The following is a 72,089-nucleotide window of genomic DNA, read 5'->3' on the forward strand; positions in this document are numbered from 1 at the left end:
AATCGCTCAGGGCGGTTATTGCAAGCCTGGAGGAGGGGGATTACATGGTATCCCTGGACATCAAGGATGCTTACCTACATGTCCCCATTTACCATCCTCACCAGGAGTACCTCAGATTTGTGGTACAGGATTGCCATTACCAATTCCAAACACTGCCGTTTGGACTGTCCACGGCACCAAGGGTCTTTACCAAGGTAATGGCAGAAATGATGATACTCCTTCGAAAAAAGGGAGTTATAATTATCCCGTACTTGGACGATCTCCTTATAAAGGCGAGGTCCAAGGAGCAGTTGTTGGTCGGAGTAGCACTATCTCGGGAAGTGCTACAACAGCACGGATGGTTTCTATACATTCCAAAGTCACAGCTGGTTCCTACCACACGCTTACTGTTCCTGGGGATGGTTCTGGACACAGAACAGAAAAAAGTATTTCTCCCGCAGGAGAAAGCCAAGGAGCTGTCATCTCTAGTCAGAGACCTCCTGAAACCAAAACAGGTATCGGTGCATCACTGCACACGAGTCCTGGGAAAAATGATAGCTTCTTACGAAGCAGAATTCCATTCGGCAGGTTCCATGCAAGAACCTTTCAGTGGGACCTCTTGGACAAGTGGTCGGGATCGCATCTTCAGATGCATCGGCTGATAACCCTGTCTCCAAGGACCAGGGTATCTCTACTGTGGTGGCTGCAGAGTGCTCATATTCAAGAGGGCCGCAGATTCGGCATACAGGACTGGGTCCTGGTAACCACGGATGCCAGCCTTCGAGGCTGGGGGGCAGTCACACAGGGAAGAAATTTCCAAGGACTTTGGTCAAGTCAGGAGTCGTCCCTACACATAAATATTCTGGAACTGAGGGCCATTTACAATGCCCTAAGTCTGGCAAGGCCTCTGCTTCAAAACCAGCCGGTACTGATCCAATCAGACAACATCACGGCAGTCGCCCATGTAAACCGACAGGGCGGCACAAGAAGCAGGATGGCGATGGCAGAAGCCACAAGGATTCTCCGATGGGCGGAAAATCACGTCTTAGCACTGTCAGCAGTGTTCATTCCGGGAGTGGTCAACTGGGAAGCAGACTTCCTCAGCAGACACGACCTACACCCGGGAGAGTGGGGCTTCATCCAGAAGTCTTCCAACTGTTGGTAAACTGTTGGGAAAGGCCACAGGTGGACATGATGGCGTCCCGCCAAAACAAAAAACTAGATATTGCGCCAGGTCAAGGGACCCTCAGGCGATAGCTGTGGACGCTCTAGTGACACCGTGGGTGTACCAGTCGGTTTATGTATTCCCTCTTCTGCCTCTCATACCAAAGGTACTGAGAATAATAAGAAAACGAGGAGTAAGAACGATACTCGTGGTTCCGGATGGGCCAAGAAGAGCTTGGTACCCAGAACTTCAAGAAATGATATCAGAGGACCCATGGCCTCTACCGCTCAGACAGGATCTGCTACAGCAGGGGCCCTGTCTGTTCCAAGACTTACCGCGGCTGCGTTTGACGGCATGGCGGTTGAATTCCGGATCCTAAAGGAAAAGGGCATTCCGGAGGAAGTCATTCCTACGCTGATAAAAGCCAGGAAAGAAGTAACCGCAAACCATTATCACCGTATTTGGCGAAAATATGTTGCGTGGTGTGAGGCCAGGAAGGCCCCAACAGAGGAATTTCAGCTTGGTCGTTTTCTGCACTTCCTACAGTCAGGAGTGACTATGAGCCTAAACTTGGGTTCCATTAAGGTCCAGATTTCGGCTCTGTCGATTTTCTTCCAGAAAGAACTGGCTTCACTGCCTGGAGTTCAGACATTTGTAAAGGGAGTGCTACATATTCAGCCCCCTTTTGTGCCTCCTGTGGCACCTTGGGATCTCAACGTGGTGTTGAGTTTCCTAAAATCACATTGGTTTGAGCCACTTAAAACTGTGGATTTGAAATATCTCACGTGGCAAGTGGTCATGTTATTGGCCTTGGCTTCGGCCAGGCGTGTGTCAGAATTGGCGGCTTTGTCATGTAAAAGCCCTTATCTGATTTTCCATATGGATAGGGCAGAATTGAGGACTCGTCCCCAGTTTCTCCTTAAGGTGGTATCAGCTTTTCACTTAAATCAACCTATTGTAGTGCCTGCGGCTACTAGGGACTTGGAAGATTCCAAGTTACTGGACGTAGTCAGGGCCTTAAAAATTTATATTTCCATGACGGCTGGAGTCAGGAAAATTGACTCGCTTTTTATCCTGTAGGCACCCAACAAAATAGGTGCTCCTGCTTCTAAGCAGACTATTGCTCGCTGAATTTGTAGCACAATTCAGCTGGAGCATTCTGCGGCTGGATTGCCGCATCCTAAATCAGTAAAAGCCCATTCCACGAGGAAAGTGGGCTCATCTTGGGCGGCTGCCCGAGGGGTCTCAGCTTTACAACTTTGCCGAGCTGTAACTTGGTCAGGGGCAAACACGTTTGCAAAATTCTAAAAATTTGATACCCTGGCTGAGGAGGACCTTGAGTTCTCTCATTCGGTGCTGCAGAGTCATCCGCACTCTCCCGCCCGTTTGGGAGCTTTGGTATAATCCCCATGGTCCTTACGGAGTTCCCAGCATCCACTAGGACGTCAGAGAAAATAAGATTTTACTCACCGGTAAATCTATTTCTCGTAGTCCGTAGTGGATGCTGGGCGCCCATCCCAAGTGCGGATTGTCTGCAATACTTGTATGTAGTTATTGCCTAACTAAGGGTTATTGTTGAGCCATCTGTTGAGAGGCTCAGTTATATTTCATACTGTTAACTGGGTATAGTATCACAAGTTATACGGTGTGATTGGTGTGGCTGGTATGAGTCTTACCCGGGATTCAAAATCCTTCCTTATTGTGTCAGCTCTTCCGGGCACAGTATCTGTTATGATTCCTGTACTCCAGACCGGAGGAGATCTTATGGCAGGGATCTGAGTACAGGAAAACAAGCTGGTTGTGGGAGCTGGATAGCCTAGTAACCCCTGGCGCCCTAACTCCGTTGTCTCGCCCGTGTAATCAGAAATCCCCTGCGAGACTATGGTTGCTTGAGCCCATGGCAGCCGCGTTCGAAGGGCGGATTATGTCTGCCCAACCCCGATGCCCCCGCAGGTCTTAAAGGGAGACAAGGGGAAGTCCGAGACAGGGTGATAACAAGGGGCCCTCTGACTAAGCAACCAGGCCAGGGGTTACAAGCTAACTAACTAAATCAAAAGGTATGTGCGGACTAGCCGCCAGGAAAAAGGACAACCAAAGATCCACTGATCCGACACTCCTATCCGGCACCGCCGGACACCAGAGTGGATCTGTGGAAGCGGAATCCTCCGCAAAGCTCCAGAACACAATTAAACAAAATAATAAACAGAAGCGGACAAGCCGCAACACACGGCTGCGCCGCGACTCACGACACCACCAGATGTTAAAGGTGCTCGGTCAGACTCCAGGAACAGATGGTAACTTCCGAGTACAGGATCTCTGAGGACAGGAACAACCAAAAGGACCGGGACTGGGAACTCTCTGCAGCAGACACAAGCAAACAGGAAGCTATCACCGGCGTCTGTAAGAAGTCCTGAGGGTGCCTTTATTCAGGCACCCTCCAATCAAGATCCAGACAGGACAATCAAATAGAAATGCCGTGCAGCTTGCATGCTGCACGGCCAGCACATAATCAGGGTAATGAGAATAGACCCAGCAACGGGGAACGCGGCTGAACGTGGCGTCCCCGTTGCTAAGGTCAGAGCGGCTCCGTGCGCCCGGCGTCTTAGCGTTGCCAGGGAGCCGGCGGCTGAACGCGCACGGCGTCCCTGGTTGCTAGGCGCCGGGCCGCACGGCCGAGCGGACCCCGGCGCCTAACAGTACCCCCCCCTTGAGGAGGGGTCAAGGAACCCCTAAAGCCAGGTTTCCGAGGAAATTCACGAAAAAATGCTTTTTTGAGCTTTGGGGCATGAAGGTCTTCATCCAGGACCCACGACCTTTCCTCTGGCCCATAACCTCTCCAATGCACCAAAAAATAAAGCCGACCCCGGGACAACTTGGAATCGAGAACCTTCTCAACCAAGAACTCTTGCTGACCCTGTACATTAACTGGTGATCTCCCCTGAGATTTTTTACGAGGAAATCTGCTGGACGAAACATATGGTTTAAGCAATGAGCAATGGAAGGTATTTCCGATCCGTAAAGTTTTTGGTAAACGTAACCGGAAAGCAACTGGATTGACTTTTTTGATAATGAGAAATGGTCCAATAAATCTAGGACCCAATCTGGCTGAGGTTTGTCGAAGTTTGATGTTGCGAGTCGACAACCACACCCTGTCTCCTACTTTAAAAGTGCACGGCCGCCGGAGCCTGTCAGAAAAAATTTTTTCCCGGAAAGCTGCTTTTCTGAGAGCCAGGTGCACTTTTTTCCAAATAAGTTTAAGATGAGAGGTCAGGGCCAGAGAGGAGACAGAGGAATGTTGAAAAAATGAATTAGCTCTGGGGTGGAAACCAAAAACTGCAAAAAATGGAGACACATTGGTGGAGGAATGACAGGCATTATTATAAGCAAACTCCGCCAATGGAAGAAACTCAGACCAGTCATTTTGGAGTTTGGCCGAGTACAAACGCAAATATTGTTTTAGAGATTGGTTAACTCGCTCAGTCTGTCCATTGGATTGTGGATGATAGCCGGAGGTTAAAGATAATTTCATTTTTAACGAAGCACATAAAGACCTCCAAAATTGCGCAATGAATTGTGGACCCCTGTCAGAAACAATATCAGTGGGTAACCCATGGAGTCTGAAAACATGACGGAGGAACAAGACTGCCAATCCCTGGGCAGATGGCAATCGGGGAAGAGCAATAAAATGGGCCATCTTGCTAAAACGGTCCACTACCACCCATATGACTCGGCATCCGGCTGACAGAGGGAGATCCACCACAAAATCCATGGAGATATGCGACCATGGCCTAAGAGGAACTTTCAAGGGCATAAGTTGACCAATAGGCAAAGAACGGGGAACTTTATGCTGTGCACAGACCTGACACGAAAAAACAAACTCTTTAATGTCTTTGGAAAGACCAGGCCACCATACTGAGCGGGATACTAATTCCAAAGTCTTAGCGATTCCCGGATGCCCTGCAACTTTGCTATCATGAAATTCCGCCAAAACAGTTGCTCTCAAAAACTCAGGAACAAAAAGACGACTAGCAGGAGTATTTCCCGGAGCTTGATGTTGAAGCAGTTTTAATTGGGAAAATACATCCTGTGTGAGACCTGCCTGAATGACTGAAGGCGGAAGTATGGGAGTAACAGGACTGTTGTCTTGAACCGGAAGGAAACTGCGTGACAGGGCATCTGCCTTGGTATTCTTGGAACCTGGTCTGAAGGTGATAATGAATTTGAAACGAGTAAAAAATAAAGCCCAACGAGCCTGTCGGGCATTCAGTCGTTTAGCCGATTCAATGTATTGAAGATTTTTGTGATCAGTCAAAACTGAAATGGTGTGGGTAGCTCCTTCAAGCCAATGTCTCCACTCCTCGAAAGCCCATTTAATAGCCAGCAATTCCCGGTTACCAACATCGTAGTTGGATTCTGCAGATGAGAATTTCCTGGACATAAAGGCACAAGGATGTAACTCAAGGGAATCTGGATCCTTCTGAGAAAGGATAGCCCCTACTCCAACCTCCGAGGCATCCACCTCAACAATGAAAGGTAATTCTGGGTTGGGATGTCTAAGGACAGGGGCTGAGACAAAGGCTTGTTTCAAGGCCTGAAAAGATAACTCCGCTTCACATGACCAATTGGTAGGATCTGCTCCCTTCTTAGTAAGTGCCACAATGGGAGCAACTAGGTCAGAGAAAGAGTGAATAAATCTTCTATAGTAGTTTGCAAACCCTAAAAAGCGCTGAATTGCTTTTAAATTGGTGGGTTGCGCCCAACTAAGGATGGCTTGGAGCTTTTTTGGTTCCATTCGGAATCCCCGAGGGGAAATAATGTACCCTAAAAAGGATACTTCCGTGACATGAAATTCACACTTCTCCAGCTTGGCATATAAGTGATTTTCACGTAATCTCTTTAGCACCTGACGCACCTGGGTAACATGTTGTTCCACGGAGTCAGAATATATCAAAATATCGTCTAAATAGACCACGACGAATCTTCCCAGAAACTCACGGAGCACATCATTAATGAGATCCTGGAAAACTGCCGGAGCGTTAGATAGGCCGAATGGCATGACCAGATACTCATAGTGGCCCGACTGAGTACTAAATGCCGTTTTCCACTCATCCCCTGACCTGATTCTGATGAGGTTATATGCTCCTCTAAGATCAATCTTAGAAAAAATAACAGCCGAACGTAGCTGATCAAAGAGGACAGAGATCAGCGGCAGAGGGTAAGTATTCTTTACTGAGATCTTATTCAAAGCTCTAAAGTCAATGCAGGGTCTGAGTGAACCATCCTTCTTCTCTACGAAGAAGAAACCTGCACTTAAAGGGGATTTAGATGGCCTGATAAACCCTTTCCCAAGGCTTTCTTTCACATACTCATTCATGGCCACCGTTTCAGGACCAGACAATGCATATAACCTTCCTTTAGGCAACGTGGCACCAGGAATTAACTCAATGGCACAATCATAAGGCCTATGGGGAGGCAAAATATCCGCATTGCCCTTGGAAAACACATCAACAAAATCCTGGTATTCCCCAGGAATATGTGCGGAACTGGCGGCAGCTACTCGGATAGGAAGCGTAATACATTCTTTATCACAGATGGTACCCCATTGTAGGATCTCCCCAGACTACCAATTAATGATGGGATTATGAAAGGCCAGCCAAGGATGACCCAGAACCACAGGAACTGCTGGACAATGGGTAAGGAAAAACTCAATTTTTTCAGAATGCAGAGCTCCCACCGAGAGCAAAACAGGAGGTGTACATAGAGAAATAACCCCATTGGATAAAGGACTCCCATCTAAACCATGCATGGTGATACACCTACCCAAGGTTAGCTGAGGAATACCTAAGGCCTTGGCCCATGTTAAATCCATAAAGTTTCCTGCAGCTCCACTGTCCACAAAAGCAGAGACCGAGGAACAGAGGCTGCCATAGGAAACTTTAGCAGGAACCAACAGTGAATTATTTGAGGAGATGAGCTGCAGACCAAAGTGAACCCCCTCACAACTCACTTGGTCAGGAAGTTTCCCAACTTGTTTGGACAACTACGGGCAAAATGTCCCTTACCTCCGCAGTATAAACACAGACCATAATTTTGCCTCCTGGTTCTTTCTTCCGGAGACAATTTGGAGAGACCAATCTGCATAGGCTCCTCTATGTCTACAGGAATGGAAGGAACCCAGGGAGAGGACCCGACAGATGCCCCTTTTTCAGCCCTCCGCTCTCTGAGCCGACGATCTATTTTAATAGATAGCTCCATGAGGTTATCGAGGGTCTCAGGAGCGGGATACTGGAGGAGACTGTCTTTTATAGATTCAGATAAGCCGAGGCGAAACTGACTGCGCAGGGCTGGGTCATTCCAGCCACAGTCGTTCGACCAACGGCGAAACTCCGTACAATAATTCTCTGCGGGATTCCTACCCTGTCTAAGAGCACGCAACTGACTTTCTGCGGACGCCTCTCTATCAGGGTCGTCATACAATAGCCCTAAAGATTTTAAAAAGGCGTCTACAGACGATAAGGCCGGATCGTCTGTCTTTAAACCAAAAGCCCAGGTCTGAGGATCCCCCTGAAGTAGAGAAATAATAATCCCAACCCGCTGAGCCTCTGTACCTGAGGTAACTGGTCTTAAACGAAAATACAGTTTGCAAGATTCTTTAAAATTAAAAAACTGTTTTCTATCCCCAGAAAAACGGTCAGGCAGATGCATTTTTGGTTCAGGGATGACCCTCGGGGAAGTCCGTAACAGATCTTCCTGTGACCTCACCCGGAGGGACAGATCCTGAACCATCTGAGTAAGTTCCTGAATCTGACTAACAAGAAGCTGGCCAGGGTTTGGCCCAACACCGGTGGGATTCATAAGGCCGACAAAAAATCTCCCAACTAAAAAGTGAAAAAATTTACTGTAAGTTTAATCTTTTCTTTTGTTGGCCGGTGATAATGTTATGATTCCTGTACTCCAGACCGGAGGAGATCTTATGGCAGGGATCTGAGTACAGGAAAACAAGCTGGTTGTGGGAGCTGGATAGCCTAGTAACCCCTGGCGCCCTAACTCCGTTGTCTCGCCCGTGTAATCAGAAATCCCCTGCGAGACTATGGTTGCTTGAGCCCATGGCAGCCGCGTTCGAAGGGCGGATTATGTCTGCCCAACCCCGATGCCCCCGCAGGTCTTAAAGGGAGACAAGGGGAAGTCCGAGACAGGGTGATAACAAGGGGCCCTCTGACTAAGCAACCAGGCCAGGGGTTACAAGCTAACTAACTAAATCAAAAGGTATGTGCGGACTAGCCGCCAGGAAAAAGGACAACCAAAGATCCACTGATCCGACACTCCTATCCGGCACCGCCGGACACCAGAGTGGATCTGTGGAAGCGGAATCCTCCGCAAAGCTCCAGAACACAATTAAACAAAATAATAAACAGAAGCGGACAAGCCGCAACACACGGCTGCGCCGCGACTCACGACACCACCAGATGTTAAAGGTGCTCGGTCAGACTCCAGGAACAGATGGTAACTTCCGAGTACAGGATCTCTGAGGACAGGAACAACCAAAAGGACCGAGACTGGGAACTCTCTGCAGCAGACACAAGCAAACAGGAAGCTATCACCGGCGTCTGTAAGAAGTCCTGAGGGTGCCTTTATTCAGGCACCCTCCAATCAAGATCCAGACAGGACAATCAAATAGAAATGCCGTGCAGCTTGCATGCTGCACGGCCAGCACATAATCAGGGTAATGAGAATAGACCCAGCAACGGGGAACGCGGCTGAACGTGGCGTCCCCGTTGCTAAGGTCAGAGCGGCTCCGTGCGCCCGGCGTCTTAGCGTTGCCAGGGAGCCGGCGGCTGAACGCGCACGGCGTCCCTGGTTGCTAGGCGCCGGGCCGCACGGCCGAGCGGACCCCGGCGCCTAACAGTATCCTAACTGAGGCTTGGAGGAGGGTCATAGTGGGAGGAGCCAGTGCACACCAGGTAGTCTAAAAGCTTTCTTTTAGTTGTGCCCAGTCTCCTGCGGAGCCGCTATTCCCCATGGTCCTTACGGAGTTCCCAGCATCCACTACGGACTACGAGAAATAGATTTACCGGTGAGTAAAATCTTACTTTTTTTCATCATTGTGCGCATCTTTGAAACTGTGTCTCCAAGGTGGAACACTCCACTCAGTTTATATATTTATTCCTAATTGTATGGAATACTGGATGGATTCCATCCGGTCCCTGATTGGGACATTTTTAGCCAAATTCTTCTAGAACGAACTGCAGACATAAGTTCATCCTTCCAGGAAGAGGTATTTACCGCAAATCACTCATACCTCTGCTTACTCCATTACAGCTTGGGATTTACCCCTGAGGAAGTCATTTTGACAAAACGCGTTGGGTTTTCTATTAATTCAATCTGTATCCACATGAGCCAATTACAGAGTCCAAATTCCTGATTTCTCCATGAATATTTGATTACACACTGTTCATTGGATGTCTCTTACGTCTGTACAATATATAGATGTTTTTTGATGTATCAGCACACAGCTAGAAATGTTTTAATGGACATTTTAACAAATGAAAAAGTTGTTTTATGTTAAAATGCCTTCGAATTTATAACACTTGTGGTGATATTACTGTACACATTACTGGTATCAGTTTAGCGCCCCCCAGATCCCCATCTGCTATATATATATATATATATATATATATATATATTTTTTTTTTTATATATATATATATATATATATATATATATATACACATATACCAGGTATATGAGATCAAATGATCCCAACAGAGGGCACTCACCAGTCCAAGTGAATCTAAAAGACTTTTTATGGGTACATCAAAATCACCAGTAGATAGTCGACGTTTCGACCCATAGGGCCTTTTTCAAGACAGTCATAAGAGACAAAGCATGCAGCAGGTATGTGAGAGTAATGAGCACCTATACACAGCACTGCAGCACTTGAAAGGAGTAAATCCTAATCTTTTCACAAGTGCTGCGTGTTTGGGCTCATTACTCTAACATCCCTGGATTCTGCATCACTCTTGCAAGGGCATGCAGCTATCTGCTTATTTAAGCTGAGAGTGCCGAACCTATTACTGTTTTATTTTTATATATATAGGTTGAGTATCCCATATCCAAATATTCCGAAATACGGAATATTCCGAAATACAGACTTTTTTGAGTGAGAGTGAGATAGTAAAACCTTTGTTTCTCTAACGTCCTAGTGGATGCTGGGGACTCTGTAAGGACCATGGGGAATAGACGGGCTCCGCAGGAGACTGGGCACTGTAAAGAAAGATTAAGTACTACCTGGTGTGCACTGGCTCCTCCCTCTATGCCCCTCCTCCAGACCTCAGTTAGAATCTGTGCCCGGCCAGAGCTGGGTGCTTTTAGTGAGCTCTCCTGAGCTTGCTAATAAGAAAGTATTTTAGTTAGGTTTTTATTTTCAGAGAGCTTCTGCTGGCAACAGACTCACTGCTACGTGGGACTGAGGGGAGAGAAGCAAACCTACTAACTGCGGCTAGGTTGCGCTTCTTAGGCTACTGGACACCATTAGCTCCAGAGGGATCGAACACAGGACCTGACCTTGTCGTCCGTTCCCGGAGCCGCGCCGCCGTCCCCCTCGCAGAGCCAGAAGTCAGAAGCCGGCAGAAGCTAGAAGACATCAAAATCGGCGGCAGAAGACTCCTGTCTTCACATGAGGTAGCGCACAGCACTGCAGCTGTGCGCCATTGCGCCCACACTACCCACACACTCCGGTCACTGTAGGGCGCAGGGGGGGGCGCCCTGGGCAGCAATTAGGATACCTCTTTGGCAAAAAGACACATATATACAGCTGGGCACTGTATTTATGTACGAGCCCCCGCCATTTTATTACACAGACCCGGGACAGAAGCCCGCCACTGAGGGGGCGGGGCCTTCTTCCTCAGCACTAACCAGCGCCATTTTCTCTTCACAGCTCCGCTGAGAGGAAGCTCCCCAGGCTCTCCCCTGCAGTATCAAGGTAGAAAAAGGGTAAAAAGAGAGGGGGGGCACATAAATTTAGGCGCAAATTATCATAAACAGCAGCAACTGGGTAAACACTAAGTTACTGTGTAATCCCTGGGTTATATAGCGCTGGGGTGTGTGCTGGCATACTCTCTCTCTGTCTCCCCAAAAGGCCTTGTGGGGTCCTGTCCTCAATTAGAGCATTCCCTGTGTGTGTGCGGTGTGTCGGTACGTTTGTGTCGACATGTTTGACGAGGACGGTTACGTGGAGGCAGAACAAGTGCAAGTGACTGTGGTGTCGCCGCCGACGGCGCCGACACCTGATTGGATGGATATGTGGAAGGTGTTAAATGATAATGTAAGCTCCTTGCATAAAAGGTTGGATAATCAGTCAGGGTCTCAACCCGTGTCTGATTCTGCAGCTCAGAGGCCGTCAGGGTCTCAAAAGCGCCCACTATCCCAGTTGGTTGACACAGATGTCGACACGGATTCTGACTCCAGTGTCGATGACGATGAGGCAAAGTTGCAGCCTAAAATGACTAAAGCCATCCGATACATGATTATAGCAATGAAGGATGTATTGCACATATCGGAGGAAAACCCTGTCCCTGACAAAAGGGTGTATATGTATGGGGAGAAAAAGCAAGAGGTGACTTTTCCCCCTTCACATGAGTTAAATGAATTATGTGAAAAAGCATGGGATTCCCCCGATAGGAACGTGCTGATTTCCAAAAGTTACTTATGGCGTACCCTTTCCCGCCAACGGACAGGATGCGCTGGGAATCCTCCCCTAGGGTAGATAAAGCTCTGACACGCTTATCTAAAAATTTGGCCCTGCCGTCCTAAAGGATCCTGCAGATAGGAATCAGGAAAGTATCCTGAAGTCTGTTTATGCACACTCAGGTACTATACTGAGGCCGGCTATTGCGTCGGCCTGGATGTGTAGTGCTGTAGCAGCATGGACAGATAATCTGGCTGAGGAAATGGATACCATAGACAAGGATACCATTTTACTGACCCTGGGGCATATAAAAGACGCTGTCCTATATAAGAGGGATGCCCAGAGGGACATTTGCCTACTGGGCTCTAGAATAAATGCAATGTCAATTTCTGCCAGAAGGGTCCTGTGGACTCGGCAATGGACAGGTGATGCCGACTCCAAAAAGCACATGGAGGTGTTACATTACAAGGGTGAGGAATTGTTTGGGGACGGTCTCTCGGACCTAGTTTCCACAGCTACGGCTGGGAAGTCAAACTTTTTGCCATATATTCCCTCACAGCCTAAGAAAGCACCGTATTACCAAATGCAGTCCTTTCGATCACAGAGAAGCAAGAAGGTCAGAGGTGCGTCCTTTTTGGCCAGAGGCAGGGGTAGAGGAAAGAAGCTGCACCATTCAGCTAGTTCCCAGGAACAGAAGTCCTCCCCGGCTTCCACTAAATCCACCGCATGACGCTGGGGCTCCACAGGAGCCAGGAGCGATGGGGGCACGTCTCCGAAATTTCAGCCACCAGTGGGTTCGCTCACAGGTGGATCCCTGGGCTATACAGATTGTGTCTCAGGGACACAAGTTGGAATTCGAAGTGATGCCCCCTCACCGTTACCTCAAATCGGCCCTGCCAGCTTCCCCATAGAAAGGGAAGTAGTGTTAGCGGCAATTCACATGTTATATCTCCAGCAGGTGGTGGTAAAGGATCCCCTCCTTCAACAAGGAAGAGGATACTATTCCACAATGTTTGTGGTACCGAAACCGGACGGTTCGGTCAGACCCATATTGAATTTAAAATCCCTGAACACTTATCTGAAAAAATTCAAGTTCAAATGGAATCGCTCAGAGCGGTCATTGCAAGCCTGGAAGAGGGGGATTTTATGGTGTCTCTGGACATCAAGGATGCGTACTTGCATGTCCCCATTTATCCACCTCATCAGGAGTACCTCAGGTTTGTGGTACTTGACTGTCATTACCAATTCCAGACGTTGCCGTTTGGCCTGTCCACGGCACCGAGAATATTTACCAAGGTGATGGCGGAAATGATGGTGCTCCTTCGGAAGCAAGGGGTTACGATTATCCCATACTTGGACGATCTCCTCATAAAGGCAAGGTCCAGGGAGCGGTTGCTGATCAGCGTAGCACTCTCTCAGGAAGTGTTGCAACAGCACGGCTGGATTCTGAATATTCCAAAGCCGCAGCTGATTCCTACGACGCGTCTGCCCTTCCTGGGCATGATTCTGGACACAAACCAGAAAAAGGTGTTTCTCCCGGAGGAGAAGGCTCAGGAGCTCGTGACTCTGGTCAGAGGCCTCCTAAAACCAAAACAGGTATCGGTCCATCACTGCACGCGAGTCCTGGGAAAGATGGTGGCGTCATACGAAGCCATTCCCTTCGGCAGGTTCCATGCGAGGATCTTTCAGTGGGATCTGTTGGACAAGTGGTCCGGATCGCATCTTCAGATGCATCGGCTGATCACCCTGTCCCCCAGGGCCAGGGTGTCTCTTCTGTGGTGGCTGCAAAGTGCTCACCTCCTCGAGGGCCGCAGGTTCCGCATACAGGACTGGGTCCTGGTGACCACGGATGCAAGCCTCCGAGGATGGGGGGCAGTCACTCAAGGAAGAAACTTCCAGGGGCTGTTGTCAAGTCAGGAGACTTGTCTGCACATCAATATCCTGGAACTAAGGGCCATATACAACGCCCTGAGTCAAGCGGAGCCTCTGCTTCGAAACCAACCAGTGCTGATTCAGTCAGACAACATCACGGCAGTGGCCCATGTGAACCGCCAGGGTGGCACAAGAAGCAGGGTGGCAATGGCAGAAGCCACCAGGATTCTTCGTTGGGCGGAGAATCACGTACTAGCACTGTCAGCAGTGTTCATTCTGGGAGTGGACAACTGGGAAGCAGACTTCCTCAGCAGGCACGACCTCCACCCGGGAGAGTGGGTACTTCATCAAGAAGTCTTCACGCAGATTGCAAATCGATGGGAACTGCCACAGGTGGACATGATGGCGTCCCGTCTCAACAAAAAGCTAAAAAGATATTGCGCCAGGTCAAGGGATCCTCAGGCGATAGCTGTGGACGCACTAGTAACACCGTGGGTGTTCCAGTCGGTCTATGTGTTTCCTCCTCTTCCTCTCATACCAAAGGTGCTGAGAATTGTAAGAAAAAGAGGAGTGAGAACAATACTCATTGTTCCGGATTGGCCAAGAAGGACTTGGTACCCGGAATTGCAAGAAATGCTCACAGAGGACCCGTGGCCTCTGCCTCTCAGACAGGACCTGTTACAACAGGGCCCTGTCTGTTCCAAGACTTACCGCGGCTGCGTTTGACGGCATGGCGGTTGAACGCCGGATCCTAGCGGAAAAAGGCACTCCGGATGAAGTTATTCCTACGCTGATAAAGGCTAGGAAGGATGTGACAGCAAAGCATTATCACCGTATATGGCGAAAATATGTTGCTTGGTGTGAGGCCAGGAAGGCCCCTACAGAGGAATTCCAGCTGGGTCGATTCCTGCACTTCCTACAGTCAGGAGTGACTATGGGCCTGAAATTAGGGTCCATAAAGGTCCAGATCTCTGCCCTATCCATTTTCTTCCAAAAAGAACTGGCTTCACTGCCTGAAGTTCAGACGTTTGTTAAGGGAGTGCTGCATATTCAGCCCCCTTTTGTGCCACCAGTGGCACCTTGGGATCTTAACGTGGTGTTGAGTTTCCTGAAATCCCACTGGTGTGAGCCACTTAAAACCGTGGAGCTAAAGTATCTCACGTGGAAAGTGGTCATGCTGTTAGCCTTAGCTTCGGCTAGGCGTGTGTCAGAATTGGCGGCTTTGTCATGTAAAAGCCCCTATCTAGTTTTCCATATGGATAGGGCAGAATTGCGGACTCGTCCGCAATTTCTGCCAAAGGTGGTGTCATCCTTTCATTTGAACCAACCTATTGTGGTGCCTGCGGCTACTGGTGACTTGGAGGATTCCAAGTTGCTTGACGTAGTCCGGGCTTTGAAGATTTATGTGACCAGAACGGCTGGTGTCAGGAAGACTGACTCGCTGTTTGTCCTGTATGCATCCAACAAGCTGGGTGCTCCTGCTTCAAAGCAAACTATTGCTCGCTGGATCTGTGGCACGATTCAGCAGGCTCATTCTGCTGCTGGATTGCCACATCCAAAATCAGTGAAAGCCCATTCCACAAGAAAGGTGGGCTCTTCTTGGGCGGCTGCCCGAGGGGTCTCGGCATTACAGCTTTGCCGAGCTGCTACTTGGTCGGGTTCAAACACATTTGCAAAGTTCTACAAGTTTGATACCCTGGCTGAGGAGGACCTTGAGTTTGCCCATTCGGTGCTGCAGAGTCATCCGCACTCTCCCGCCCGTTTGGGAGCTTTGGTATAATCCCCATGGTCCTTACGGAGTCCCCAGCATCCACTAGGACGTTAGAGAAAATAAGATTTTACTCACCGGTGAATCTATTTCTCTTAGTCCGTAGTGGATGCTGGGCGCCCGTCCCAAGTGCGGACTTTCTGCAATACGTGTATATAGTTATTGCTTACTAAAGGGTTATGTTATGTGGCATCAGTTGAGTGATGCTTGTTTGTTGTTCATACTGTTAACTGGGTAAGTTTATCTCGAGTTATACGGTGTGATTGGTGTGGCTGGTATGAGTCTTACCCTGGATTCCAAAATCCTATCCTTGTAATGTCAGCTCTTCCGGGCACAGTTTCCTTTACTGAGGTCTGGAGGAGGGGCATAGAGGGAGGAGCCAGTGCACACCAGGTAGTACTAAATCTTTCTTTAGAGTGCCCAGTCTCCTGCGGAGCCCGTCTATTCCCCATGGTCCTTACGGAGTCCCCAGCATCCACTACGGACTACGAGAAATAGATTTACCGGTGAGTAAAATCTTATTTTTTTGATGTCTCAATGTACACAAACTTTGTTTAATACACAAAGTTATTAAAAATATTGTATTAAATGTACTTCAGGCTTTGTGTATAAGGTGTATATGAAACATAAATGAATTGAGTGAATGTACACACACTTTGTTTAATGCACAAAGTTATAAAAAATATTGGCTGAAATGACCTTCAGGCTGTGTGTATAAGGTGTATATGAAACATAAATGCATCCTGTGCTTAGATTTAGGTCCCATCACCATGATATCTCATTATGGTATGCATTTATTCCAAAATACGGAAAAATCCCATATCCAAAATACCTCTGGTCCCAAGCATTTTGGATAAGGGATACTCAACCTGTGTATATATATATATATATATATACACACACACACACAGTGGGGCAAAAAAGTATTTGGACAGCCACCGATTGTGCAAGTTGACCCACTTAAAAAGATGAGAGAGGTCTTTAATTTCCTTCATATGTACACTTCAACTGTAAGAGACAGAATCTAGGGGGGGAAACAGGAAATCACATTGTATGATTTTTAAACAATTTACTTCTATATTCTTGTGGAAAATAAATATTTGGACACCTACCAAGCAGCAAGATCTCTGCCTCTCACAGACCTGTTACTTCTTCTTTAAGAAGCTCTTCTATCCTCCACTTGTTATCTGTATTAATGGCACCTGTTTGAACTGGTTATCTGTATAATAGACACCTGTCCATACCCTCAAACAGTCAGACTGCTACCTCTCCACCATGGCCAAGACCAGAGAGCTGTCTAAGGACACCAGGGACAAAATTGTAGAGCTTCAAAGGGCTGGGATGAGCTACTTGACAATAGGCAAGCAGCTTGGTGAGAAGAGATCAACTGTTGGCGCAATTATTAAAAAATGGAAGAAATACAAGATCACTGACAATCTCCCTCGACCTGGGGCTCCATGCAATATCTCACCTCGTCGGGTATCAATGATCTTGAGAACGGTGAGGAATTAGGCCAGAACTACATGGGGGGACCTGGTCAGTGACCTCAAGAGAGCTGGGACCACAGTCACAAAGGTTACCATTAGTAACACACTACATCGTCATGGATTGAAATCCTGCAGCGCCCGAAAGGTCCCCCTGCTTAAGCCAGCACATGTCCAGGCCCGTCTAAAGTTTGCCAGTGACCATCTGTATGATCCAGAGGAGGACTGGGAGAATGTAATGTGGTCAGATGAGAGCAAAATCGAACTTTTTGGTATAAACTCCGCTCGCCGTGTTTGGAGGGAGAAGAATGATGAATGGCATCCCAAGAACACCATACCTACTGTGAAGCATGGGGGTGGAAACATCATGCTTTGGGGCTGCTTTTCTGCAAAGGGGACAGGACTACTTATCCGTATTAAGGAGAGGATGAATGGGGCCATGTAACGTGAGATTTTGGGCAAAAACCTCCTTCCCTCAGTAAGAGCATTGAAGATGGAACGGGGCTGGATCTTCCAGCATGACAATGACCCCAAACACACTGCCCGGGGAACTAAGGAGTGGCCCCGTAAGAAGCTTTTCAAGGTCCTGGAGTTGCCTAGCCAGTCTCCAGATCTCAACCCAATAGAAAATCTGTGGAGGGAGTTGAAAGACAGCCCCAAAACATGACAGATCTAGAGAAGAACTGCATGGAAGAGTGGGCCAAAGTACCTGCTACAGTGTGTGCAAACCTGGTCAAGAACTACAGGAAACGTTTGACCTCTGTAATTGCCAACCGAGGTTATATTACAAAGTATTGAATTAAACTTTTTGATTGTCCAAATATTTATTTTCCGCAAGAATATACAAATAAATTGTTTAAAAATCATACAATGTGATTTCATAGGGTTTTTTTTTCCAGATTCTGTCTCTCACAGTTGAAGTGTACCTATGATGGAAATTACAGACCTCTCTCATCTTTTTAAGTGGGTCAACTTGCACAATCGGTGACTGTCCAAATACTTTTTCTCCTACGTCCTAGAGGATGCTGGGGACTCCGTAAGGACCATGGGGTATAGACGGGATCCGCAAGAGACATGGGCACACTATAAGACTTTGAATGGGTGTGAACTGGCTCCTCCCTCTATGCCCCTCCTCCAGACCTCAGTTAGACTTTGTGCCCAGGAGTGACTGGACACACACTAGGGGAGCTCTCCTGAGTTTCTCTAAAAGACTTTATGTTAGGTTTTTTAGTTTCAGGGAGACCTGCTGGCTACAGGCTCCCTGCATCGTGGGACTGAGGGGAGAGAAGTCAGACCTACTTCTTCTTAGTTAAGGGCTCTGCTTCTTAGGCTACTGGACACCATTAGCTCCAGAGGGTTCGATCACTTGGTTCACGTAGCTGCTTGTTCCCGGCGCCGCGCCGTCACCCCCCTTACAGAAGCCAGAAGAAAGAAGCCGGGTGAGTATTGGAAGAAAAGAAGACTTCAGTGACGGCAGAAGACTTCAGTAACGGAGGTACGCGCAGCGGTAGCGCTGCGCTCCATGCTCCCACACACCAATGGCACTCACAGGGTGCAGGGCGCTGGGGGGGAGCGCCCTGGGCAGCATGTTACTGAGGATAATTTTTTACAAGGGCAAGCATACTCGGGGCCCGGACACCCTGTACGATACCCCCCGCCAAACAGCAGCGGTAGCGCTGCGCGCCATTGCTCCCGCACACGCCAGCGGTTACTTGGGTGCAGGGCGCAGGGGGGGGGGGCGCCCTGGACAGCAATATATATGTTTTTTGTGAATGTATATAGTGCCTAGACACTATATACGGTCCCCTGCCTGCATATTACACTTTATTATAATGGGGCTGAAGCGTGCCAAAAAGGGGCGGGGCTTAGCCCTCACAGCAGTGTTCAGCGCCATTTTTCTCTCTGTCCCTGCCAAAAAGGTGATACAGTACAAACGAGGGGGGCACAGAGTTTTTAGTGGTATATTGAGGTATATATAACACTATTTGTTTAGAAATGCCCATATAATCATTGTTGTGCATATTTCTGTGTGAGTTCCCTGTCAGTTATACCCACTATAGTCCACATGTGTCTACATGCCTTAGTGCTCTGTCACAAACCGCTATGGGGTCACTGTCAGCATCGCCGACGCCTGTTGGTACTTGATAGAGTCAACGGGTCGGTAGTTGTATGCTTGTCAAAAGTACACACTGTATGGGAGACACAGTAGTATGTGGGTGACCCTGTCGGCACCAACTGTTATTACTGGGTGTTAATTAACATGCTGTAACTGCCTTATGCCTGTATATATGTATATTATATGTATGGTTTGGTTCCATGGGCCTGTAGCTCGAACACGGACATGGTAGTATATGTGGGGGAGTGTTATTAAAATTATTTATGTATACTCCCCTCGGACCCCTCAGGGTCGCAAGAATGTTATTTTGCCTGGTTACTTCTCCCTGCTGTTGACGAATACTAGGTTTTCTGTCGACCATAAGGTTTCCTGTTAGATCCACAATTGGGGCATTTCAGTACATGGTCATATACGTTCAGAACACATTAATGTCACTAGGGACCAGATGGTTCCGGGCAATCTACTTATATGTATGTTATATATGAGATATGTGTGTATTTGTGTATTACATTATGTATATTCATATTATGATTTATAATAAAGGTGTTACTTCTCATGTGCTGGTCGCTCTGTTGATAAAGCTCTAGGTCGGCCGTGACGAGTTGGCCTCAGATCCTCACAAGGAGTCCGAATGTTTATTCTTTTCCTGCCGCGGATAGAATACTGTGAAAGTCAACTCCTGGTCGACACGGTGCCCTGTCTCAAAGAATCATACACAGGAAGCTAAGTGATTTTTTTATTTCTATACTTTAGAGTTAATTGCATTACATGCACATGGGGGAGTGTTTCTATTCGGAAAGGCATCCGATAGATTTACCCTAAAGAGAGAGGGGAGGTTTCTTATGTTGATTCTTCTCTATAACATTGCGGCAGGCTACCGTGAGACGGCAGGAGGTGTGGCCGAGAGAATGCTGAGGCTGACTCCGAGAGATTCTGGAGTTTCTTCCTGGGACGGTATACAGCTGTTTGGGGATGCCTCAGTTCAGTCATTCTCGGCGGATACCACTGGTAAATCTAACTTCGTGAGTTAGACTCCTTCACAACGGTTGGTGACGCATTCTGTTGTGGGTTGCAGTCATTTTAACCGGTTCGATACAGTTCTTTTTTCCCTTTTGGTGCCGATAGTGGATGGTGAAAAGGTAAGAGTTCTGCAGCCTTGTTAGGTTCGCAGAGGCGGATGTCGTTTTCTGTTTCTACCACATCCATCGCATGTCGCTGGGTCTATCTGGCTGAAGCCCACTCCGGTGGGAGCTCGTCTACTACTTTTCAGTCTGTCCGGGAATGGACTAGGACCTGTGAGTTCCTTATAGAATCCAAAGGGGACATTCTGGCGTGTACAGATGTTTCCCCTCACTGAGTTTCAAATAGATCTTGATGTTTCCCCTCTGGAAGGGGAGGTAGTACGCGATGCCATACCAGAGTTGCGTCAGGTTCAGGGCATTGTTTCTGCTGTCCCTATTTAAAAAAAAAAAAAAATCAATGATTTCTCCTTACGAAGTTGAAATACAGGATGGAATCTCTCAGACCAGGGAGCTCCAGCATGTAAAGGTAGAATGAGGTTTAAATGCGTTTTTCTCTGCATTCAGCTTACCTGGGTTGATATCCAGGATGGTCTTTGCCATTTCACCGGAGTGATGGCAGTAGGATGGTATTCTTTCAGTAGTAAGAGTCATCGTTATTCTGTACTGGGACACTCTCCTGATTAAGGCGAGGTCAAGACACAAGTGGTGCAAATGTTTTCTCTCTGACTGTTCTTCAACACAAGGGAAGCCTGTTATTCCCAACGACGCAGACATCGGAGGTGGGTATCAGAGTAGATACGGAGCGGTTGAAGTTCTGTGTGTTCCTGTGGAAAGAGGTCTGAGGATCCGGAGTCGGATCAGATTTGCAATGACAATCCATCAATATGTTCCGTTGATGAAGAAGATGGGTGCGGCCTAAGAGGCCTTTTTCGGTGAGCTGGTCAAATGCCAGAGTGGTTTTCACGGGGCCGGTTGGAAATATGGCCCGGGTCTCGCCTGCACATGCGCCGGAATATAATCCTGATAGCCAGGATATCGCTCCTGTGGCGCCTGCTCTGTCCTCACCTCCTAGAGGGACGAAGGTTCGGAATCCAGGATGAGATCCCGGTGTCCATGCATGCAGATTTCCGAGACTGGGGAGCAGTCCTTGCAAGGGAAGTGTTTCCAGAAGAAAAGGTCAAGTTGGGAAGCTTGTCTACAATAGGTTTTCTTGAATTAAGAGCTATTTTCAATGAACATATGCTTCGTGATCTGCCCGTGTTAATTCTGTCTGACGATTTGACAGCAGTGGTGTAAGTAAGCCGCTAGGGCGGAACAAGGAGCAAAGCGGCAATGGCAGAAGCCGAAAAAGGTTTTCCACTGGGTGAAAAGACTGGTAAACGCTATATTAGCAGCCTTCGTTCCGGATGTGAACGACGAAGAAATAGATTCCTCTGCAGACGCGATCTCCATCCGGGAGAAATACAGTCGTCATCGAGAAGTTTTCACTGAAGTGACAAGTCTTTGAGGAGTGCCTCTAGGCGGCATGCTGGCGTCTCGCCTCAACGAGAGATCAGGGATATTGTCCCGGGTCGAGGGACACTCAAGCTATAGCAGTGGACGTCCTCGGGACACCTTGGGTGTTTTCAGTCGGTTTATGTGTCCCCTCCGTTTCACTCTTCGGAAAGTGATAAACGTAAGAAGAACAAAGGTTCAGGCGATCCTCATTGTTCCGATCTAACCAAGGAGGGCTTGGTATCTAGTTCTTCAAGATTTACTCATAGAAGATCCATGGCCTCTTCCTCTACGTGAAGAACTGATCCGGGCGAGTATCAAGACTTATCGCGGCTGCGTTGGACGGCGTGGCGGTTGAACGCCATATCTTAACCAGAAAGGCTATTCCCAGTGAAGTCATTTCCACACTTCTTCAGGCTAGAAAAGAAGTAACGGCAAAGCCTTACCACCGTGTTTGGAGACAATATGTGGCTTGGTGTGAATCCAAGAAGGCTACTACGGAAGACTTTCAGCTGGGTCGTTCTTCTCCATTCTTTGCAAGCAGGTGTGGGTGTAGGCCTACACTTAGGCTCCATTTAAGTGCAGTTTTGGCCTTATAAATTTTCTTTCAAGTAAGAATTGGCAACCTTTCCGGAAGGTCGGACCTTCGTGAAAGGAGTACTGCGCATCCAACCTCCATTTGGGCCCCCGTTGGCACTGTGGGACCTTGACGTGGTGTTGCGTTTTCTTGTGTCACACTATTTGGAACCTTTGTGAAAGGTTATGTTAAAATTTCTCTTTTGGAAAGTGGTCATGCTATTGGCTTTGTCGTCCGCAAGGCGGGTGTCGGAAGTAGCAGCTTTGTCTCACAAGAGCACTGTTTGATCTTCCATGTGGATAGAGAGGAATTGAGAACTCGGTTAATAGTTCTGCCAAATGTGGTTTCTGGGTTTTGCAGAAATCAGCCTATTTTGATGCCGGTGGTGACTTCGGCATTAGCTGATTCAAAGCCTCTCGAGGTAGGCAGGGCTTGGAATATTTAGGTCGCCAATTTGGCTCAGCTTGGGGAAACAGAGGCTCTGTTTGTCTGGTTTGCTCCCAGCATGATTGGGGCGCCTGCGTCTATGCAGTCTGTTACACCCTGGATCTATGATACGATTCGGCGTGCTCGTTCTACGGCTGGATTGTCGTTACCGAAGTCGGTGGAGACCCATTCTACTAGGAAGATGGGCTCTTCTTGGGCGGTTGCCTGAGGAGTCTCGGCGGTTCAACTTTGCAGAGCGGCTACGTGGTCGGGTTCAAACACTTTTGCTATGCTCTACAAGTTTGATACCCTGGCTGATGGGGACCTTTTGTTTGCTCAATCGGTGCAGCAGGGTCGTCCGCACTCTCCCGCCCGGTCTGGAGCTTTGGTATAAACCCCATGGTCCTTACGGAGTCCCCAGCATCCTCTAGGACGTAAGGGAAAATAGGATTTTAATACCTACCGGTAAATCCTTTTCTCTTAGTCCGTAGAGGATGCTGGGCGCCCGTCCCAGTGCGTACTGTGTCTGCAGTTTTTGGTTATGGTTACACTCTTGTGGTGTTTCTTTTCTGTCAGGCTGTTGCTGACGTTGTTCATGCCATGGCATGCGGTATCTTATTATTGGTTGGGTTGACACACAGGTTGTGTTACATATTTATTAGCATGTGGCTGTGTATTTTTCATGCCGTTGGCTGGTGTTCTATTGAATGACACGTTCTGCGGTATGTTCGTGGTGTGAGCTGGTATGACACTCACCGTGTTTAAACAATAAATTCTTTCTTCAAAACGTCTCCCTGGGCACAGTTTTCTAACTGAGGTCTGGAGGAGGGGTATAGAGGGAGGAGCCAGTTCACACCCATTCAAAGTCTTATAGTGTGCCCATGTCTCCTGCGGATCCCGTCTATACCCCATGGTCCTTACGGAGTCCTCAGCATCCTCTACGGACTAAGAGAAAAGGATTTACCGGTAGGTATTAAAATCCTATTCTTTCCCCACTATATATATATATATTTCTCATACGTCCTAGAGAATGCTGGGGACGCTTCAAGAACCATGGGGTATAGACGGGATCCGCAAGAGACATGGGCACTTTAAGACTTTGAATGGGTGTGAACTGGCTCCTCCGTCTATGCCCCTCCTCCAGACTCCAGTTAGATTCTGTGCCCAGTGAGACTGGATGCACACTGATGAGCTCTCCTGAGTTTCTCTGAAAAATACTTTATTTTAGGTTTTTTATTTTCAGGGAGACCTGCTGGCAACAGGCTCCCTGCTTCGTGGGACTGAGGGAAGAGAAGCAGACCTACTTCTGTGAGTTTCAAGGCTCTGCTTCTTAGACTACTGGACACCATTAGCTCCAGAGAGTCTGATCGCTAGGTACGCCTAGATGCTCGTTCCCGGAGCCGCGCCGTCACCCCCCTTGCAGAGCCAGAAGTCAGAAGAGGGGTGAGTAGAAGAAGATCAGAAGACTTCAGTGACGGCTTTGAGGTACCGCGCACCGTCCGCGCTGCGCGCCATGCTCCCACTCACACAGCGGCACTACAGGGTGCAGGGCGCGCGGGGGGGGAGGGGGGGCGCCCTAGGCAGCATAAAACCTCACTAATGGACTGGCAGAAGCGGTATAAAGTGCCTGGGCACTAAAACCAGACCCCCGCCAGTATAAATTTGTGGAAAATAGCGGGGCTGAAGCGCGCCATTAAGGGGGCGTGGCTTAGCCCTCACAGCTCTAATCAGTGCCATTTTCTCTTCACAGTGCTGCAGAGACGCTGGTCCTGGCCTCCTACACTGCTGTACAAGTAACGGTGCAAAACGGGGGTGGGGGGGTGGCACAGTAATATGGTGCTGTTTTATTAATATTAAAAGCGCTAACAGGTCTGGGCAGTATATTAAACTTTTCAGAACCGGGATAGGCGCTGGGTTGTGAGCTGGCAAAACTCCTTCTGTGTTTCTCTAACAGGCTTTACTGTGGGTCTGTCCCCTATAGCCCCAGTGTGGTTGTGGGTGTCGGTACGCATGTGTCGGCATGTCTGCGGCTGAGTGCTCTTCCCAGGAGGAGGCTGGAGTGGGGATAGAAAAGACTGTGGGAGTGACCCTGTCGGCACCGCCGACTGCTGATTGGGTAAATGTTTTGAGTGTTTTGAATGCAAATGTGGCTCTATTGAATAAGAGATTAGATAAATCTGAGTCTCAGAACCAGGCATGGAGAAAATCCATGGAGGATGCATTGTCACAAGTACAGACCCCCTCGGGGTCACAGAAGCGTTCATTTACCCAGATAGCGGATACAGATACCGACACGGACTCTGACTCCAGTGTCGACTATAGTGATGCCAGATTGAATCCTAAACTGGCTAAGAGCATTCAGTACATGATTGTGGCGATAAAAGACGTATTACATATCACAGAAGACCCTGCTGTTCCTGACACAATGGTCTGTATGTTTAAAGGAAAGAAACCTGAGGCAACGTTTCCTCCCTCTCATGAACTGAACAATCTTTTTGAAAAGGCTTGGGAAAATCCTGGCAAAAAGTTACAGATTCCCAAGAGAATTCCGGTGGCATATCCGTTCCCCTCTGGGGACAGGGAAAAGTGGGAGTCAACCCCCCACTGTGGACAAGGCTCTATCGCGTCTGTCCAAAAAGGTGGCGCTTCCGTCTCCTGACACGGCAGCCCTGAAGGATCCTGCAGATCGTAAGCAGGAAAATACATTGAAATCCATTTATGTCACTACGGGTACGCTGCTCAGACCTGCCGTTGCATTGGCATGGGTGAGTAGCGCTATTGAAAAGTGGGCAGATAACTTGTCATCTGATATGGATTCCCTGGATAGGGATAGCATTCTTTTGACACTGGGTTATATCAGGGACGCTGCAGCCTACCTAAAGGAAGCTGCGAGGGATATTGGCCTTTTGGGATCAAGGGCCAATGCCATGGCAGTCTCGGCTAGGAGGGCATTGTGGATTCATCAATGGAATTCTGATGCTGACTCTAAGAAGGCTATGGAGTCTCTGCCGTATAAAGGTGGTGTCTTGTTTGGTGACGGCCTCGCTGACCTGGTATCTACGGCTACTGTGGGTAAGTCATAATTTCTACCTTATGTCCCTGCACAACAAAAGAAAACGCCCCACTATCAGATGCAGTCCTTTCGGCCCAATCAATACAAAAAAGGACGAGGGTCTTTATTCCTTCCTACTAGAGGAAGAGGAAGGGGAAAAAGGTCACCGGCTGTGGCGGGTTCCCAAGAGCAGAAGTCCTCCCCGGCTTCTGCCAAATCCACTGCATGACGCTGGGGCTCCTCTGCGGGAGTCCGCACCGGTGGGGGCACGTCTCCAACTCTTCAGTCAGGTCTGGGTTCGCTCGGCCCTGGATCCTTGGGTATTAGAAATAGTAGCCCAAGGGTACAAGTTAAAGTTTCAAGACATGCCCCCTCACCGATTTTTCAAATCGGCCTTGCCAGCTTCTCTTCCGTAAAGGGAGCTAGTGTGCGCTGCAATACAAAAGCTGTGTCAAAATCAAGTCATTGTCACGGTACCTCCGTCACAACAGGGAGAAGGCTTTTATTCGAGCCTGTTCGTGGTCCCGAAGCCGGATGGCTCGGTCAGACCGATTCTGAACCTAAAATCCCTCAATTTCGATCTAAAAAAATTTAAATTCAAGATGGAGCAGTGATCTCCAGTCTGGAGGAGGGGGATTTTATGGTGTCGGTCGACATAAAGGATGCCTACTTACACGTCCCTATATATCCTCCGCATCAGGCTTACCTGAGGTTTGCTGTTCAGGATTGTCATTATCAATTTCAGACGTTGCCGTTTGGTCTGTCCATGGCTCCGAGGATTTTCACCAAAGTAATGGCGGAAATGATGGTTCTCCTGCGCAAGCAAGGAATCACAATTATCCCGTACTGGGACAATCTCCTGATAATGCACAGTAAAGACTGGATGTATATCACAGGGTACTTGTACTAAATAACCTTGACTAAATGCACTGTTTCTTAACGAACACTGTCAGCAGACATGTAGAATACTTAAGTGTCCTGTAAAATGCACAGCGCTGACATGCAGGCAGCTTTACAGAGAAGGATTTGCCCAAATAGTCCCAGAATCAGCTCAGCTTGTCTTAATGGCGCCCAAACGCTGACAGGGAGTGAGGGAGAGAGAGATATGCAGCTCCAGGGCGGGAACATTTACTCTAAATGGCGCCCTGGGGCTGAGGGAGGGACTACAGGTCAAAGCCTTATCCCCTTGCTGGACTTCACCACCGGCTACTGTGGCCTTTATAGCAAACATTTTTTAGTAAAACCAACCTGTGCCCTTGCCTTGGTGGTCTAGTGGGGTCCCTGTACTGCCACAGTGTCCACACCAGCGCGCGCAGCCCGCCTCCCACCGGCCATGCCGGATCGCAATTTCCAGCAGGTCCCGCCTGGCGGACCCTCTTGCCTCCTCCCTGAGTGCGGCCACGCGATCCTGGATAGCTGCAGTGGGGTGTGTGACTGACAGATGAAAACCGGAGCCTCCACTGTAAGTACCCGGCAACCAGGGCGTGGGAGTATACAGCGCCGCTGGGGGAGGTGATGGAGCTGCAGGAGGAGATGTCTGACTGACATCTAATGCTCACAGTGTCTCTGCTGCAGCCCTTGAAGTCTTAATTTTTTACTTAAAAAAGCTCTTCTGGGTGCTGCTGGAGCAGCCCACCTGTTGTATGTCTGCACTGCATGGCACCAACTACAAAACTGAGCTCCTGTGCGGGGTTATAAAGGAGGCGGCGCTATGCATTCTGGGAACAGTCAAAGCTTTTAGCCTGTTGGTGCCTCGGATCAAGATCCTACTCTACACCCCCAATGTCATTCCCTGTGGAGCCCAGTGTACCCCGCAGCAGAAAAAGAACATCCCCAGCAAAGGGAAGTTTTTCTAAGGAATGTCTGTAGCCGAGATCCACTTTCCAAGCACAAAGCCAAAGAGTCCGTAGAGCTGCGATGGCCACAGTAGAGACTGTGAACGCTACCAGAGATTCGACATGCACATCCTTAATTACCTAGTCTGCTACTGCCCAGAGCTGTTCCGCCCAGTCCAGCAATGATTTCCCAAAATAAACACCAAAAAGGCCTGTGAGTAGCTAGTCTGTTCAAGCGTCACTGTTTCGAGCCACCAACGTCGAGGCCAGCAAATTACGTAAAAGACGCCCATGAGAGACTTAAGACAACTCACAAGGTGCTTGACCAACGGGTTAGTCAAAGGCGCCTGAACCGCACATGTCTAGCTAAACGCACCACCAGTGAGAGCAACTTGGGAGACTGATTCCACTAAGGCACCCAGATCATCTGAAGGTTACAAGCTCTCTGTGGCACCACTGCTAGGAAAGTGCCTGTACAAAGGCAACCAAACATAAGCAGTCCAGGGACTGCTGTACCACCATACTGAGGTCCACAATGCCTCAACCAAAGAAAGAATTTCAATGAAAGAGGACAACGCCCCAAAATACGAAGCCATACGAAGTAGGAGTCAAGGTGTATCCAACACCAGCTGAATAAAGCAAAGGAAAGAAATACTGCCTTTGCGCTGAGGAAATCACCATTAGCGTGGCCTCAGCCCTCAAATCAACAAGAGCTTCACCAAGTCTGAAACTGCCCGGCCGAGAACCTGAACTCACTCCGGCAGCGCCATGTCGTACTGCACACAACGTTCCCGGCTTTCTACATGTCAGTTACACGCGCTGAGAAAGAATATCGCATTAAATATATTTATTAAAACAATGCAGCATAATAGCGTATCACACATAAAGAAAATATTATTACTATAATAATCAGAGGCGTTACTAGGGTTTTTGGGGCCCAGGGCAAGATTATGAATGGCGCCCCCCCACCCCCACCCCCCCAAAATAAATAAATAAAAGGCCGATAAAGAAACTGAGTGTGCGCGCTGAAAAATGGCAGTGGTCGCATACCAGAAGGGGCATAGCCACTGAAAATGGGGCGTGCCAACATGACTGTCAGGAATCGACTTACCAGGCTGACATCCGTCCGCCGCTGCGGACTCCGTCCTGGCTCCCTGCGGTCACCTGTCGCCTATGCCCCTGCCATGGGACATCATCAAGGTCCTGGGGGCACTCCTGAGACAGCGGGCGTGTAGCGCGCCGCGTCCTCGCTAGGCCGCGGCGTGGGCGCCGCCATGACAGTCTGCAAACAGCCAGTATACTGCGGCCAATCCGGTGCTTGGCCGCACCCACTTTTCCTTCACTCACCCAATCCCTGTGCACCATGGGGTACATAAGAGGCTACAGGTTCAGTCTACAGGCATCCTGGACTTTGTGTCTTTCCAGCGACCTATGTGAAAGGATCGGTTCCTGTTTCTCCTGAGTTCCTGGTTCTCTGCTAAGAACTTGTACTCCTGGTTACTCTGCACTCTTCCGTGGAACTTCAAGGCCCAGCAATACCTGCAACCTGCATAAGGCTTCACACTCATCACCACCTTGTGTGCTTCAGCCTGCAGTTGAAGACTGACTCCAGGTGTGTTCATTCCTCCACCTGTGACACAGCTTGCTGCTGCCAGTGCCTCATCACCTGCACTGTGAAGTCAGACTCCTGCTTATGCTCAGGTTTGCCATTTCCATCTACTGCCTAAGTTTCCTGTTTTAAAACCCTGCACTGGTTTCCAAGCCAGAATCATTTCATAAACATTTGTTCTTCTGATTATATATTTCCGGATATTATTTCTCAATTCATCTGTCATCCATTGCCATAGACTTTCAGCTACCATACTGAGTGATTGACTTTTCATCTGTTATTATTGTTTCTGCTTCAATACTGTTATTATCATCTGCCTAATAAAATACCATTGCGCTCATGCGCAGGAACGTTATCCAACCTCCTCGTTTCCTTCCTTCTACCTCCACTGACCCACTAGCGCCCCCTCCGGGAACACAGACCAAACACAATCTGACAGTAAGTCCAGGATCGATGGACTCGGATGGTGGACGGAGTGTGGGGTCAGAGGCCTTGCAAGATCTGGTCTCCCGTCTGGATGGTCAAGAGGTTGCGCAGCAGCAGATGCTTCACTTCCTGCAAGGGATGTCCTCCCGATTGGATACACTGCAGCAATCCCTGCCTAGTGTACTCTCACCTACTGTTCCTGTTACTCCAGCACCTGCCAGTGCTGTAAGTTCTTCTATGTCGGCTGCATCAGCTCCAGTGTCACGTCTGCACCTGCCCGTGCCGAGCAAATATGATGGCAGTCCTAAATTATGTCGCGGGTTTCTCAATCAGTGTGAAATACAGTTTGAGTTATTGCCACATAACTTTCCCACGCCAAGGTCCAAGGTTGCCTACATCATTTCCTTGCTCTCTGGATCTGCTCTGAGTTGGGTGTCTCCTCTGTGGGAACGTGCTGACCCTCTGATCAACAACTACTCAGACTTCGTGTCAACCTTTAGACGGATCTTTGACGAGCCTGGTCGTGCAACATCAGCTTCGGCAGACCTGATCCAACTTCGTCAAGGTAACCGAAGCATGGGACAATATGTCATCCAGTTCCAGACGTTGGCTGCAGAGATTCAGTGGAACAACCAAGCTCTGGTAGCAGCCTTCTGGCACGGACTCTCGGATCGGATCAAGGACGAACTGGCAACCCGTGACATTCCTGTTCAACTGTCTGATTTAATCTCCCTGTGCATTAAGTTGGACTCTCGCATCCGCGAACGCAATAATGAACGCGCTCGGAGTGAGCCTCGCAGATCAAGGTTCATACCTTCTGTACAGTTCCAGTCTCCCTCTTCTGACGAGCCTATGCAGATAAATAGGTCCCGCCTAACTCCTGAAGAGCGGGCAAGAAGAATATGTGAGAGACTCTGCCTATACTGTGCTGCTGCGGGCCATCAAATTAACTCCTGCACGATGCGTTCGGGAAACGCCAGATCCTGACTTGTAAGGGAGGAGTCAAGTTAGGATCTTTCAGTCAAGCTCCTTCTCAACAAGATCTCATTCTTCCAGTGACGCTAGAGACTTCCGTTGGGCTCCAGTCTGCGTCAGCATTAGTGGACTGCGGTGCTGCAGGAAATTTTATCACCCAAGCTGCGGTAAATAAATTTTGCCTATCTACCTGTGAACTTTCTTGTCCAGTGTACATTACTGCTGTGGATGGTAGTAGAATCTCCAAGGGGAACATTTCACATCAAACTACCCCAGTGGTTCTGGGAGTTGGATTTCTCCATTCAGAACTGATCAAGTTCCTGGTCATCCCTCAAGCCACCCAGGAGATTGTCTTGGGCATGCCTTGGCTCCAGCTACATAACCCGCAGTTTGACTGGACAACGTTGCAGCTTACCTCATGGGGTTCACACTGTCATCTATCCTGCTTAGCCCAAGTGTGTCCTATTAAGTCTACCGAAGTAAAGACACAGCTAAGTCTCCCAGCAGCTTATCAAGACTTCGCAGACGTCTTCTGTGAAAAGGCTGCTGATATTCTGCCGCCCCATAGGGAATGGGATTGTCCCATCGATCTCCTTCCTGGCAAGAAGCCACCTAGGGGGCGCACCTACCCTTTGTCTGTTCCTGAAACTGAGGCGATGAGTAATTACATCAGAGAGAATCTTCAGAAAGGATTCATCCGTCCGTCATCATCACCCGCTGGTGCAGGTTTCTTCTTTGTCAAAAAGAAGGATGGAGGACTGCGTCCATGCATTGACTATCGGGGTCTCAATGACATTACCATCAAGAATAGTTATCCTTTACCACTCATTACCGAACTTTTCGATAGAGTTAAGGGGGCCCGCATCTTCACCAAGTTAGATCTCCGCGGTGCCTATAATCTCATCAGAATCCGGAGTGGTGACGAGTGGAAGACAGCTTTCAACACTCGAGATGGCCATTATGAATACCTGGTAATGCCATTTGGGTTGAGTAATGCTCCAGCGGTATTTCAACACTTTGTGAACGAAATTTTTCGTGATGTCCTGTATAAGTACCTCGTTGTTTACTTAGATGATATTCTTATCTTTTCCCAAGACCTTCCATCTCATCGCCTACAAGTCTGTGAAGTTCTCCGACGTCTTCGTGAGAACCGTCTCTACGGGAAACTATCTAAATGCACCTTTGAAGTTCCCTCTATACCCTTCCTGGGTTATATAATTTCCGGATCGGATCTTCAGATGGACCCGACAAAATTGGAAGCTATTGCCAATTGGTCCATTCCAAATTCCCTCAAGTCTATCCAGCGGTTCCTGGGTTTCGCCAACTACTATAGAAAATTTATTCGAGGATTCTCCACTCTCATCGCTCCTATTACCAACCTGACTCGGAAAGGGGCAGATCATTCCAACTGGTCAGAAGAAGCCTTGGCAGCCTTCCGGAAGATCAAGCTAGCCTTTATGTCTGCTCCAGTGCTGTCGCAGCCAGATGTCAACAGACCGTTCGAGTTGGAGGTAGATGCCTCTACAGTTGGGGTTGGAGCTGTTCTCTCCCAGAAGGGATCTGATGGGAAAGTCCACCCTTGTGGATTCTACTCTCGCAAGTTTCTTCCTGCTGAAGCTAACTACTCCGTGGGAGATCAAGAGTTACTGGCAATTAAGCTGGCTCTCGAGGAATGGAGATATCTCCTAGAAGGGGCCAAACATCCGTTTAACATCTTCACGGATCATAAAAACCTGCTATATTTAAAAGCAGCTCAGTGCCTTAACCCTCGCCAATCCAGGTGGGCTATGTTTTTCTCACGTTTTAATTTTAAGCTTCATTTCCGCCCAGGTTCACAGAATGTGAAAGCCGACGCATTATCCCGATCCATGGAATCTGAAGAGGGAACATCTGACTCTGTGCCACATTCCATCCTAAGTCCCGTGGTTTTCGCTGCCTCTCAAGTCTCCCCAGCTCCTCCTCCTGGTAAGACTTTTGTTTCCCCAGAACTCCGTCCCAAGTTGCTATCTTGGGCCCATCAATCCAAGTTCACTGGTCATCCTGGTGTCCTGAAGACATTCAAATTCCTTTCTGCGTCATATTGGTGGCCAAAGATGAAAATGGACATCCAGGATTTCGTGGCATCCTGTCCTAAATGTGTGCAGCACAAGACTCCTCGTCAGTCTCCAGCAGGTCAGTTACAACCCTTGTCTGTCCCTAGTCGTCCTTGGTCTCACCTGTCCATGGATTTTATCACTGACCTTCCTCCTTCTCAGGGACATAATACCGTTTGGGTTGTAGTGGACAGATTCACCAAGATGGCTCATTTCGTTCCTCTCCAGGGTCTCCCTTCTGCCCCGAAACTTGCCCAAATCTTCCTACAGGAGATTTTCCGCTTACATGGTTTACCCTCTGAAATAATATCTGATCGGGGGGTACAGTTTGTAGCGAGGTTTTGGAGGGCCCTCTGTTCTGCCATGCAGGTTAAATTGAAATTCTCGTCATCATACCATCCTCAGACGAATGGGCAGACAGAGAGAGTCAATCAAGAACTTGAGACTTTTTTAAGGTTATATGTGTCATCTTCCCAGGATGATTGGTTCAATCTGCTCCCATGGGCCGAGTTTGCCCATAACTTTCGATACCATACTGCTACTGAAACGACACCATTCTTTGCAGTATATGGGCAACATCCCCGTGTACCTGAATTCCAAGAACTCCCTCATATGGATGTTCCTGCTGCCACTACTGCTCTGACTCAGTTTTCATCCATTTGGAAAAAAATTCATGTTTCCCTCAAAAAGGCCTCCAGTCGATACAAGATCTTCGCCGACCGCAAGAGACGTGCGGTTCCCCATTTGAAACCTGGGGACAAGGTTTGGTTATCAACCCGCAACCTTCGTCTCAGGGTCCCATCCATGAAGTTTGCACCACGCTTCATTGGTCCTTACCCTATCGAGAGTGTCATCAACCCAGTGGCTTACAAGTTGAAATTACCATCTTTCCTTCGTATACCTAACGCTTTTCACATTTCTCTCCTCAGACCTTTAGTCCTAAACCGCTTTCAGAATACTCTTCCAGTAGGTCCCAAGGTTCGAACTCAGCGGGGCGTGGAATTCGAGATCAACAAGATTCTGGACTCCCGTTGCCGGTATGGACGTCTCCAGTACCTGGTCGATTGGTTCGGTTATGGCCCAGAGGAGAGAAGCTGGGTGAATTCATCTGATGTCCATGCTCCTAGGTTGGTCCGTGTCTTCCACAGCACTCATCCCTCCAAGCCACGTGGGTGTTCGGTGTCCACCCCTAAAGGAGGGGGTACTGTCAGGAATCGACTTACCAGGCTGACATCCGTCCGCCGCTGCGGACTCCGTCCTGGCTCCCTGCGGTCACCTGTCGCCTATGCCCCTGCCATGGGACATCATCAAGGTCCTGGGGGCACTCCTGAGACAGCGGGCGTGTAGCGCGCCGCGTCCTCGCTAGGCCGCGGCGTGGGCGCCGCCATGACAGTCTGCAAACAGCCAGTATACTGCGGCCAATCCGGTGCTTGGCCGCACCCACTTTTCCTTCACTCACCCAATCCCTGTGCACCATGGGGTACATAAGAGGCTACAGGTTCAGTCTACAGGCATCCTGGACTTTGTGTCTTTCCAGCGACCTATGTGAAAGGATCGGTTCCTGTTTCTCCTGAGTTCCTGGTTCTCTGCTAAGAACTTGTACTCCTGGTTACTCTGCACTCTTCCGTGGAACTTCAAGGCCCAGCAATACCTGCAACCTGCATAAGGCTTCACACTCATCACCACCTTGTGTGCTTCAGCCTGCAGTTGAAGACTGACTCCAGGTGTGTTCATTCCTCCACCTGTGACACAGCTTGCTGCTGCCAGTGCCTCATCACCTGCACTGTGAAGTCAGACTCCTGCTTATGCTCAGGTTTGCCATTTCCATCTACTGCCTAAGTTTCCTGTTTTAAAACCCTGCACTGGTTTCCAAGCCAGAATCATTTCATAAACATTTGTTCTTCTGATTATATATTTCCGGATATTATTTCTCAATTCATCTGTCATCCATTGCCATAGACTTTCAGCTACCATACTGAGTGATTGACTTTTCATCTGTTATTATTGTTTCTGCTTCAATACTGTTATTATCATCTGCCTAATAAAATACCATTGCGCTCATGCGCAGGAACGTTATCCAACCTCCTCGTTTCCTTCCTTCTACCTCCACTGACCCACTAGCGCCCCCTCCGGGAACACAGACCAAACACAATCTGACAATGACACGCCACCTGTTTCACGTCACACTGGGAACATTCTTTTCAATTCAACATGCACCTTACCTGCATGATGGTTTCTCACAATATGGAACCTCTGAAGAAATCCTCTAAGGCAGAAGGCCTCTTCAGTTGTTATTCACTATTCATGTAGGAGATCACACCATCATCTCCCCCTGCGTCATTACTCAGCACACCATCATCTCCCCCTGCGTCATTACTCAGCACACCATCATCTCCCCCTGCGTCATTACTCAGCACACCATCATCTCCCCCTGCGTCATTACTCAGCACACCATCATTTCCTCCTTTAACATCACTCAGCACACCATCACCTCCCCCTGCGTCGTCATTCAGCACACCATTGCACTCTGTCTTTCTGTGTGTCCCGCACACACACACTTATAACCCCTTCTTTTGTGTCACCTCCCCCCTTGTAAACCTATCACTGTAGCACCTCTCCCATTCCTCACCCCCTTACCATCTGGGAGGCAGGAGCTAGGAACAGTGAGTAGTTGGGCACTGTGTGCAAGGTCCCGTGTTGACAGGAATGCATAGCCCAGGGGGGTACAGACACCACACCTCCCAGTCTGTGGATACATGGCTGGATAGACATTTTCTGACCGGGAGCGGCATTTCTTCTACTAACCATCACTCCTAGTCCACTCACGGAGTGTCCGCTATTTAGCGGGGGGGGGGGGGGCCCTACCATTTGTGTGTAAGATGCTTACAAGAGTCAACATATAAGTGGTATTATTTATTATGGATGCCTCTAATCTGTTTATACCACGCCTGTCAGCAGAAACAGAATGCGTGTGGAAGGGGGTGAAAAGAATTGAATACCACCCTATATGCTACTTTGTATCCACTAAGTCCATTTGACTGCTACAATCTTTTACAGTCTAGTGCGGTCAGGGGCGGATTGGGAACAAAAAGCGGCCCTGGAAAAATTTGTACTAGTGGCTCCACATGGGCAGCACCAGAGGTGAAAGGTCTAGCCATGGGCCATAACAGCAGCACCCTCCCCCCAAGACTTTCCAGATAGTGGGCATGTCCAGCATCAAGGGGGAAGTTAAAAATAAATACAATTAAATATTATGAGCACATTATATGATACACCTTCAGAATTTAGGAAACTATATCATTCTTTATAAAGATATATTTTCTTACTTATTACACCAACCGTATCCCAATCACTATTCACTCAATCTTACAGTGGGGATTGAAAGTTTTGTCACCCCAGGCAAAAAGTCATTTTAATGTGCAAAAAGAAGCCAAGGAAAGATGGAAAAATCTCCAAAAGGCATCAAATTACAGATTAGACATTCTTATAACATGTCAAAAAAAGTTTGATTTTATTTCCATCATTTACACTTTCAAAAGTTCAGAAAACAAAAAATGGTGTCTGCAAAAGTTTGGGCACCCTGCAGAGTTAATACCTTGTACTGCCCCCTTTGGCAAGTATCACAGCTTGTAAACGCTTTTTTTGTAGCCAGCCAAGAGTCTTTCAATTCTTGTTTGAGGTATCTTCGCCCATTCTTCCTTACAAAAGTCTTCCAGTTCTTTGAGATTCCTGGGCTGTCTGTGACACACTGCTCTTTTAAGGTCTATCCATAGATTTTCAATTATGTTGAGGTCAGGAGATTTTGAAGGCCATGGCAAAACCTTCAGTTTATGCCTCTTGATGTAATCCACCGTGGATTTTGAGGTGTGTTTAGGATCATTATCCATTTGTAGAAGCTAGCCTCTCTTTAACTTCAGCTTTTTCACAGATGGCATCAAGTTAGCGTCCAAAATTTGCTGGAATCTTATTGAATCCATTTTTCCTTCTACTCGTGAAATGTTCCCTGTGCCACTGGCTGCAATACAACCCCAAAGCATGATTGATCCACCCCCATGCTTAACAGTTGGACAGAGGTTCTTTTCATTAAATTCTGTGCCCTTCCTTCTCCAAACGTACCTTTGCTCATTGCGGCCAAAAAGTTCTATTTTAACCTCATCGGTCCACAGAACTTTATTCCAAAATGCATCAGGCTTGTCTATATGTTCATTTGCAAACTTCAAATGCTGATTTTTGTGGTGAGGACTTAGAAGAGGTTTTCTTCTGATGACTCTTCCATGAAGACCATATTTGTACAAGTATCTCTTTATAGTGGAATAGTGTACCACAACTCCAGTGTCTGCCAGATCTTCCTGGAGGGATCGTGCAGTCAAACGTGGATGTCACAACTGAGGGCCTGAGCTGACGGAAGGCAGCCTCAGTTGTAGGGGCTGAGATGTACCGGAACCTGGGAGGTTGTATCAGACCCCTGGACATGTAAGTAACATGAAGAGAAACCGCCCGAAGGCGTGACCACGACAACTTGAGTAAAAGTCAATGATATTTATTTATGACAAACTCCATGCATCACAGTAGCAGTAAAAGAAACATAAAAATCAGCAGAGAAATAATAATACAGTTCCTGGGTACTACAGGGTGGCAGGGGCCACAGAGCTCTGGTGGTATGAGACAGTTCTTATTATCTGCAAGTTGGAAAGTCCTTACCAGGCTCAACTGTAGCAATGAGGAAAGCCCAGGTTCGTACCAGCTGATGTTCCAGGGAAAGCTGGACTGCTGTAGATAAAATGCTGCTGTGGGTACTGGTTAGAACCAGACAGGCGTTGGCACGGAGTGGATACTGGCTGGAACCAGTTAAATAATAAATAAAGCTTGAGAGCGATGCAATGTAGATGAAATGTAGAATTTGAGAGCGGAGAAATAATAATACCGGTGGAGAGTGGTAAACTGCAGAAAGGACACCGGCCCTTTAAGAGAAGCTGTACACTGCTGGAAGCTGAGCTGGAAGCAGGTGATGTTGTAGCTGGAAACAGGTGAGTCCAGAATGGATCGGAGAGTCAGGCTACACCGCAGATGGAATGCTGGTGCGGGTCTCTATAGCAGAAGTCTGGAGACAGGAGCTGGAACCTGAAAGACATTCACAGAAGAGAGACAAACTGGAACTAGGTTTGACAACCAAAGCACTGACGCCTTCCTTGCTCAGGCACAACCTATTTATACCTGCAGCAAGGAAGGCATTGGCTAGGCAATTATGCAAATTAATAATACTGACAACGGATTGGTAGGAATGATCAGCTGACAGAATCCAAGATGGCTGCGCCCATGCAGACACTTGGAGGGAAGTTTGGATTGTAATCCATGTGGTCTGGAAAACAGTAATGGCGGCGCCGGCCACCGGAGACAGGAGACGCCAGGCTGACAGATGCACATCCGACCACGCGGACACAGCGGAGGCCGCGGCTGACGTAATCGCCACTCTGAATGCAGAAGCTCAGGGACGGCGGCGGAGGCCGCGGGAGACGCCATGCCAGATGTATAAGGCGTTACTGTGACTGCGTCCAGAGAGACAGGAGAGGATGCGGGAATGTGCACATCAGGATAACAGATGGGAACCGGTCCTGGAGCGCTGAGCCAGCCTTAGGAGGCATCTGATAGGTAAGAAATGGCGTCCAGATACCCGGATCGTGACAGCACCCCCCCCTTTAGGAGTGGCCCCAGGACACTTCTTTGGCTTTTGAGGAAACTTGGAATGGAATCTCCGGACCAAGGCAGGAGCATGGACATCAGAAGCATTGGTCCATGAACGTTCCTCAGGGCCATAACCCTTCCAGTCAATAAGATACTGAAGTTGACCGTAACGGTGACGTGAGTCCAGGATCTTGGCTACTTCATACTCAACGCCTCGTTGAGTTTGGACTTTCGGAGTTGGAGGAAGTGAGGAATGAAACCGATTCAAGATTAGCGGTTTCAACAGGGAAACATGGAATGTCCTGGGTATCTTTAAGAAGGGAGGCAACTGGAGTCTGTAAGCAACAGGATTGATGACTTGATCAATTTTAAAAGGACCGATGTAGCGAGGTGCAAACTTCATACTGGGAACTCTTAACCTCAAATTCTTCGTGGATAACCATACCCGATCACCCACCTTGAGAGCAGGAACTGCTCGACGCTTCTTATCCGCAAACTTCTTGTACCTGAACGATGCCTTGAGCAGAGCTGATCGTACGCTCTTCCAGATATTGGCAAACTGATGCAAGGTGATATCCACTGCGGGAACAGAAGTTGCTGGAAGCGGTTGGAACTCAGGGACTTTAGGGTGGAATCCAAAGTTGGTGAAGAATGGTGTTGAAGAAGATGAAGAATGATACTGGTTGTTATGACAGAACTCGGCCCAGGGAAGTAATTGAACCCAGTCATCTTGAGAGGAGGACACATAGATGCGGAGGAAGGACTCCAAGTCCTGATTCACCCTCTCAGTTTGACCATTGGTCTGAGGATGGTAAGCCGTGGAAAACTTTAGCTTGACTTGGAGGGCTTGACATAAACTTCGCCAGAATTTGGCTGTGAATTGAACTCCTCGATCTGAGATAATTTCTTCTGGAAGACCGTGGAGTTGAAAGATCTCTTGTATGAATACTTGAGCCAACTTGGAAGCTGACGGAAGACCGGTGAGAGGAATGAAGTGTGCCATCTTGGTGAACCGGTCAACTACCACCCAGATGGTATTAAACTTGTTGCACATGGGCAAATCTGTAATAAAATCCATCGACAAATGGGTCCATGGTCGACGGGGAACAGATAGTGGAACCAGTTGCCCCGCAGGCGACTGGCGGGATACTTTATGTTGAGCACACTTTGGGCAAGATGCAATAAACTCCAAAACGTCCTTTTTCAGAGTTGGCCACCAATAGGACCTAGAGATAAACTCCAGGGTTTTTTGGATACCTGTATGTCCGGCAAAGCGGGAAGCATGGGCCCAATGCATGAGCTTCTTCCTTAGTGTCGGCTTCACAAAACTTTTCCCTGATGGGGGCGTAGAGTCCATCCCTACCGTGGAGAATGCCAACGGACTTATAATAGGATGCTTGTCTGAGGACTCTGACTCATTTTCTTGCTCCCATGAGCGGGAAAGGGCATCGGCCTTGCGATTCTGAGAGCCCGGACAGAACTGGAGTTTAAAGTCGAACCTGGAAAAGAAAAGTGCCCATCTGGCCTGACGAGGGTTGAGACATTGTGCGCCTTTCAGATATAGAAGGTTCTTGTGGTCTGTAAGGATGGTGATTGAATGAGAAGCTCCCTCCAACAGATATCTCCACTCCTCTAGAGCGAGCTTGATGGCTAGCAACTCCTGGTCGCCAATGGCATAGTTGCGCTCCGCTGGGGAGAACTTCCGTGAGAAGAAACTGCAAGGATGTAAATGGCCATCTTTAGCCCTCTGAGATAACACCGCTCCTACTCCAACGGAGGAGGCATCCACCTCTAGGATGAAAGGAGAGTCGATGTCAGGCTGTTTCAGGACAGGCGCAGAGATGAACCTCTGTTTTAAAAGATGAAAAGCTTGCATGGCTTCTTCAGACCACTTGGACGGGTTAGCACCCTTCTTGGTGAAAGCAGTAATAGGCGCCACAATGGTGGAAAAGTCTCGTATAAACTTTCGGTAATAATTGGCGAACCCTAAGAACCTCTGGACCCCTTTGAGGGTTAAGGGTACCGGCCAATTCTGGATTGCTTGTAGTTTCTCAGGATCCATCTCTAGTCCGGAACCGGACACAATGTACCCTAGAAACGGAATGGACTTGACTTCAAAGACGCATTTCTCTAATTTGCAATAGAGATGATTGACACGGAGACGGGACAGAACCTCCTTTACCCAAAAACGATGTTCCTCTAAATTGTTGGCAAAAATGAGGATATCATCTAGATAGACCACGACATGACGGTATAGAATGTCTCTGAAGATCTCATTGACGAAATGCTGGAAGACAGCTGGAGCATTGCTCAATCCGAAGGGCATGACGAGGTACTCATAATGTCCGTCACGGGTGTTAAATGCGGTCTTCCACTCGTCACCCTCACGGATCCGGATGAGATTGTATGCACCTCTCAAGTCCAGCTTTGTAAAGATGGTAGCTCCGCTAACTCTGTCAAAGAGCTCAGTAATCAGGGGTAAAGGATAGCGGTTCTTGATGGTAATGTCGTTCAAACCTCTGTAGTCGATGCACGGCCGCAGACCACCATCTTTCTTTTTTACAAAAAAGAAGCCTGCGCCGGCTGGAGAAGAAGAAGGTCGAATGAACCCCTTTGCTAGGTTCTCTTTAATGTATTCCTCCATAGAATGCGTCTCGGGCAGAGACAACGGATAAGTTCGGCCTCGAGGTGGAACCTTCCCTGGAACGAGATCAATCGGGCAGTCCCATTCTCTATGAGGAGGAAGGATATCAGCAGAAGCTTTACTGAACACATCCGTGAAATCTTGATATGGAGGAGGTGGAACATCAGACGACCTGGGGGAGGAAGAACAGACAGGCAACACTTTAAACAAACATGTCTCAGCACAGGAGGGACCCCATGCCAGGATTTGCGTAGTCGTCCAATCAATTGTAGGATTGTGAAGACGGAGCCATGGAAGGCCCAGGACCACAGGATGTGTGGCTCTTGGAATCACTAAAAGTGAAATAAGTTCGGAATGAAGAACTCCCACTCTCAGACGAACTGGTAGAGTCCTTAGAGCAATAACTGTATCAAAAATTTTACTGCCATCCACGGCAGTTAAGGAAAAGGAGGAAGGAAGTCTCTCGTGGGTAGGGACCACCGTTTAACATAGGCTTCGGTAATAAAGTTCCCAGCTGCTCCGGAATCAAGGAGGGCAATGACGTTCCGATAACGTTGAGCAATTTGGAGCGACACTGGGAGATTACAATCATGAGGAGATGGAGAGGAGATCATTACTCCTAGCCGGCCCTCTCCTGGGCGAGCTAGGGTTTGGAGTTTTCCCGGACGTTTGGGACAGGCATGAATAGTGTGAGACGGGGCTGCACAATACAGACAGAGAGTCTCAGAGAGACGTCTTCGGCGCTCAGCAGGAGTTAAACGGGAACGGCCAATTTGCATGGGTTCATCTTTAGTTGGTGACAGTTGGCGAGGAGGAGGAGCAGAAGATTTTGGAGCAGATGATCTTCCACGCTCAGTTGCTCTCTCTCTGAAACGTAAGTCAACTTTTGTACAAAGTGAGATTAGCTCATCTAACTTGGAGGGTAAGTCTCTGGTAGCTAACTCATCTTTAATACGCTCGGATAAACCATGCCAGAATGCAGCATATAGGGCCTCGTCGTTCCATGCCAGTTCAGATGCCAGGATCTGGAACTGTATAAGATATTGTCCTACAGTATGTGATCCCTGGCGTAAACGGAGAATCTCAGACGAAGCTGAAGTTACCCGGCCTGGCTCGTCGAAGATGCGCCTGAATGTTGACACGAATGCAGTGTAAGAAGATAGCAGGGTGTCGGACCTCTCCCATAATGGTGATGCCCAATCAAGGGCTGAGCCACTGAGAAGAGAGATAATGTAGGCAATTTTTGTACGGTCACTGGGAAAATTGCCAGGTTGTAGCTCAAACTGAATCTCACACTGGTTGAGAAATCCCCTGCAGAATCTTGGAGATCCGTCAAATTTTGCTTGCGTTGGAAGATGAAGACGTGGAGCAGAAATGGGTAAGGTGGGTGGGGTTATAGCTGGAGTCACTGTGGTTGACGCACCGGACGCGTCTGATCCACGGAGAGTTGTCTGAATCCCATCCAGCCGAGTAGAGAAATCCTGGAGACAGCGGATGATGTGGCCCTGTGCAGCCTCCTGATGTTCAAGTCGGGCTGCCAGTTCTTGCATCGGCCTGGCCGCTTGATCCTGGTCTCCGGCTGGATTCATTTGGTCAGTGCTTACTGTCACAACTGAGGGCCTGAGCTGACGGAAGGCAGCCTCAGTTGTAGGGGCTGAGATGTACCGGAACCTGGGAGGTTGTATCAGACCCCTGGACATGTAAGTAACATGAAGAGAAACCGCCCAAAGGCGTGACCACGACAACTTGAGTAAAAGTCAATGATATTTATTTATGACAAACTCCATGCATCACAGTAGCAGTAAAAAGTAACATAAAAATCAGCAGAGAAATAATAATACAGTTCCTGGGTACTACAGGGTGGCAGGGGCCACAGGGCTCTGGTGGTATGAGACAGTTCTTATTATCTGCAAGTTGGAAAGTCCTTACCAGGCTCAACTGTAGCAATGAGGAAAGCCCAGGGTTGTACCAGCTGGTGTTCCAGGGAAAGCTGGACTGCTGTAGATAAAATGCTGCTGTGGGTACTGGTTAGAACCAGACAGGTGTTGGCACGGAGTGGATACTGGCTGGAACCAGTTAAATAATAAATAAAGCTTGAGAGCGATGCAATGTAGATGAAATGTAGAATTTGAGAGCGGAGAAATAATAATACCGGTGGAGAGTGGTAAACTGCAGAAAGGACACCGGCCCTTTAAGAGAAGCTGTACACTGCTGGAAGCTGAGCTGGAAGCAGGTGATGTTGTAGCTGGAAACAGGTGAGTCCAGAATGGATCGGAGAGTCAGGCTACACCGCAGATGGAATGCTGGTGCGGGTCTCTATAGCAGAAGTCTGGAGACAGGAGCTGGAACCTGAAAGACATTCACAGAAGAGAGACAAACTGGAACTAGGTTTGACAACCAAAGCACTGACGCCTTCCTTGCTCAGGCACAACCTATTTATACCTGCAGCAAGGAAGGCATTGGCTAGGCAATTATGCAAATTAATAATACTGACAACGGATTGGTAGGAATGATCAGCTGACAGAATCCAAGATGGCTGCGCCCATGCAGACACTTGGAGGGAAGTTTGGATTGTAATCCATGTGGTCTGGAAAACAGTAATGGCGGCGCCGGCCACCGGAGACAGGAGACGCCAGGCTGACAGATGCACATCCGACCACGCGGACACAGCGGAGGCCGCGGCTGACGTAATCGCCACTCTGAATGCAGAAGCTCAGGGACGGCGGCGGAGGCCGCGGGAGACGCCATGCCAGATGTATAAGGCGTTACTGTGACTGCGTCCAGAGAGACAGGAGAGGATGCGGGAATGTGCACATCAGGATAACAGATGGGATCCGGTCCTGGAGCGCTGAGCCAGCCTTAGGAGGCATCTGATAGGTAAGAAATGGCGTCCAGATACCCGGATCGTGACAATGTGTATTATTCTTTTATGTTTGTATTTAAATGAAAACTCAATAAAATATGCTTGATTTAAAAAAAAAAAAAAGGCTCTACCAAGCAGAGGGGCAGATGTATTAACCTGGAGAAGGCATAAGGAAGTGATAAACCAGTGATATGTGTAAGGTTATAAAGGCACCAGCCAATCAGATCCTAACTGTTAATTTACATATTGGAGCTGATTGGCTGGTGCCTTTATCACCTATCAGATCCTAACTGTTAATTTACATATTGGAGCAGATCACCAAGGTGCCTTTATCACCTTGCACATATCACTGGTTTATTACTTCCTTATGCCTTCTCCAGGTTAATACATCTGCCCCATAATGTCTTACTGTGTGGTGTAACGTATAAGGGTTACTACTGTGTGGTGTAATATGAATAACAGACACTACTTTGCGGTGTAATGTAAATTGGTACTAATCTGTGGCCTCCTCTTTCCACAGGAGGCCACACCTGTACATTTTTTACATTTTCCATCACATTTTTTTTTTGTAGAAAAGCCAGTTCCCCTTGCTTCTGTTTGACATCCAGTCTAAATGTTGCCAGCCAGCCTCTGGGAGGCAGTCAGTATGTTAATGCAGTGTATCAGGTATAGGGGAACATGTGCCATCTCCTGGAGTAGATGGTAGTGCACTGCAGCCGAGAAATCACACAAGTACAAGGTTTCTGGTGCAACTGGCTTCAACTAGTTTTATTAAGCTGAAAAATAAAATAAAACTTCAAAATAAACATCTTGTCGTCTGGCACTAATTAAACATAAAGTCACTCCTGACTAAAACCAAAACCATAAGTAACATCACCAAGTATAGCTCACTTGTGTCCAGTAGAAGGTTTCTCTCACATAGACTGTACAGTCTCCTTTTCCCCAGGCAGTGTGAGTGACCTAATAATAGCAGCCTTTTAATGAGTTGGGTGACCGGCGGTCGGGATCCCGGCGGTCAGCATACCGACACCAGGATCCCATCTGCCAGGATGCTGACAGGGGGACGAGTGCAAAGAAGACCATTACGGGCTCACTGCACTCACCACAGGTTCAAATCCTACTCTATGGGTGTCGTGGACACCCACGAGTGAGAATAGTCCTGGGCCCCCTGTCGTCATCCTGGCGTCCAGGATCTCGGGGTTGGCATGCTGACCGCCGGGATCCCGACCGCCAGTAACCTGAATACATCCCCTTTTAACACACTCATGCAGGTAAAATCACTAATTGACCAGAACTGGGTCTTAATAGATGGACGGCTACAATGGGGCCCAGAGCTGAGAGAGGCCACCTTCCCTGTCACAGTTACATATGTTATATATAGGGGTGTAGCTACCATAGGTACTGTGACTGCCTACCAGTGTAATGCCTCACCTACTGGTGTGATCTCCACCTCCTGTAATACGATCCTCCTGCTGTGCTGTGACGGCCTACCAGTGCAATGCCTCACCTACTGGTGTGATCTCCACCTCCTGTGACACGATTCTCCTGCTGGTGCTGTGACTGCCTACCAGTGCAATGCCTCAGCTACTGGTGTGATCTCCACCTCCTGTGACACGATCTTCCTGCTGGTGCTGTGACTGCCTACCTGTGCAATGCCTCACCTACTGGTGTGATCTCCACCTCCTTTTACACGATCCTCCTGCTGGTGCTGTGACTGCCTACCAGTGCAATGCCTCACCTACTGGTGTGATCTCCACCTCCTGTGACACGATCTTCCTGCTGGTGCTGTGACTGCCTACCTGTGCAATGCCTCACCTACTGGTGTGATCTCCACCTCCTTTTACACGATCCTCCTGCTGGTACTGTGACTGCCTACCAGTACAATGCCTCACCTACTGGTGTGATCTCCACCTCCTGTGACACGATCCTCCTGCTGGTGCTGTGGCTGCCTACCTGTGCAATGCCTCACCTACTGGTGTGATCTCCACCTCCTTTGACACGATCCTCCTGTTGGTGCTGTGACTGCCTACCAGTACAATGCTTCACCTACTGTTGTGATCGCCACCTCCTGTGACATGATCCTCCTGCTGGTGCTGTAACTGCCTACCAGTGCAATGCCTCAGCTACTGGTGTGATCTCCACATCCTGTGACACAATCCTCCTGCTTGTGCTGTGACTACCTACCAGTATAATGCCTCACCTACTGGTGTGATCTCCACCTTCTGTGACACGATCCTTCTGCTGGTGCTGTGACTACCTACCAGTGCAATGCCTCACCTACTGGTGTGATCTCCACCTCCTGTGACAAGATCCTCCTGCTGGTGATGTGACTGCCTACCAGTACAATGCCCTACCTGCTGGTGTGATCTCCACCTCCTTTTACACAATCCTCCTGTTGATGCTGTGACTGCCTACCAATGCAATACCTCACCCACTGGTGTGATCTCCACCTCCTTTGACACAATCCTCCTGTTGATGCTGTGACTGCCTACCAATGCAATACCTCACCCACTGGTGTGATCTCCACCTCCTGCGACAGGATCCTCCTGCTGGTGCTGTGACTGCTGACCAGTGCAATGCCTCACCTACTGGTGTGATCTCCACCTCCTGTGACATGATTCTTCTGCAGGTGATGTGACTGCCTACCAGTGCAATGCCTCACCCACCGGTGTGATCTCCACCTCCTGTGACACGATCCTACTGCTGGTGCTGTGACTGCCTACCATGCTGCATTAGCCTTGTTTACTACCACTGTGGGTAATGCTAACAGTTTGCTTAAGCACAATTTGTGTTGGGCCCCGCTTATAGCTGACTTACTCCAACCTACATGAGGCCACTTTTCATATATTTCCAGGGCCACTTTACGTTCCCAATCCACCCCTGTCTGGCATGGAAGAAATGTGAATGATAAATCAATGTAAATGTACCAGGAGGTATTGACAAGCCTTTATAACATTATTTTATACTGTGAATTTCTTACCCTGTTTCCAAGGCAATTAATTAATTTAACTTGTTAATTAAAAACCACTTAACTGGCATGGTCAGATTTCATGCGACTGCGCCGTCCCACCCTGTCCCCCCGTTTTTGATGAGGAGATCCATTCTGCAGATGTGCATCATATAATGTTTAAATATTTAGAAAAATACTTTTTAAACTTTATTAAATAAAATAAATTTGAAAAAACAATGGGGGTCATTCCGAGTTGTTCGCTCGCAAGCTGCTTTTAGCAGCTTTGCACACGCTAAGCCGCCGCCTACTGGGAGTGAATCTTAGCATATTAAAATTGCGAACGAAAGATTAGCAGAATTGCGAATACACACTTCTTAGCAGTTTCTGAGTAGCTCCAGACTTACTCGGCATCTGCGATCAGTTCAGTCAGTTTCGTTCCTGGTTTGACGTCACAAACACACCCAGCGTTCGCCCAGACACTCCTCCGTTTCTCCAGCCACTCCCGCGTTTTTCCCAGAAACGGTAGCGTTTTTTCGCACACACCCATAAAACGGCCAGTTTCCGCCCAGAAACACCCACTTCCTTTCAATCACATTCCGATCACCAGAACGAAGAAAAAAACCTTGTAATGCCGTGAGTAAAATTCCTAACTGCATAGCAAATTTACTTGGCGCAGTCGCACTGCGGACATTGCGCATGCTCATTAGCGACTATTCGCTCCGTTGCGAAAAAAAAATAACGAGCGAACAACTCGGAATGACCCCCCATGTTATTAACAGTTTTGAAGGGGAAAATCGTCAGTTAAGTGGTTTTAAGTGAAAGGAAGACATAATATTTTCCAGGAGATGTATCAAGCCGTGGAGAGAGATAAAGTTGAGTATTTGACCAAATCAAATGAAGCTTCTAACTACAGGTATCATTTCATGTACTGTGCTAGATAAGTGACAGAAGATGATTGGGTGGTTTGGACATCTGCACTTTATTTCTCTCCAAAGCTTGATACATCTCCCCAAGAGTGTTGTATATAAAATACATGTCTGGCTGATATACAGCAGGCCAGGAGCACCAGCAGGACAGTAGAGTAACAGTCATATCAGTAATAATTTGTGGACCCTGTGAAATTAGCATTCACTAAAGAAGGGAGACTCATTCAATGAATACATAAAACATTTTTAGTTTATGATAAAATATAAAATGCAATACCTATACCTATATAAAAAGTTTATTAAGTGGAATATTTAATAAATAATATTTGCAAGACATCTCCAAAAACAGTTGGTTTTGGGAGATGTCATTTCTAAATGGCTTTTGTAGGGGTTTTGTTTGTTTTGTTCTGGGGAACCATGGTCTCAGGATGTAGAAGAGGTGTATTAATAGAGGGGTCAGTATGCTATCCTAGCGCATGGGATCCTTGTGGTTGTCATACTGATGCCGGGATCCCAGTACAGAAAAGACTAACAGGGGTGAGTAAGGGGTGTTCTCCCCTCTCCCCACCCCCCTAACCCTGCCTGTCCGCAGTCTAACCCTAACCTCCCTCCTGTGTGCCTAACCCTCCTGCGGAGGTGCCTAATCCTAACCTCCGTCCCTGCTGCCTAAACCTAACCCTCCCTTCCCCTCAGCCTAACCACTCCTGGGGGTGCCTAACCCACCCTACCCACAGCCTAACCCTAACTTCCCCCCACCTGCAGCCTCACCCTATCCTCCCCCCACCCACAGCCTTATCCTAACACCCTGCCTGATGCCTAAACCTAAACCCCACCTGATGTCTAAACTAGTGATGAGCGGATTCGGTTTTACTCGGTTTTACTCGGTTCTCAAAACGGCATCTTATTGGCTCACGGATGTCACGTGTTTTGGATAGCCAATAAGATGCCGTTTTGAGAACCGAGTAAAAACGAGTAAAACCGAGTAAAACCGAACCTCGCTCATCACTAGTCTAAACCTAACCCTCGCTTCCACGCAGCCTAACCACCCCAGGGGGTCCATTACCCGCAGCCTAACCCTATCCTCCCCTCACCCGCAGCCTAACCCTAACCCCTCCACCTGATGCCTAACCCTCTCCCCACCTCCCTAACCCTGCCTGTCTGCATTCTAACCCTAACCTCCCTCCTTTGTGCCTAACCCTCCCGCGGAGGTGCCTAATCCTAACCTCCGTCCCTGCTGCCTAAACCTGACCTTCCCTCTCCCGCAGCCTAACCCCCCCCCCCCCCCCTTCCTCCGTCCCTGCTGCCTAAACCTAACCCTCACAGCCTATCCACTTCCGGGAGTGCCTAACACTAACCCACCCTACCCGCAGCCTAACGATAACCTCCCCCCACATGCAGCCAAAACCTAACCCAGTGCCTGACACCTAAACCTAACCCCCTGCCTGATGCCTAAACCTAACCCTCCCTCCCCCACAGCCTAACCACCCCCAGGGGTGCCTAACCCATCCTACCCGCAGCCTAACCCTAACCTCCCCCCACCCACAGCTTAAATTTAACCCCCCTGCCTGACGCCTAAACCTAATCCCCCGCCTAAAGCTATCCCTCCACCCGACACTCTGCAAATCTCTTTGCCAGAACTTTGCCAAATGATGATCTAAATAACCAGAATTTCCTGGTCAGACATACTATGTGTACAATTATACTACTACATTTTGTTACGTACTTTCATTTTTATTCATTTGCAATTTATCTATTTTATTTACTTTTTATCCAAAAGCCAAGATACTTTCTCATAGAGACCCAAGTTATCATCTTCCCTAATGCTAGGATGATGTTAGTATCATACACTGGGCCTAATTCAGACCTGATTGCAGCAGCAAATTTGTTCTCTAATGGACAAAACCATGTGCACTGCAGGTGGGGCAGATGTAACATGTGCAGAGAGAGTATGGTAACTTACCTCCTGCATGTTATACTCCAGTCACTCTGCAAATCTCTTTGCCAGATGATCTAAAAAACACAAAAGACTATCATTAAGCATAGTACTAGTTTAAGTACAATAAAATGTCCATGAGTCAACCAGTTTCCCAATTTTCCTTATACCAAGCAAGATACTTTCAAAGTTATCAATATCCCATTTATCTATTTTATTACATTTTTCATCCCAAAGCCACGATCCTGCCTCATAGAGACCCAGGTTATCTGCATCCCCTGTATGTGTGCTTATCCTGCATACTGCCCTCTTTATTCCTGTAACGCTACATTTTTATTCCTAAATATGTCGTTCCTTCCTGCACTTCTCCTATTTATGTGTCCTTGCACCTGTTCTGTCTATCTTGTCTTGCCTTTCAGTGGACTATACTGCACTCTGTCTTCCTTACCCCCCTGCATTATACCCTGCTATGTAGTACTCGCCTCCTCCTACCTGTCTTCCTGCATGGAAACTGGTAACGTCAGCATCTGTAGATAGAATGTTACAGGAAGAAGCATTGTGATGTCACGGGCTAGTGATGTCACAAGCTAGGTGTGATGTCACAGTAACCAGCAGCAAAGCTACAGAGTTACAGCTATCTTACATATGCATTTTCTACATCAATTACAAGTGGATATACATGAGTTTCTAGTTTAAAAAAAAAAAGAGACTAGTGTAGAAAATGAAGTATAAGACAATGTTGTTCAGAGTGCCTCAATATATAGGTAAAGGGAAAACATAAGTGACAGGAATTTCTAGACTAAATCACTGCTTATATTTTATAAGGTAATCTTTCGTTAGCAATTCTGCTATGCTAAGATACACTCCCAGAGGGCGGCTGCTTTGTGTTTGCATTTCTGCTAAAAGTAGCTAGCGAGCGAACAACTCGGAATGAGGGCCATAGTTGTTCGCTCGCAAGCTGCTTTTAGCAGCTTTGCACACGCTAAGCCGCCGCCTACTGGGAGTGAATCTTAGCTTATCAAAATTGCGAACGAAAGATTAGCAAAATTGCGAATAGACACTTCTTAGCAGTTTCTGAGTAGCTCCACACTTACTCGGCATCTGCGATCAGTTCAGTGCTTGTCGTTCCTGGTTTGACGTCACAAACACACCCAGCGTTCGCCCAGACACTCCTCCGTTTCTCCAGCCACTCCCGCGTTTTTCCCAGAAACGGTAGCGTTTTTTCGCACACACCCATTAAACGGCTAGTTTCCGCCCAGAAACACCCACTTCCTGTCAATCACATTACGATCACCAGAACGAAGAAAAAACCACGTAATGCCGTGAGTAAAATACCTAACTGCATAGCAAATTTACTTGGCGCAGTCGCACTGCGGGCATTGCGCATGCGCATTAGCGACTAATCGCTCCGTTGCGAGAAAAAAATAACGAGCGAACAACTTGGAATGACCCCCTATGTAAATATGTTACTCTAACTACTGAGGACATGGAAAATACCTAAAATAAGGACAATCATCCCAAAGGGCCTATTGTTTTTATACAATACACACATTGGGGGGATAAGTTCTCTCTTACAGTAATTAGTGGGTACCTTCAGAAAAGAAATTTGACCAATAAATAATAAAATCTATAAATTGCTAACATTTAGGGGTCAATCCAATTAGGTACAAGTTACCATTGCTGCGATGTTTCAACAGCATCCAAACTCACACCCTTCGTGGCCAGATTCAGCCTATGGGGCTACTGGAAAGTATGGCTGTTGTAAGACAAACTTGCACCTAATTAAACTGACCACTTAGTTGTTAAATGTGATAAAATAGTCAAATATAATGGTGTAATTGTGGGCCTGATTCAGTTGTGGTTGTTAAAGCGATCGCTGCTGCAATCTTGCCTTTCACAATTGCATCGTGAGTCTGAGCAGTCGTAGGCTGAGCAAGTCTCCTAGACACAGGGGGCTCTCCAGCAGCAACACAGGTCGCAATGGGTAATTTATGCACGCACATGGAACGGCGTTTGAACGGACCTGACACGCCTGTATACAGTTAGCCACCCCCGTTACCACTTCAAACGCTGACTTCCTGTCAATCACTTTGATATGGGATCCTCTATGTGAGCTTGATTTAATTTCATGCGCAGTGCAGCTTACACGCATGCACAGTGAAAAAGCATTGAGCCACTTGGTGCAACAGCAGCTCTGCGTCCGCATCTGAATCAGGCCCCCTGAGCGGTAAGGAGAAGGACTCTAGGGAAAGGAATATGTCACCTTTATTATATGTAAAGATAGGAAAACAGTCACTTGTTACAGCTCCAATTCACATCAATTATACCATTCTGTACCATTTCATCATTTGGTTATTTTATGGGGGAGATGTATTAAGCCCTGCAGAGTGATAAAGTGGAGAAAGGTAAAGTACCAGCCAATCAGCTCCTAACTGCCACGTTAAAGGCTGTGTTTAAAAAATGACAACTAGGAGCTGATTGGTTGTTAGTTTATCTCTCCACTTTATCACTCTCCCAGGCTTTGTACACCTGCCCCCAGTTCATTGATATACTGTAAATGTCAGCCATATCACTATCTCCCCCGATCTGTATTGTTCATCCCCCGATCTGTATGTTCTGTATCATGCTCTCCCCACCCTTCCTGTTTTTCTGTATTACAGTATTTACTACATCTCTCAACCCCCAAAAGTGTATGTCCTTCCTCTATATGTCCTATAGTGTACGCCACAATTTCTATGTTTTTTGTATTGTGCCCCCACACCATCTGTATGTGCTATACCAAGTTGCCCCCTTCTTCCCATGTTTTGTACTGTGCTCTCAATACCCCCTACCACACACACAATTACACAAGTATGGTAACTTACCTCCTGCATGCTATTCTCCAATCACTAATTCCTCTGCGACCCCTCCCGTCGTCTTCAACTGACACTTTGCAGATCTCTTTGCCGGTCACCCGACACTCTGCAAATCTCTTTGCCAGAACTTTGCCAAATGATGATCTAAATAACCAGAATTTCCTGGTCAGACATACTATGTGTACAATTATACTACTACATTTTGTTACGTACTTTCATTTTTATTCATTTGCAATTTATCTATTTTACTTTTTATCCAAAAGCCAAGATACTTTCTCATAGAGACCCAAGTTATCATCTTCCCTAATGCTAGGATGATGTTAGTATCATACACTGGGCCTAATTCAGACCTGATTGCAGCAGCAAATTTGTTCTCTAATGGACAAAACCATGTGCACTGCAGGTGGGGCAGATGTAACATGTGCAGAGAGAGTATGGTAACTTACCTCCTGCATGTTATACTCCAGTCACTCTGCAAATCTCTTTGCCAGATGATCTAAAAAACACAAAAGACTATCATTAAGCATAGTACTAGTTTAAGTACAATAAAATGTCCATGAGTCAACCAGTTTCACAATTTTCCTTATACCAAGCAAGTTATCAATATCCCATTTATCTATTTTATTACATTTTTCATCCCAAAGCCACGATCCTGCCTCATAGAGACCCAGGTTATCTGCATCCCCTGTATGTGTGCTTATCCTGCATACTGCCCTCTTTATTCCTGTAACGCTACATTTTTATTCCTAAATATGTCGTTCCTTCCTGCACTTCTCCTATTTATGTGTCCTTGCACCTGTTCTGTCTATCTTGTCTTGCCTTTCAGTGGACTATACTGCACTCTGTCTTCCTTACCCCCCTGCATTATACCCTGCTATGTAGGACTCGCCTCCTCCTACCTGTCTTCCTGCATGGAAACTGGTAACGTCAGCATCTGTAGATAGAATGTTACAGGAAGAAGCATTGTGATGTCACGGGCTAGTGATGTCACAAGCTAGGTGTGATGTCACAGTAACCAGCAGCAAAGCTACAGAGTTAAAGCTATCTTACATATGCATTTTCTACATCAATTACAAGTGGATATACATGAGTTTCTAGTTTAAAAAAAAAAAAGAGACTAGTGTAGAAAATGAAGTATAAGACAATGTTGTTCAGAGTGCATCAATATATAGGTAAAGGGAAAACAAGTGACAGGAATTTCTAGACTAAATCACTGCTTATATTTTATAAGGCAATCTGTATCTAAGAGGCTGAATTAATCATTTTCCGTTATGTGTGTGTGTGTGTGTGTGTGTGTGTGTGTGTGTGTGTGTGTATATATATATATATATATATATATATATATAGAGAGAGAGAGAGAGAGATAGCCATACTAACTATACTATCCCATTAAACCAGAAAACTCACAAATTATACAGTTTCTGTGGCTGGCTGACCTCATGTCTGCATTTCACCTGGTTTAATCAGCCACAGAACCTGTGTAACCCATGAGCGTATACAGAGGAGAAGAAATAAGAGTTGTCTTTTTTGTGGTGCACTAGAAATGTATTATTCAATACCAGCATATATAAAACTGTAAGGCGGGACCGCAAGGTGACATTCACAGGGAATAGGTAATGACATCCACTCGACTTGTTCACACACGCTGGACGTGTTGGAAAGAGGATGAGTGGACAGTGAGCGTGGCTGTGCCCTGTGGCACCACGCGGCACCATTGTACCGACAGCTGGACTGCTGAGAACAGAACCTGGAGGTACATAACTTTTTTGTTTTCATTTCATCTCATGACACTCCACCCAAAGCTACTCTTCTGGTTATCCTATCAACTAGGACAACAATGAAGGTGACTCCATATCATTTCTTCCATTGTTTTTCCATGTCACAGAAACATTGCATGTGTGTTACAGGTGACCATCCTAATCATCTCTCTTTCACTTCACAGTAATGTCATTGTTAGTGATACATTATTTGGATCAAGCATCAAAAGGAAACTTAGGTATAAGAGTCTGGCCGGCATATCACTTATTACATGACGACCTTGTGCCTGCGCTGTACTGTATGTAGACAGAGCATTTGGTTTTGCTAATGACTTACATAGACTCCATAAGACGGCATGCCGACATAGCATATTGTTGAATGTTAACATGTATGATCTTAAACTCCATCTATAAATTTTCTGTTGCGAGACTTCCAATATGCTCAGAATATTGCTACTGTGACAGATGATTTAGTATATACTAGTTGGAGTACCCGGTGTTGCCCCGGATTTTAAGAATGTCTGTTTACAAAAATAAATGTAAATATTAAACACACAGTATAAATAACATTGTAGATAGCTGAATACCCGTGCTTTGGTACAGGATGAGGATGGTAAATTAGAATGATAGTTTGTTAATTTACGTTGGTTGGAGATCTAGTATATAGGCATATCTTGCTTCCCTGATGCACTTTGTGTAGTGGCCGGACCCATTTTTGGTCCCCGAATGGACCCTGTTCTTCCCACTATACAACTCTTAGTCTGTGTACAGACTAGGTACAATAGGGTGCGCTTAATAGATGAATATCGAATATGACAGGATGAATCCTTAGCGTGGATAAACAAAAAATACTTCCCTTAATACTATACATATGCATACATTTTCGAATCGGTTCCATATGCAAAAGGAAACAGTTGTCCACTCCCGGAATGAAGACTGCTGTCAGAGCACTTACATGATTTTCTGCCCAGCGAAGAATCCTGGTGGCTTCCGCCATTGCCACTCTGCTCTTTGTTCCACCTTGACGGTTTACATGAGCCACTGCGGTGATGTTTTCTGACTGAATCAGAACCGGTAGGTCGCGAAGCAAATTCTCCGCTTGACGAAGGCCGTTGTATATGGCCCTTAATTCCAGTACGTTGATGTGTAGACAAGCCTCCTGGCTTGACCATAAACCTTGGAAGTTTCTTCCCTGTGTGACTGCTCCCCATCCTCGGAGGCTCGCGTCCGTGGTTACCAGAACCCAGTCCTGAATGCCGAACCTGCGACCCTCTAGAAGGTGAGCACTCTGCAGCCACCACAGGAGAGACACCCTGGCCCTGGGGGACAGGCTGATCATCTGATGAATCTGTAGATGTGACCCGGACCACTTGTCCAGAAGGTCCCACTGAAAAGTCCTCGCATGGAACCTGCCGAATGGAATGGCCTCGTAAGACGCCTCCATCTTTCCCAGAACTCGAGTGCAGTGATGCACCGACACCCTTTTTGGCTTCAAGAGGTCCCTGACCAAGTTCAGGAGTACTTGGGCCTTTTCCATCGGAAGCAAAACCCTTTTCTGGTCTGTATCCAGAGTCATGCCTAAGAAAGGTAAACGGGTCGTTGGAACCAACTGCGACTTCGGGAGATTGAGAATCCAGCCGTGCTGCTGCAACACCCTACGGGATAATTGTGACTCCCTGCTTGCGCAGGAGCACCATCATTTCCGCCATTACCGTGGAAAGCCCAAACGGCAAAGTCTGAAATTGGTAATGACAATCCTGTACAGCAAATCTCAGGAACGTCTGATGAGAAAGATATATGGGGACATGAAGGTATGCATCCTTTATGTCCAGGGACACCATTTAATCCCCCCCCCCTCCAGGCTGGCGATGACCGCTCTGAGCGATTCCATCTTGAACTTGAACCTTTTAAAGTATAGGTTTAAGGATTTTAAATTCAGAATGGGTCTGACCGAACCGTCCGGTTTCGGAACCACAAACAGGGTTGAGTAGTACCCCATCCCCACTTGTTGAAGACACAGTTTTTGAATTGCATGTAAAACTACCTCCCTCTCTGGGGAAGAAGCCGGTAGGGCCGATTTGAAAAACCGGCGAGGAGGCACCTCTTCGAATTCCAGCTTGTAACCCTGGGAAACAATGTCTATTGCCCAGGGATCCACCTGTGATTGAACCCAGACGTGGCTGAAAAGTCGAAGACGTGCCCCCACTGGGGCGGACTCCCTCAGCGGAGCCCCAGCGTCATGCGGTGGATTTTGTAGAAGCCGGGGAGGACTTCTGCTCCTGGGAACTAGCTATAGTTGGCAGCTTTTTCCCCCTGCCCTTACCTCTGGCAAGAAAGGAAGATCCCCGTACTCTCTTGGTTTTATGCGACCGAAAGGACTACATCTGATAATGTGGCGTTTTCTTAGGCTGTGAGGAAACATAAGGCAAAAAAGTTGATTTACCTGCAGTAGCTGTGGAAACCAGGTCCGTGAGACCTTCCCCAAACAATTCCTCACCCTTGTAAGGCAAAACCTCCATATGCCTCTTCGAGTCGGCATCACCCGTCCATTGTCGGGTCCATAGGGCTCACCTAGCAGAAATCGCCATAGCGCTGGCTCTGGAACCCAGTAGGCCAACATCTCTCTGAGCATCTCTCATATATAGGACAGCATCCTTAATATGACCCAGGGTCAATAAAATGGTTTCCTTATCCAGCGTATCAATATCAGCAGATAAGGTATCTGTCCACGCTGCTACAGCGCTACAAACCCAAGCCGACGCTATCGCCGGTCTGAGTAATGTACCAGTATGCGTGTAAATTGACTTCAAGGTAGTCTCCTGTCTGCGATCAGCAGGATCCTTGAGGGTTGCTGTATCTTGAGATGGCAGTGCTACCTTTTTGGATAAGCGTGTCAACGCTTTGTCCACCCTTGGGGAGGATTCCCACCATATCCTGTCCTTAGCCGGGAAAGGATACGCCATAAGAATCCTTTTGGGAATCTGCAGTTTCTTGTCTGGAGTTTCCCAAGCCTTTTCAAACAACTCATTTAGTTCATGTGAAGGGGGAAAAGTAACCTCAGGCTTCTTTTCTTTAAACATGTGGACCCTCGTGTCAGGTACAGAGGGGTCATCTGTGATATGCAACACATCTTTTATTGCAATAATCATATACTGAATACTTTTAGCCAACTTCGCATCATCATAGTCGACACTGGAGTCAGAATCTGTGTCGGTATCAGTGTCTATGACTAGTGATAGTGGGCGCTTTTGAGACCCAGAAGGTCCCTGCGACATAGTGAAAGGCAGTGCTTGACTCCCTGTACATTCCCTGGACTCTGCTTTGTCCAACCTTTTGTGCAATAAATTCACATTTGCATTTAAAATGTTCCACATATCCAACCAGCCAGGTGTCGGCGTTGCCGACGGAGACACCACACTCATTTGCTCCATCTCCTCCCTAGAAGAGCCTTCCGCTTCAGACATGCCGACACACGCGTACCGACACACCACACACTCAGGGAAATCTCTAATCTGGAGACAGTTCCCCCACAAGGCCCTTTGGAGAGACAGAGAGAGAGTATGCCAGCACACACCCAGCGCCAATGACCCTGGAAAAAATTCCCAGATAGATATAGCGCTTATATATATATATATATATCTACTGCGCAAATTATGTGCCCCCCCCTTCTTTAAAACCCTCTGTCACCGTGTTCAGCAGGGGAGAGTCTGGGGAGCCAGCTACTCAGCAGTGTGCTGTGGAGAAAATGGCGCTGGTTAGTGCTGAGGGATCAAGCTCCGCCCCCTCAGCGGCGGGCTTCGGTCCCGCTCAATTTTTTCAAAAACTGGCGGGGTTTACCAATATACAGCCCTCAGCCTATATCTATATTCTTGCCAGTCCTGGAGGTGTAAAATTGCTGCCCAGGGCACCCCCCTGCGCCCTGCACCCATCAGTGCCTGCCGTGTGTGTTTTATGTGCGTTACCTCAGTGAAGATCTGATGTCTTCTGCCGCCTTTGAAGTCTTCTATCTTCTTATATTCACCCAGCTTCTATCTTCCGGCTCTGTGAGGAGGCCGGCGGCGCGGCTCCGGGACGAACTGCGAGGGGAGATCCGCATTCCGACTCCCTCTGGAGCTAATGGTGTCCAGTAGCCTAAGAAGCAGAGCCTAGCATTTAAGTAGGTCTGCTTCTCTCTCCTCAGTCCCATGCAGGGAGCCTGTTGCCAGCAGGGCTCCCTGAAAATAAAAAACCTAACAAAATTATTTATTTCAGGGAAACTAAGAAGAGCTCCCTGTAATGCACCCAGTCTCCTCTGGGCACAGTATCAAACTGAGGTCTGGAGGAGGGGCATAGAGGGAGGAGCCAGTGCACACCCATATCTAAAGTTCTTTTTAGTGCCCATGTCTCCTGCGGAGCCCGTCTATTCCCCATGGTTCTTATGGAGTCCCCAGCATCCTCTAGGACGTAAGAGAAAATAGATACTTTTTTGCTGGTGAGCTACAGGGCCCAGATATCACACACTTACCAAGTTCTTGGCTGCCAGTTGATGCAACCATGTGGGCAGTGCAGGCAGAGCCGGCCCTAGCCAATTTGATGCCCTAGGCAAAATTTTGTCTGGTGCCCCCTAGCTCTGCCGCTAGTTCTGCATCTGTACCTGCAACGCTCAGGTAGTGGGGCCCACTGGGGGGTTACCCTGTGGGCCAGTTCAACTCTGCACAATGCCACACAGTAATGACCATAATACATATAATTCCACACAGTAAAGGAACCTTACACATATGCCCCACATTAGTAATTCCCATAATACACATAATGCCACACAGTAATGCACCTTACACATATGCCCCACATTAGTAATGCCCATAATACACATATACTGCCACAGATACTGCCACACTTGCTGGTTATACAAAAAGATCAGTATCAAACATGTAGAAACTGTCCATTCTCTTCACTATTCAGTGTGTTTGCTGGTGTCTGTTACTCCCGTTAACTGCATGCCCTTTACTTTATACTGTGGGAGCTAAATGCTCTGCCCTCCAGTCTGATGTGTCCAAAAGTCACGCTGCACTGATGTTTCATATAGAAATAGCACAACGCAACTTACTGACCACGTTACAGTGCTAGATGGCAGGGGAATTTTACGGTATGGACTGACTAGGAAATAAAGTGTGGGGAGAACACTGCCCATGTTATGTCCCTGCAGACACCTGGGGTTTGCACAGGGACAAGGGACACACACAGGATGGCAGGGTCCCCCTCCCCCATGTGCACAAGCAGTATAGGTGATGTCAGGTTTCTGTGAAGCAGTCTTCCAAAATACACAAGTGTTATCATAAGAAGCCATCCAGTAATAACCTTATATAGTCAGTAAAAATGTCACAGGTCCAGGAATTGCATTTACTGGGCTTCTGCTGTCTGTCTGAGGTCTCACAAGTCAGGGGCATTCAAGCATGTCAGAGGAAGTTTAAGGCACAGTGTGCATTTTTTTTTGACAAATGTAAACAGCAGTGTATACAAGTACTGATTGAATACATTTGGAAAGTAACAGTTAGTTTGCGGACTGTCCCTCTCAGCATGAGATGCTGCAGGGACATGCTTGGATGCCCCTAGACATGCTTGAATGCCCTAGGCAAATGCCTAGCCTGCCTATAGCTAAAGCTCTGAGTGCTCTGAGTGCAGGGGCATGACAGCAGAATTGCATAATCAAGGCGCAGTATATAAAGCCACGATTACATCATTGTAAAGCGGGGGAAGGGACCATGTTTGTTCAACATTTTCATTAACGACCTAACAGAAGGTCTAGAGAGCATGGTGTCAATTTTTGCAGATGATACCAAATTGTGTAAGGCTATAAATACAGAGGAGGATGCTGAGTCTCTTCCGAACGACTTAGTTAAATTAGAAGCATGGGCAGCCAAATGGAGAATGCGCTTCAATACAGACAAGTGTAAGGTAATGCACTGTGGTAGCAAGAACAAAAATAACACCTAAATACTAAATGGGGTAAAATTAGGGTATTCTGTACTGGAAAAGGACTTAGGTGTTCTCATAGATAGCAAACTAAGCAGCAGTACCCAATGTAGGATTGCAGCAAAGAAGGCTAATAAGATATTAGCATGCATAAAACGGGGAATTGATGCAAGGGACGAGAGTGTTATACTCCCGTTATATAAATCACTAGTGAGGCCACACCTTGAATACTGTGTACAATTCTGGGCACCATACTACAAAAAGGATATCATGGAGCTTGAAAAGGTTCAGAAGAGGGCAACCAAACTAATTAAGGGCATGGATACGCTGGAATACGAGGAAAGGCTTGCAAGGCTAGGCATGTTTACACTGGAAAAGAGACTGAGAAGGGACATGATCAACATCTACAAATATATAAGGGGGCAATACACAGAGCTGCCGCGGGACCTGTTTTTGGTTAGATCAACACAGAGGACTCGGGGACACTCGCTTAGGTTAGAGGAGAGGAGATTCCGCACATCACGGCGCAAAGGCTTTTTCACGGTAAGGAAAATAACTGTTTGGAACTCCCTGCCTGAGGTAGTTGTAATGGCAGACTCAGTCAACACCTTTAAGAATGGGTTAGATAAATTCCTAATGGATAAGGATATCCAGGGTTATGGTGCATAGTCACGCACTATAGATACTACAAAAAGAGGGTACAATGCAACGGCTGACATCAGCATCAGCCAAAACTTTAGACCAAATAAACCTGCTCAGGAGATCACAAATAGGTTGAACTAGATGGACAAATTGTCTTTATTCAACCTCAGATACTATGTAACTATGATGATGGGATTCAGCAGGAATAGCGTCATCAGCTCGCCTGGACTGGTCACTTCACACGGGAAGTGGGCATCAGCGCGTGGAACTGAGGCATTACTGAAGATATGCCGGTCCCCCTGTTGAATTCCTATTGGCCCTGGCTGAGCTTGTTCTTGGTAAGAACCACTTCTGCTATGGGAATGAGTTTTACATCCAGAACACGGGGACCGCCATGGGCTCTAACCTGGCGCCGTCGTATGCCAACTTATTCATGAAACAATACGAGAACACCCATATCCTCCCTAATTTTGCTGACAAGCTTGCCTTCTATGGGCGTTATATAGACAACATTTTTATTTTGTGGAGGGGTACTAAGAGTGAGTTCTGTGACATGGTCCAATTCCTTAATTCTATTGTTAGTCCCATCCGTTTTACGCATCAGATTGACTATGAATCTATGAACTTTCTTGATGTGACAATTTTCCGTGAACAGAATCATCTAGGCTCCACGTTATATCGTAAACAGACTGATCGCAATACATTGCTGTTTGCTACCAGCCACCATCCAGAGAATCTTAAAGAAAGTATGCCGATTTCTCAATTTTTGCATGTATTACACAATAATTCATCTCCAGTATCCGCTGAGCAGCAACTACACGATATGTCTGAAAGATTTCTGGCATGAGGGTACTCACCTAAGGTCATTTCCAGATGCCTCAAGAAAGCAAAGGGCAGATTTAGAGATTCGACACAAAAGCCGCTCTCCTCTTTTGATTCTAGCCGACTGATTTTCACATCAACCTTTGACACCAATGCACGAGTTGCTGAGAAAGCTATTAGAAAACATTGGTCCATAGTTGCAACTGATGCTAAATTGGAAGGGATAAGCCAAAAACCTCCTATGCACTCATACCGGAGAGGACCAAATCTTCGCCAGTTATTGATGCGACCAGCTCTACTACCACAAAAGACCAACCCAATGTGGTTGAAAACGAAAAAGACAGGCTGTTTCCGAAGCCGATTGTACGACCTGTCGATCAATGACGAGTGGATCCTCATTTGCACATCCACGTAGTGGGAAACGGATACCAATAAAGCACAAGCTAACATGCCTGTCTGAGTTTGTCATATATATTATCATCTGCCCATGTGGGCTCTATTATGTTGGACTTACGACTCGTTGCTTTCGCGAACGGATGGCCAATCACCGTTACTCCATCTGTCAGGCGCTAGAGACGAACAAAACAGACAAGCCTGTAGCAAGGCACTGGCTTCAACAAAAACACTCGATATCGAGTCTCAAGTGTATGTTGATTGATCAGATCCCGCCGTCTATTCGCGGCGGTGATAGAGAACTCAAATTAAAACAACGTGAATCCAGATGGATTTTTGAACTCGGTACGATTACCCCACATGGTCTTAATGAAGCTAATCCCTATGGCGTCTTTTTGTCTTGACAGTGATGAGTTTTTTTATGTGGATGTAGATGTGGCTAAACAACTCGTATAAGCCTTTATTGTTGTGTTTTGTGCACCTGCAGCAGAGTCATTTATGTGTTTTGTTGTTTTTTTGTTTTTTTGCTTATGTGTATTTGATATTCACATCCTGGGTGCGCATGGACACACTTGCATGATTGACACCGTATCTATGGTGATCACTTATGGAAGCAGCCCATGTAGCGCTTCGGATGACCACTGTTTTTTAATGTGAATAGTAAAAGTTATGTTTTATTTGGTCTCATGTTATAGAATATTGGAATATGTGTCGCCATCATTAGAGACATCAGACATGCCCACTTTAGGCCATCGGCCCAGTGAAGCCCTTGACTTATTATATATCTTAGATTTTGACTTTCAGTGGCTTTGGAGCGTTTTGTCTACCATAGATTCTATATAATTATGAGCGTTTGTCGCTCTGTTTTCTAATTGATGTTATCTGTATATCTATTTTTGCCGGTCACCATGACGATGTGATGTCACGTCTGATCTCTGGTGTGCCGTTCAGCCCCTGGCGTGCGTTCCATGCGGTGGAACGCATGAATGATGTCCATTAAGCTGCCCTTAGCCTGTATAGTGGCCTCTGGTGGTCGATATGACTACGTGATGTCACGTCCGGTCCTAGTCACGTCACTTCCGTCCCCGGCGTGCGTTCCAGGTGCTGGAACGCACAAACACTTCCTGTTTGGCGGTTTACACAATTTGTCCTGTTTTGCGCTGCTTGTGATTGACTGGCTCCATTGGTTATGATTAGTATAGCCACCACTTTGTGCCCTGGATATTGTTATGTGTGTGTAGTCACCTGAGCAAGCATCATTGAAAGGTTTTCGCTATACAGGAAGTGGTTGTGGGCGTGTCTGATGTTCTCTGATTGATGGGGGTATAAATATCACATGAGGTGAGCTGGCTGGACATGCTGCCTTTGGTGTCCTGCTGTCTACAATACTTTGCTGATGTCTTGACAAAGATCACTGTGATGTGATCAAAACGTTGACTGTCTTCATGATGTGGTAATAAATAACCTTTGACCTTTTAAATAAATTGGTGAGTGCCCTCTTTTAAAAATGACTGTATTTTGGAATCCACCATTCCTTGGAGTTGAGCACCAACTGGTTGGCCTTTGAATTACGGATTAGTGCGGATGCTCTTAGGACTATATATATATATATATATATATATATATATACACAGTGGTTGAAGTGGAAATTTTTAAGTGGGGATATGGAAAAGTGAAGGCTGTTATTGGAAAAGGGGGCGTGGCCACTCAAAAGGGGTCATGTCCTTAAGTGTAGTGTACCCCTTATACACATTATGCACCACTATAGTAGGACCCCTTATAATATCTAGTACTCATGCTCCTTACACATGCCACATAGAATGAGACAAAATTCACATGGAATGAGACAAAATTCACATTGTGCCACACTGAATGAGTCAAGATTAACATGGAATGAGACAAAATTCATATTATGCCACATGGAATTAGACAAATTTCACACAGAATGAGACAAAGGCCCTCATTCCGAGTTGTTCGCTCGTTATTTTCCTTCGCATCGGTGTGATTTTCCGCTAACTGCGCATGCGCAATGTTCGCACTGCGGCTGCGCCAAGTAAATTTGCTAAGAAGTTTGGTATTTTACTCACGGCATTACAAGCTTTTTTCTTCGTTCTGATCGTAGTGTGATTGACAGGAAGTGGGCGGAAACTGGCCGTTTTATGGGAGTGTGTGAAAAAACGCTGCCGTTTCTGGGAAAAACGCGGGAGTGGCTGGAGAAATGGGGGAGTGTCTGGGCGAACGCTGGGTGTGTTTGTGACGTCAAACCAGGAACGACAAGCACTGAACTGATCGCACTGGAAGAGTAAGTCTCGAGCTACTCAGAAACTGCAAAGAAAAATCTTTTCGCTATATTGCGAATACTTCGTTCGCAATTCTGCTAAGCTAAGATTCACTCCCAGAGGGCGGCGGCTTAGCGTGTGCACTGCTGCGAAAAGCGGCTAGCGAGCGAACAACTCGGAATGAGGGCCAAAATTCACATTATGCCACATGAAATGTGCCAAAAGTCACACAGAATGAGACAAAATTCACATTATGCTACATGGAATGTGCCAAAATTCACACAGAATGAGACAAAATTCACATTATGCCACACAGTTTCAGATGAAATTCACATTTTTCCACACAGTAGGAACCAAAATTCACACGGAATGAGCCAAATTCACATTATGCCACACGGAATGAGCCAAAATTGACATTATGCCACACAGTATGTGTAAAATTCACATTATGCTACACAGTATGAGCCGCAATTCAGGGACAGGGAGAGTGACAGCAGGGACATAGGGACAGGGAGAGTGACAGCAGGGACATAGGGACAGGGAGAGTAACAGCAGGAGCATAGGGACAGGGAGAATGACAGCAGGTACAGGGAGAGTGACAGCAGGGGCACAGGGACAGGGAGAGTGACAGCAGGGACATAGGAACAGGGAGAGTGACAGCAGGGACAGTGAAAGTGACAGCAGGGACAGGAAGAGTGACAGCAGGGACATAGGGACAGAGAGATTGACAGCAGGGACATAGGGACAGGGAGAGTGACAGCAGGGACAGGGAGAGTGACAGCAGGAACATAGGGACAGGGAGAGTGACAGCAGGGACATAGGGACAGGGAGAGTGACAGAGAGAGGGACAGCAACGACATACAGAAGGGAGAAAGGCAGCAGTGTAAAATGACCTAATCAGCAGTGGCGGTGTGGAGGAGGCTGTGATTGGCTCCCATTCCCCTACAGAATCCTCTTCAAACTCCTCACCCTCACATACAAGGCCATCTCTAATTCCACTGCTCCCTACATCTCCAACCTCCTTTCCCTTCATACTCCCTCCCGCCCCCTACGGTCGACTAATGACCGTCGCCTCTCCACCGCCCTGGTCACTGCTTCCCATGCACGAGTTCAGGATTTTGCCCGTGCTGCACCCCTTCAGTGGAACGCACTCCCCCGCTCCATTAGACTCTCCCCAACCTTGCAAAGCTTCAAACGGGCACTAAAAACCCACCTATTCATCAAAGCATACCCTCCCGATGCATAACCCAGTGCTTAAGCCGCGCCTCCACCCCCCTGCCTCATGCCGTGAACATCTCAGCTTTGCTTGCATACTGCCATCAGGCTACCTCCCACTTGCCTGCACCTCTTGTCATCTGTCTGTCGCCCCTCCCCAATAGATTGTTAGCTCTTCAGAGCAGGGCCCTCTTTCCTCTTGTTATCTAAGCCCTCGTCTCAACACATTTCACTCACAGCTCTCCCCTACTCAATGACCATCTTTATCCTGCTAGTAAAGGCTCATCTCCATCTATGGCCACCAGCCTCTAGTAGTACGATGATCACTCCCTCAATACTTACATCTTAGCTGTATTATGTCTTGAGAATGTGTGGTGCTCTGTTACCTGTACTCTATTTCTGTTATTTATTTACTGTAATGCAATGTTTTGTCCCCTGTACTGTCCTTTGTACGGCGCTGCGAAACACATGTGGCGCCTTATAAATAAAATGTAATAATAATAATAATAATTGGCGGCATGGAGGAGGAGGAGGTTGTGGTCAGCAGCGGTGCAGAGTTGGCTGTGGTCGGTGGCAGATGAGGAGGTTGTGGTCAGCGGTGCGGAGGCTGTGGATGGCGGTGCAGAGGAGGCTGTGCTGTGGGAAGTGGCGGAGCAGGAGGCTGTGGGCATAAAGGAGACAGCGGACAGCGGCAGTATCCTTTGGTGCAGCTCTGGTCCACCTATGACCGCCACTATATAAAATCTGCCACGGACCGACAGCCAATCGGAAGCAGCCACTCCTGATTAGCTACCAGTTCAATAGCGCTAAAATACTGCAGCGGCGGGGTCTCAGTCAGTGCTCGAAGTGGCGGTACATCTGTACATAGACACATACTGTACAGTAGCATACTTACAAACACAACATACATGCACACAGCATGCATACATACATACATACACAGTATACATGCATACAGTATACATACATACACACATACAGAGTATAAATGCACACTACAAACACATACACAGTATACATGCATATATATGCGCAGAGCATGCATACATACATACATACATACATACATACACAGTATACATGCATACATAATACATACATGCACACAGCATACATACTTACATGCACACAGCATACATACATACATACATACATACATACACACAGTATACATGCACACAGCATGCATACATACATGCACACAGCATACATACATACATACATGCACAGAGCATACATACACACACACACACACACACACACACACACATACACACAGTATACATTCACACACCATACATATATATACACACACAGTATACATGCACACAGCATACATACATGCACACAGCATATATACATACATATATACACACACACACACAGTATACATGCACACAGCATGCATACATACATACATAAATACACACACAGTATACATGCACACAGCATACATATATATATATATATATATATATACAGTATACATGCACACAGCATACATATGCACAGAGCATACATACATACATACATACAAACACAGTATACATGCACACATCATACATACATACATACATACATACATACACACAGCTTACATACATACATACATGCATGCACACAGTATACATGTACATAGCATACATACATACACACACGCACACAGTATACATGCACACAGCATACATACATACATACATACATACATACATAGTGCAGTGTTTTCCACAACCGTGGAAATGATAGCACTCTCCAGACTTGTATAACAATAATACACAAAAACAATTTATTAAGAAAGGAAAAAATGAAGAAAAAAAAAACATCTCACAGTTCCAAGTGGTTACAAAGTTCACCGACGTTTCGGTTCAAACAAGGACCTTTTCAAGGTGCAGCAACATAGTCACAGGTACACATGATAATAGCAGTCAGCAGTAGGGAACTAGAACTGAGGACTATGCCTCCCAGGCCCCTGCTAAATACCCTAAACAATCAGTGAAAACGGCGCCAATCCCGCCCAGCCTGAACAGCTGATGCGTTCCACTGCCTGGAGAGAATGTGTCACTTCCGGCGGAACCGGAAGTCCATCAGCGCTGGTGACTAGAACAAAAAACAAATATAACTATAACTAAGCCTAATGTAGTGCATGGACTAGGTCAGGCATGTCCAAACTGCGGCCCTCCAGCTGTTGTGAAACTACATATCCCAGCATGCCCTGACACAGTTTTGCTGTCAGAGAATGCTAAAGCTGTGTATGGGCATGCTGGGATGTGTAGTTTCTCAACAGGTGGAGGGCCGCAGTTTGGACATGCCTGGACTAGGTTATATAATGATATACAAGGCTAATGAGTAGTCACTAATGGATCAGTTACAACACGGCATTACAGCCGTCGTATCCAGGAAGTGTGCCTGCGCTCCAGTGCCTGGAGCGCAAATGTCACTTCTGGGTCCGGCGGGGAGCCGCTGCTAGTGATGTTTGTTCAATATATAGAAGAATATATAGAAATGGGTGTGATGTAGGCGCCTGAACACAAATAATAATAATAATAATAATAATAATAATAATTGAGCACCAAAGGCTAACATAAAGACATAATATAGATCACATAACATAGTGAATATGATAAAATTATGAGTATTGTAAAGAAATTTGTCTCCTAATGTAAATAGCAAAGGAGATTGGGGTTATAGCAGAGACCTGGGGGTGGGCACATGCCAGGTTATCCAAATAAAGTAAAGAACCATATGTATAGACATGCAGTAGATGGTATAAATAAATACTATAGATAAGTATATATATTTCACATATGACCCTGGATGGGGCAAAGGGTCAATATACATTTACCTGACAGACGATATAGCAATCTATGTAAGCATATTTAATAGGTACATTAGACTCAATAAGATACCATTATATACTGGATAAGCGAGAACCTAATGATCATAAATTGATGAAGTATATATATCCGTGCAGTGCAGTTAAATACATTTGGCCAAGCCACTGTTATTTAAGGAAAATAGACAGTGGGTTGTTCTCGTTCATGCCCCTCGCGGCGATTGTGTCCAATCTATGGATCCAATAACTTTCTTTTTTGCGCAGTAAAAGAGCGCTATTACCACCATGTGCCAGAGGGCGGATCCAGTCAATAAGTTTACAGCGTAAATTAGAAACTTGATGTCGTGAGTTAAGAAAATTACATGCCACCGGTTGTTCTGCTGTTCCTGATTCAATTGCTTGATGAATGGAAGTACGATGATTTGCCATACGATCACGGAATCGTCTAGTGGTCATACCCACATAGTAGAGGCCACAGGGGCACATCAATAAGTAAACTAAATGGTCCATGTTACAATGTAGTTTAAATCTAATGTTTATTGTCTGTCCTGTATGGGGGTGTGAGAATGAAGGACCTGTCAGCATACTCCTACAAGTAACACAACCCGTGCATCTGTAGCAGCCCGGTTTCCTCTCACGTAGCCACGTTGGGGTATTAGTCTTCTTTGGGCCGGCCATAGGTCTAAGTAGAAGTTGCTTCAGATTGGGTGCTCTATGGTACGCCATCATAGGTGGTCGACTCTCCGTCAGCTTCAAATGGGTGTTGGAGGCTATGATTGGCCAATTCTTTTGCAGGGTACGACTAACCCAGCCAGAAAAGTTGTCATATGTAGTGGTAAAGACCGTATGTTCTGTTGAGGTGGACGAATCTGGACAAGATGTTGTATCTTGGAACTTAATTCTGACCTAACGCAGACAATGCTGGATAGTTTTCAGACTATATCCATGTTCCTGGAAACCTAGTACCTTCTCTTGCAGTTGCTCTTCCATCATGTCCTTATCCGAGTTGTTACTCATCACCTTCAAAAATTGTGAGATGGGCAAATTGTCTTTAAGGGCAGGAGGATGTTGGCTGCTGTGTAATAATAAAGTGTTTCTGTCTGTAGGTTTCCTGAATAGTTTGGTTTCAATAGTATTACCTTCTATTTTCACTGTAATATCCAGGAAGTCTATCTGATGTGCATCAATATGGTGAGTGAATTTGACCGGATTATCCAAATCATTGAGGGCTGTAACCATCTCGTGGAATGACTCAGTGGTACCCTTCCATAGCAAAAAGACATTGTCAATAAACCGTTTGTAGAAAAGGATCTTTGACCCGTATGTAGGTGTTGGGCCTAGTAAGTACTTGGTGGGGGACCCCTTGGAATACTAGGTGCTGTAGATAATGGATTGTAGGCAGATTTCTCTTTGGTACCCAGATAACATTACTTTGGCATGGCACAGGGCCAACTTGGTTTCCTTGAGAGATAATCTCCTCACACAGGCGGAACAGGGTGTTGTCTCTTTAACTGATGACGCCGATAAAGTACTATTTGACCAACTAGATTTTGATACACTAACAGCCGAAACACCTGCAGATCTATACCATCAACTTCTCAGATTGAGAATGAGGAAGGTTGATCTATCTTTACACGGACAGTTCCTGTCCGAATACCACAGAAAAAAGCAGCTACCCAGGGGTTTTATGGTCAACAACATCCCCACACTCGGCAGAAATAACCCCGTTTTCTGCAGTCGATGGTGTGGGGTACTCATTAGGTGTTCCCTCGACTTGATGCTTTTGGTTATTGAGGAAGTTGGGTCAGAGTTGAAGAAGGTCAAAGCACAAATTTAAACATTCAATATTACTCATTTGGCTACTATTAGAAACAAACAAACTAATAATTTAATTGCAAAATTAAGATTACAGATTGACACCTATAAAAAGGAGATCACAGCATTTAAATGTAACAAATTAACCACTGTTGTGTCTGATTACCAAAACCACACAGTATACAGGTGGCTCTTGGGTGATACCAGACACACTAGAACACATAGACCATATAGACCATGTCGAAAGGGACGGAGACAATTCCATACTACTGACACTGGCCTCTGCCTCAGCCTCTGACACTGATTATTCAGATTCCTGTCCACCACATAGTGCTTTTTTATGCCATACCACAATGACAGACATACCCCCCATCACCGGCCGCACAGACTGCACCCAAGGAAGGGGCGATACGTGGCGCAGGTGTCGAGACAAAACTCGGACCTAGTATTTAATCTGTCAAGTACACAACTTGATGAGGCATCCCTCAAACTTCTCTCGAGGGGACTCTCTTTTGTCCCTACTTGTTCACATAAACCATTTGATACAGCAGTTGATATGTATAAATTCGGACGCAAACTTAGATTACGTGAGCAGTTTATGACTGATGTAAGCACCAACATGTAACCATTTTGTAAACCATTAACATTTGATCTGACTTCCTCTAACCCAAGCATTAAGACATTTGTTCGCCTAGTTGAACATGAAATCAATTCTGCTACACCTAATAAACGGTTTGATAATCTGTCCAAAGCAGAACGTAATGCACTTACTGCTTTGAAGCAAGACACTAGTATTGTTATCAGGCCTGCAGACAAAGGTGGTGCGGTCATCATTCAGGACTGGACCGATTACAATGCTGAGATCCTTAGACAACTAGATGACCATAGTACCTACACTTGTCAGAATACCAACCCCATTCCGGGTTTTAAAATCTTGGTTAATCAACTCTTGTTGACAGGCCTTAAAGCTAATTGGATTGATAAGAATACCTTTGAGTTCCTGACTGTAGATTTCCCAGTTTGCCATATCATATATACTCTCCCCAAAATCCACAAAACCCTCTCTCACCCACCTGGCAGGCCAATTATCTCGGCCAGGAACTCATTGTTGCAACCGCTGGCAATATATGTAGATTATTTTCTATAACCCATAGTACACCAGAGTGATAGCTATGTTCAGGATACGTCCGATTTTTTGAACAAGCTCTCCAATATACACTTGACGATGGACAACATACTGCTGGCCGCCATGGATGTTGGCTCATTGTATACTATCATTCCACACAAACAAGGTCTTCAAGCACTTGAAGGAGCCTTAAACCTGCAACCACCAACCGGTCTACAGGTAGGATTCATACTAAAATTGGCAAGTCTAGTCCTTAAATATAATCACTTTTCGTACAAGGAGAGATACTTCCTGCAGCATTCTGGGACAGCTATGTGGTCTAATTTGGCACCCGCCTATGCAAACATTTATATCACAGCCTATGAACAGATATGCATTTTCCCTACATACGGTTCCTTTTCTACAAACGGTTTATTGACAAAGTCTTTTTGCTATTGAAGGGTACCACTGAGTCATTCCACGAGATGATTACAACCCTCAATGATTTGGATAATCCGGTCAAATTCACTCACTATATTGATGCACATCAGATAGACTTCCTGGATATTACAGTGAAAATAGAAGGCAATGCTATTCAAACTAAACTATTCAGGAAAACTACAGACAGGAACACTTTATTATTACATAGCAGCCAACATCATCCTGCCCTTAAAGACAATTTGCCCATCTCCCAATTTTTGAGGGTGATGAGTAATAACTTGGATAAGGACATTATGGAAGAGCAACTTCAAGAGATGGTACTACGTTTCCAGAAATGTGGATATAGTTTGAAAACTATCCAGCCTTGTCTACCTAAGGCCAGAATTAAGTTCCAAGATACAT

Source organism: Pseudophryne corroboree, chromosome 9 (assembly GCF_028390025.1).
Source record: "Pseudophryne corroboree isolate aPseCor3 chromosome 9, aPseCor3.hap2, whole genome shotgun sequence".
In the NCBI taxonomy this organism is placed as follows: domain Eukaryota; kingdom Metazoa; phylum Chordata; class Amphibia; order Anura; family Myobatrachidae; genus Pseudophryne; species Pseudophryne corroboree.